This window comes from Sciurus vulgaris (assembly GCF_902686455.1).
Source record: "Sciurus vulgaris genome assembly, chromosome: 1".
NCBI classification, from domain to species: Eukaryota; Metazoa; Chordata; class Mammalia; order Rodentia; family Sciuridae; genus Sciurus; species Sciurus vulgaris.
In genome coordinates, this window is record NC_136461.1 from 122,054,509 (window position 1) to 122,126,597 (window position 72,089).

The window sequence follows — 72,089 nt, forward strand, 5'->3', positions numbered from 1 at the left end:
GTTATATATTGAGATATTATTTGTATTCTCAGTCATTTTGGCTTATTTTTTGTTTTGTTTTTATTGTAAACAAATGGGATACATGTTGTTTCTCTGTTTGTACATGGAGTAAAGGCGTACCATTTATGTAATCATAAAAATACATAGGGTAATGTTGTTTGATTCATTCTGTAATTTTTTCCCTTCCCCCCACTCTTCCCACCCCTCTTTACCCTCTATACAGTACTTCCTCCATTCTTGCCCTCCTCCCTAACCCTAACTCTAACCCTAACACTAACCCCTCCCACCCCCCATTATGTGTCATCATCCACTTATCAGCAAGATCATTCATCCTTTGGTTTTTTTGAGATTGGCTTATCTCACTTAGCATGATATTCTCCAATTTCATCCATTTGCCTGCAAATGCCATAATTTTATCATTCTTTATGGCTGAGTAATATTCCATTGTATATATATACCACAGTTTCTTTACCCATTCATCAATTGAAGGACATCTAGGTTGGTTCCACAATCTGGTTATTGTGAATTGAGCAGCTATGAACATTGATGTGGCTGTATCTCTGTAGTATGTTGATTTTAAGTCCTTTGAGTGTAGGCCAAGGAGTGGGATAGCTGTGTCAAATGGTGGTTCCATTCCAAGTTTTCTAAGGAATCTCCACACTGCTTTCCAGAGTGGCTGTACTAATTTGCAGCCCCACCAGCAATGTATGAGTGTACCATTCTCCCCACATCTTCGCCAACACCTGTTGTTGCTTGTGTTCTTGATAATCACCATTCTAATTGGAGTGAGATGGAATCTTAGGGTGGTTGTGATTTGCATTTCTCTTATTACTAGAGATGTTGAACATTTTTCCATATGTTTGTTGATTGCTTGTACATCTTCTTCTGTGAAGTGTCTGTTCATTCCCTTAACCCATTTGTTGATTGGGTTATTTGCATTCTTGGTGTAGAGTTTTTTGAGTTCTTTATAGATTCTGGAGATTAGTGCTCTATGTGAAGTATGATTGGCAAAGATTTTCTCCCACTCCGTAGGCTCTCTCTTCGCATTGCTGATAGTTTCCTTTGCTGAGAGAAAGCTTTTTAGTTTGAATCTATCCCAGTTATTGATTCTTGCTTTTATTGCTTGTGCTATGGGAGTCCTGTTGAGGAAGTCTGGTCCTAAGCCGACATGTAGAAGAACTGGACCTACTTTTTCTTCTATAATCTGCAGGGTCTCTGGTCTGATTCCGAGGTCCTTAATCCATTTTGAGTTTAGTTTCATGCACAGTGAAAGATAGGGGTTTAATTTCATTGTGTTGCATATGGATTTCCAATTCTCCCAGCACCATTTGTTGAAGAGACTGTCTTTACTCCATTGCATATTTTTGGCACCTTTGTCTAGTATGAGAAAATTGTATTCATTTGGTTTGTGTCCATGTCCTCTATTCTGTACCATTGATCTACTTGTCTATTTTGGTACCAGTACCATGCCGTTTTTGTTACTATTGCTTTGTAGTAGAGTTGAAGATCTGGTATTGCGATACCCCCTGCTTTGCTCTTTTTGCTAAGGATTGCTTTAGCTATTCTGGGTTTCTTACTCTTCCAGATGAATTTCATAATTGCTTGCTCTATTTCTGTAAGGTACATCATTGGGATTTTAATTGGAATTGCATTGAATCTGTATAGCACTTTTGGTAGTATGGTCATTTTGACAATATTAATTCTTCCTATCCAAGAACATGGGAGATCTTTCCATCTTCTAAGGTTTTCTTTAATATCTTTCTTTAGTGTTCTATAGTTCTCATTGTAGAGATCTTTCACCACTTTTATGGGATTGATTCCCAAGTATTTTATTTTTTTCAATGCTATTGTGAATGGGATAGTTTTCCTAATTATTCTTTCCAAAAATTCATCACTTATGTATAAAAATGCATTAGATTTATGTGCATTGATCTTATATCCTGCTATGTTACTGAATTCACTTATGAGTTCTAAAAGTTTTCTGGTGGAATTTCCACGTTCCTCTAAGTATATAATCATATCATTAGCAAATGGGGATAGTTTGAGTTCTTCTTTTCCTATTCGTATCTCTTTAATTTCTTTGGTCTGTCTAATTGCTCTGGCTAGAGTTTCAAGGATGATATTGAATAGAAGTGGTGAAAGAGGGTATCCCTGCCTTGTTCCAGTTTTTAGGGAGAATGCTTTCAGTTTTTCACCATTTAGAATGATGTTAGCCATGGGCTTAGCATAGATGGCCTTTACAATGTTAAGGAATGTTCCCACTATCCCAATTTTTTCTAGTGTTTTGAGCATGAAGGGATGCTGTGTTTTATCGAATGCTTTTTCTGCATCTATGAAAATAATCATGTGATTCTTGACTTTAAGTCTGTTGATATGGTGAATGACATTTATTGATTTCCTGATGTTGAACCAACCTTGCATCCTTGGGATAAAACCCACTTGATTGTGGTGCACTATCTTTTTAATATATTTTTGTATGCGATTTGCTAAAATTTTGTTGAGAATTTTTGCGTCAATGTTCATTAAGGATATTGGTCTGAAATTTTCGATGTGTCTCTGTCTGGTTTAGGTATCAGGGTGATATTGGCTTCATAGAATGAGTTTGGGAGCATTCCCTCCTCTTCTATTTCATGGAATCCTTTGAGGAGTATTGGAATGAGCTCTTCTTTAAAGGTTTTGTAGAACTTGGCTGAGAACCCATCTGGTCCCGGACTTTTCTTTGTTGGTAGGCTTTTGATGACTTCTTCTATTTCAGTACTTGAAATTGGTCTATTTAAATTGTGTATGTCCTCCTCGTTCAGTTTAGGCAATTCATATGTCTCTAGAAACCTGTTGATGTCTTTGAAATTTTCTATTTTGTTGGCGTACAAATTTTCGAAATAGCTTCTAATTATGTTTTCTATTTCACTCATGTCTGTTGTGATATTTTCTTGTTCATTCCGAATTTTAGTGATTTGGATTTTCTCTCATCTTCTCTTTGTTAGTGTGGCTAAAGGTTTATCAATTTTGTTTATTGTTTCGAAAAACCAACTATTTATTTTGTCAATTTTTGTATTGTTTCTTTTGTTTCAATTTCATTGATTTCCAATCTTAGTTTAACTATTTCCTGTCTTCTACTACTTTTGGTGTTGGTCTGTTCTTCTTTTCCTAGGGCCTTGAGCTGTAGTGTTAGGTCGTTTATTTGTTGAGTTTTACTTCTTTTATTGAATGCGCTCCATGAAATAAATTTTCCTCTAAGTACTGCTTTCATATTGTCCCAGAGATTTTGATATGATGTTTCTTTATTCTCATTTACCTCTAAGAATTTTTTAATTTCCTTTCTAATATCTTCTGTTATCCAATCATCATATAATAGCATATTGTTTAATCTCCAGGTGTTGGAGTAGTTTCTGTTTTTGCTCTTTCATTTATTTCTAATTTCAATCCATTATGATCTGATAGAATACAAGGTAGTGTATCTTCTTGTATTTGCTAACATTAGCTTTGTGGCATAATATATGGTCTATTTTAGAGAAGGATCCATGTGCTGCTGAGAAGAAAGTGTATTCATTCTTGGTTGGATGATATATTCTATAAATGTCCGTTAAGTCTAAATTATTGATTGTGTTATTGAGATCTATGTTTTCTTTGTTCAATTTTTGTTTGGAGGATCTGTCCAGTGGTGAGAGAGGTGTGTTAAAATCACCTAGTATTATTGTGTTATGGTCTATTTGGTTTCTGAAATTGAGAAGGATTTGTTTGACATACGTGGGTGAGCCACTGTTTTGGGCTTAGATGTTTTTGATTGTTATGTCTTGCTGATTTATGCTTCCCTTAAGCAGTATGAAATGTCCTTCTTTATCCCTTCTGACTAACTTTGGCTTGAAGTCCACATTATCTGAAATGAGGATGGATATCCCAGCTTTTTTGCTGAGTCCATGTGCATGGTATGTTTTTCCCCATCCTTTCACCTTTAGTCTATGGGTATCTCTTTCTATGAGGTGAGTCTCTTGCAGGCAGTATATTGTTGGATCTTTCTTTTTAATCCAATCTGCCAGTCTATGTCTTTTGATTGATGAGTTCAGGCCATTAACGTTCAGGGTTATTATTGAGATATGATTTGTATTGCTGGTCATTTGGTCATTTTTTAAATTTTATTTATTTATTTATTTTTTTGACACGACTTGGTTCCTCCTTTATTTGACAATTCCTTTATGATAATTCTTCCCTTTGCTGATTTGCTTCTTTGTTTTTCATTTCTTTCTCATGGAATATTTTGCTGAGAATGTTCTGTAATTCCGGCTTTCATTTTGTAAATTCTTTTAGCTTTTGTTTATCATGGAAGGATTTTATTTCATCGTCAAATTTGAAGGTAAGTTTTGCTGAGTATAAGATTCTTGGTTGGCATCCATTTTCTTTCAGGGCTTGAAACATGTTGTTCCAGGCCCTTCTAGCTTTTAGGGTCTGGATTGAAAAATCTGCTGATATCCATATTGGTTTTCCCCTGAATGTAATTTGGTTCTTTTCTCTCGCGGCCTTTAAAATTCTGTCTTTATTTTGTATGTTAGGTATTTTCATAATAATGTGCCTTGGTGTGGGTCTGTTGTAATTTTGTGTATTTGGAGTCCTATAAGCATCTTGAACTTGATTTTCCATTTCATTCTTCAAATCTGGGAAATTTTCTGATATTATTTCATTGAATAGATTGTTCATTCCTTTGGTTTGTGTCTCTATGCCTTCCTCAATCCCAATAATTCTTAAATTTGGCCTTTTCATGACATCCCATAGTTCTTGTAGATTCTGTTCATAATTTCTTACCATCTTCTCTGTTTGGTCAACTTTGTTTTCAAGATTAAACATTTTGTCTTCAATATCTCATCCAAAGGGGAACTAGGCTGCAGGCTGAGGCAAGGCCTGTTTGGGCCTGTGTCTCTGGTTTTACCATCCTTATGGGAACCTCACTTGGCAGGGAAGACTCCCCGTTTCCTAGTGGGGAGGTCTTGCTGGTCAGTTCCCATCGTATATCATTTGTCTGAGGTTCTGTCTTCCAGGTATTCTATCATATTGGTTGTGCTTTCTATGGAGTTCTTAATTTGTTTTATTGTTTCCTTCATTTCAAGTATTTCTGTTTGTTTTTTTTTTCAATATCTCTAACTCTTTATTGAAATGATCTTTTGTTTCCTGTATTTGCTCTTTCAACTGTAGATTGGTGCGATCATTCAATGCCTGCATTTGCCCTTTCATCTCATTGTTCAATGCCTGCATTTGCTCTTTCATCTCATCCTTTGCTTCCCTGATCATTTTAATTATGTACATTCTCAACTCTCTTTCTGTCATTTCTTCTGTCATGCTGTCATTGGATTTTATTAATGTAACATCTAGATTTGTTTGGGGCATTTTCTTCCCTTGTTTTCTCTTATTGTTCAGGTATCAGTGCACCACTAAGATATTGCAGATTTCCTCTATTGACTTACAATGTCTCTGACGATTTCTAGTATATCCCCTCTTAGCCTTCAGTAGGCTGAAGTCTTGGAGGAAGTTGATAATGCGGTGCTCCACATGGAAGCTGCCTCTCTAGGGGTGGTGGCCTTCAGGTGGGGTATATTCCCTGCTAGTGGGCAGAGGTGCCTCCACTTATTGACCAATGGTCATCCAAAGGGGAACTAGGCTGCGGGCTGAGGCAAGGCCTGTTTGGGCCTGTGTCTCTGGTTTTCCCATCCTTATGGGAACCTCACTTGGCAGGGAAGACTCCCCGCTTCCCAGTGGGGAGGTCTTGCTGGTCAGTTCCCATCTAGAGGTTCCCCTCAATCCACAGCTACCACCTGGGCTGGGCTGCCTTCCTCTGCAATGTTCCTAGGGGCCCGGACCTACCTCCTGGGCCTGGGAGCCTCACCCTGTGCAGAAGAGTCTTCTGAGGCTGCTCCTCCTCAGAGTTCCTGCCCGCAGTCGCGACCCGCTGCACACCTCCTCCTCTGGGCAGTCACCCGGAGCTCTGGTGCGGCCACTCGGAGACCAAGCAACCCACTGTGCTCCTCCTCCTCCTCCGGGCATCCCCCTGGTGTTCAGGAGCGGTCGCTCTGAGTCCAAACAACTCACCACGCGCCTCCTCCTCTGGGCAGCCGCCCGGAGCTCTGGTGTGGCCACTCCGAGTCCAAGCGACCCTCCATGCTCCTCCTCCTCCTCTGGGCAGCCCCCCGGTGTTCAGTAGCAGTCACTCTGAGTCCAAACAGCTCCCCGCACTCCTCCTCCTCTGGGTAGCCCCCCGGAGCCCCAGTGGGTTTTCCGAGTCCAAGCTTTGTGCTGAGCGGCCTCCTCTACGATGCTCCCAGTTGTCTGAGTTCACTGCTCCAGCGGGGGGAGGGGTGTCTCGTTGGGCAACAGTACTTCACAAAGTTCCCTGCGTTCTGGGACTACCATCCCATCCGGGACGCCTCCCCAATGGGAGAGACTCACCCGGTGGCTTTGAGTTGGTCCCAAGTCTCTCAATATCTCCTCTTCTTGAACACTGAGTCCTGGAGCAACATGAAATGCAGCCACCCTCTAGTCCGCCATATTGAAAACCTCTCTTATTTTTGGTTTTTAACTTGACTTGGTTTTTCCTTTGATTGGCTTTTCCTTTAGCATAGCTCCTCACTTTGTTGATTTACATTGTTGTTTTTCATTTCCTCCTCATGGAATATTTTGCTGAGAATGTTCTGTAGTGCAGGCTTTCTCTTTCTAAATTCTTTTAACTTTTGTTGTTTGAAGGTTAGTTTTGCTGGGTATAAGATTCTTGGATAGCATCCATGTTCTTTCAGAGCTTGAAATACCTTGTTCCAGGCCCTCCTAGCTTTTAGGGTCTGGTCTGAGAAATCTGCTGATATCCATATTGGTTTCTCCCTCCATGTAATCTGATACTTTTGTCTCACAGCCTTTAAGATTCTCTTTTTTTTTTTTGTTTGTTGGGCATTTTCATTATAATGTGCCTTGGTGTGGATCTGCTGTAATTTTTTATATTTGGTGTCCTGTGAGCTTTCTTGTATTTGATTTTCCATTTCATTCTTCAGGTTTGGGAAATTTTCTTATATTATTTCATTGCATAGATTGTTCAGTCCTTTGGTTTGTATCTCTGTGCCTTCCTCAATCCCAATAATTCTTAAATTTGGCCTTTCCATGTTATCCCGTAATTCTTGGAGGTTCTGTTCATGATTTCTTACCATTTCCTCTGTGTGGTCAACTTTATTTTCAAGATTAAATATTTTGTCTTCATTGTCTGAGGTCCTGTCTTCCAAGTGATCTAGTCTGTTGTTGATGCTTTCTATTGAATTTTTAATCTGGTTTATTGTTTTCTTCATTTCAAGGATTTCTGTTTGTTTTTCTTTTCCCAGACTCTCTATCTCTTTATTGAAATGATCTTTCGCTCCCTGCATTTGCTCTTTTAACTGTGATCATTTATTACCTGCATTTACTTTCTTATATCATCCTTTAGTTTATGGATCATTTTAATTATGTACATTCCGAATTCCTTTTCTGACATTTCTTCTACCATGCTGTCAATGGATTCTATTAACAAATCATCTTGGTTTGTATGGGGTACTTTCTTTCCTTGTTTTTTCTTGTTGTTCATGTGTCTTCCCCTCTAGCAGTGCAGATCTGAGGTATTACAGTTTCCCCCCTATAGGTTTATAGTGTCCATGCAGGTTTCCAATACCTCACCTTTAAAGGGGAAATCAATATTAGCAGGGCTGGGGATGTAGCTCAGTTGGTAGAGTGCTTGCCTCACAAGCACAAGGCCCTGGGAAAATCCCCAGCACTGCAGAAAAAAAAAAAAAAGAGTATTAGCAGCACCTAATACAAACCCTATGCATGCAGCCTTAAACCAAATAGTCCCTATTAAGATGTTAACAGTAACATCCCAGAAACTGTGACATTGAGCTTAAAATCAGCTCTGACCTCTAGATATCTGGGTAAATCCCCCAAACCAAAGTAGTCTCCAAGAGCCCCACGCAAGGCATGGATGACAGGACCGTCTCCTCCCACTGCCACTGCATGTGCCTTGTAATCAAGATCCTGCCGCAGACTCATCATGCAGTGGTGACACAAGGTGTTTTAGTGTCACATGAGGAGCAGAGGGTGTTAGTACAGGGCCCTTCACCATAGAATTTCAGGTAGATCTTTGAATTCCAGGGGTATGTGTGTGGGCACTTTGTGGACGCGTACATGGACACACTTTCTTTCTCAGAGCTTCCTTCCCCAAAAGATATGAGTTAGAGAAAACATCTTGCTCGAGATATCCCAAAATTTGGTTACTAATTAAAATATGTGAGTCAGATATCAAAATGTTCCTGTGTTTTTAGCTTGAAATGTAAAGTTCTTGGTTTTATATTTTAATGTCATGCTTACTTATTTCAAAAAGAAAGATTTAATATGATAGTTGAGTGCAAAGTAACATCCATGAGAAGGTGATATTGTACTTGACCTATTTTGCGTAACCTATTTCTGTGACTTGATTGTGTCTCCCAAAGTTTATGTGTTATTAAATTATTCCTCAGTGCAACAGTGTTGATAGGTAGACTCTTTAAGAAAGAAGCGATCATGAATGGATTAACGCCATTATCATGGGTATGGTTTCCTGATAAAAGAATGAATTCTCTCTCCCTTCCTTCTCTCCTTCTCCTCCTCCCTCTCCTCCCTTCCTGCTTTCACCACGGGATGATGAAAAAAAAAAAGTTCCTCTGTTCTTTATAAATCACCAAGACTCAAGTATTCTGTTAAAGTAGTAGAAAATTGACTATAATAATACTCTAATTATATGAGTTTCCAAAAGTAAGTGACTATGAAAATGCTATTTTTAAAAACAAGTTCTTTTTAACAATACTGTCATGGCTTAAAATAAGCAACAGTTTCTCATTTTGAAGTGATGCAAATTCCCCTCCACAAAACAAGCATGCTATTCTTTCTAAATTTTTATCTCCCTGTAATTTCTGAATTCCCCCACCAAATTCTTCTCTCCACTATAGCAATCTCACAGGAGATGGAATCCTGAGACTCTCAGAAATCTCACCCTTGTATGCTCCCAAGTTTCTCCTCTAAATAGAAAGAAGGAAATGCTGGATATCATTCATAATCAATTTTTATTGCTCAGAACACTTATTCATTCATTTGACATATGTCCTATTATGTACAAGCACTGTTCTAGCTGCGGAGGATAGGGCAGTGAACAAAGTAGACACGTTCCTTAATTTTGATGCTTCTCAGATTTTATTGTGGTTGATCTTATGGGAAAAAATAAGACAGGAGAAAGGGAGAGAGATAAAGTTCAGGAAGTGATGGTTTATAAATGGAACAAGAAGTCCTATCTAAATGTGTTAGTAGCTCTTAAAGAGGAAACAGTCATTTGTACATCTGGTGGGGGGATGTTGTCCTCTAGCGCAAAAGTCTTGAGGTGGAAGTGTGCTTGGGGATTCAAAAACAGTGACAGGTGTAGGGGGGCTGAACAGGCTTAAGGGGAGAGTGATAGGAGTTGACATAAGAATGGTAGCCAATAACCATCATGTAGAGTTTTGGAGACCCTGGGAACGACTTTGCATTTTATTCTAAGTGATACGGGAGACGAGTGTCGAAACAAAGACTACTTGTCTAATATGTTAAAAATATCATCCTAGTAACCTATGATAGATTATAGGTGACTAAGGTAGAAGCAAGGAGATTAGTTAGGTGGCTGTTGCAATAGCATGGGTAAGAGATGGTAGTGGCAAAGTGAGAAGTGATTTATTTCTTCCAAACAGAGTGTGTAAATCAGTTTTGTGTTACTATAATGAAATATCTGAGACCATTAGCTTATAAAGACAAAAGATTTTATACGGTTTTTGATGTTCCATTCCAAGATTGGGTAGCCTTGTTGCTTTGGGCCTCTAGTGAGGGCACCACATAGCAATGGCAGGGACTGTGTGGTGGAGCAAATTGTTCATATCATCAGCCAGGAAGAACAGAGAGATGAAGAGACCAGGGTCCCACAGTCTCGTCTGAGAGCAGACCCCCAATGTCTTAAGGACCTTCCATGGACCTCACTTCCTAAAGGTCCACAGTACCTCCCAGTGACACAAATTTGGGGACCAAGACTTTAACACATGGACCTTTGGGCAACACTCTGATATAGTTTGGATATGAGATGTTCCCCAAATTCTCCTGTGCTAATTCAAGACTATTCAGAGATTAAATGTTTAGAATATGAGAGCTATAACCTAATTAGTCTATCCTAGTTTGAATGGACTTACTGGATTGTAACATAGGCAGGTAGAGGAGGTGGGTCACGGGGGCATGTCCTGGAAGGGTTCATCTTCCCTGTGGTCCCTTCCCCTTCCTCTCTCAGCTTCTTAGCCACCGTGAGTGGATCAGGGCTACTCTACCACACCCTCTTGCCCTGATGTTCTGCCTCACCTTGTACCCAGATCATCCACCAATCAATGGCTGAACCTCTGAAACTGTGAGCCCAAATAAACTTTCTCTCCTCAAGTTGTTCTTGTCAGATATTTTGATCACAGTGAAAAGCTGGTTAACACACTATCCATATTCAAATCTTAGCACAGAGCCAATAAAATTTGCTGATGGAGGGGGTGGATAGAGGGCATGAGAAAGTGCAATCAAGGAGAATTATAATCTTCTGGCCTGAAACATGATTAAATGATTAAAGTTGCAATTCACTGAGATGAAGAAGACAGGTGAAGAGGAGGTAGAGGGTAGGGAAACAAGAGTTTGGGTACATGTGAAATTTCAGATGCCTGTTAAATATCCAACTGGAGATGTGAGTAGACAGCTGGATAGTCAAGACTTGAATTCAGGAAATAGGCCATCAAAACTGGAAATAGATGTCAAACCAAAAGACTGAATGAGATCACCTAAGAAATCAAGATAAATAGTCATTGTTAAGTCTAAGTACTGAACCCAGAGGCATTTCAATATGTAGAAGTAAGAGAGACTTGGCAGCGGCAAGCCTAAGAGAAGGAGAAGCCTTAGGATGGAAAGGATCAATAGAAAGAATGGAGTTGCATAGTCCAAAAGTGTCCAAGAAAGAGGGAATAATTAGCTAACTGCCCAATGCGTCTAATAAAATTTTATTTTTTTCAAAAGCAATTTACTTCTGCTGACTCTGATGCCTGATGCCAAGGAATAGTGGCCTTGCCCCTTAAGGGAAGCCAAGGGTCCCTGTGGCTAAGGAAGGCCAGCTGCAAGCAGAGTGGGATCACAGGGCCACCATGGGGTGGGACCGGTTGCCTTCTGCCTCGTGGTCCTCCCGCACACTGGATCTCCACCTGGTTCTCCACCTCGCCTCCTCACCCCGGGCACCGCTGCCGTGGATGCCCTGGCTTCCATCAGGCTTTCTTTGCCCTCTTTAAAGGTCTGTGTTAGTTAGAAAGAGTTCCTTCCCCGGGGGCGGGAATCACACTTGGTTTACCTCCAGTTAACAGTCACGGATTCCGTTCTCTGAGGGCTGCGTGTGATCTTGTTCAGTTGTCTCTTATCTTAAACCCACAGGCTCTATCCCACACCCCAGAGCCCTGCCTCAGCTCTGCATCTTCATATCTTCAACACCCGTCTCTTGCCCCGCCCCAAGCAAAGCCTGTAGATAGACTAACAGCTCTATTTATTCAAATTCTGTGGAGCAGCTACTGATGCCAGGCACTTCTAGGCCCTGACGATACAGCGGCAGAGGGGGTCCTTCCTTTCCCTAAGCTTGTAGACTCATGGGGGTAGAAGGGAGCACAGACATTTTCCAAGAATCAAATAAACATTTAGAATTATGTCTGCAGTGACAAAACAGTTGATGATACTTTTTTCCTCTTCTGTTTCTTTTTGAAGTTCTGGGGATTGAACTCAGGGGCACTTTACCATCAAGCTATATCCCCAATCACTTTAATTTTATTATTATTTTTTTTAATTTGGAGACAGGGTCTTTTATTCAGGCTGGCCTGAAACTTGCAATCTTCCTGCCTCAGCCTTCTGAGTTGCTGGGATTACAGGTGTGAACCACTGAACATGGTTTTCTCTTTTTCCTTTCCTTTCTCCTTTCTTTCTCCATCTTTCTTTCTTTCAACTCGATCTCCTATGTTGCCTAGGCTGATCTTGAACTCCTGACCTGCAGTGATCCTCCTGCCAAATATGATGAGATCTTGCCTTGCTTTCCTGATTAACCAAGGCTTTGTGTAAGATCTGATGCTTCTACAAAGAAGGGAGGGAAACTTCTAAGTCTATAGATGGAGTAACGTTTGTACTGCTACCAGACTAGAGAAGGAATGTGCTGTGATTGAACTCAGAGCCTCACACATGCTAAGAATGAGTTCAATTTTAAACACATCTTGTTTGGAGTATCTTAGAAACATTCAGTTTGGGTTGGAATTGAAGCCTATCCCACAACCCAAAGGCAACCAGCACCAGGTAGTTACTAACTGCTCTTCATTCACCTATTGAGGTTTCCAAAAAGAGATGCCACCAATGTTCCCAGGTGGGCCCAAATACCACTATGTGTTTCCACAGCAGCTTATCACCCATACTGCATAGGTGCCTGGCAAACCTACTGACCACACACCATCACTTCCTGGATAACACCTCAGTTTGATATGACAGTAGAAAACTGGTTCCTAGTCAATGAGAAACATCATCACCAAGACCAGGCAAGACATTCAAGTCAAAAATGTACCTGCAAGTCTTCATGTATAACCTTTGAGAGTTCACATTTATCTTCTAGTTAGAGACATTAGGGATCTCCTTGGTAAAAGGGGCGCTACAATCAATAAGAAAAGGACATTTCTAGAAGGCCTTTTGTTCCAGTGCTCAGTCCCCAAGGCTGAGTGGAACTGTCAGCATATGCACTTTGGAGCTTCCCTATGTATTCATCACACCTGATATTAAGACCCCAGGATCATCTTCTGTGAAAGAAAACCCCATTCCTCCGGATCAGGGGGAAAAGAGCCTTCTGAGCTGTGTGCTTCACAGTGGTACTTCTACCAGTCCAGAACCTGGGCCTGTTCTAGTTAAAGACACAACCCAGGAGAAATATGGGTTAAAGGTCACATGGAAGAGTTGAAGCCACCTATTTGCTTACCTCAGGGAGAGAGGGAAGCTGAGCAGAAAACAGTTCCTTGTGAAAAGCTGGATTTCTCAGATATCCTTTCTTATAGGTAGTCTCAAAAATTGTTGATTTTTACAAAGTTGCTGAAGTCCTTTTTCTGGCTCATGGGAAACTATATTGAAAGAATAACAGAAATAACACAAGAGAAAAAATATTTTAATTACAGCCCGAGAGTTGTAAGGGAGTTAAATTCCCAGATTTGCTTTATAAAACTCCTTGATTCATAAATGGTTGAATTTTGTGTCATGAACTCTTCACTTTACATTTTTCCAGTGTTAATTTCTTGAAATTTTAAAATATCTTATAATAATTATTTAGAATGTATGTAAATAAAGGGTTATAGAAAGTTCTCAAGGGGAAAAAAAGCAATTTACTTTCTATTTCAGTATAGGCTTTCTTTTTTGGTTTCTCTCAAATGTTCCTTGATGGGGCAACCCCAGGATTTTTCACTGATCTCAACAACCCCATCCAGGCACCTTTCCATCTCATGACAGTTTCTCTCCATTTCTTCTCAAAAACCCTGGCTTGGCATTTCCAGGAACGAGGAAGGCTGTGACATGAAACACAAGAGTGAAATTGTTTGAATGAGAATAAAATATCTGCTCCAGAGTTATTTCTAGGTCAGTTTCTACAGAATAGCTCTCCTCCATCTTCCTTTTGTTTGCCAGGAATTTCAGGAATAAAATTAACATTTAAAAACTGTTCTTTCTATCATTGTCACACTTGTACTACTATGGTACAAAATCTGGGAGACACTTCATGATGTAAATGCCACTGGTTTTGAAGTCAGAGTATTTGGTTCCTGTCCTAGCTCTGTTATCTGACTGTTCAACATTAAGTATGATATCTGCTATACTTTCCTACAAATTTTCAAAACTATGGGTGCATGTATTGGTTAGCTTTTCATCGTTGTGACCAAAATACCTAACATAAACAACTTAGAAGGGGAAAGATTTGTTTTGGCTCATGGTTTCAGAGGTTTCAGTCCATGGTCATCTGGCTTCATTGCTTTGAAGTGAGGCAGAACATCATGGTACAAGGGCAGGGTGGCATAAAGCTGCTCAGATCAGAGTAGTTGGAAAGTAGAGAGAGAGAGAGGCAAAGGGTCCAGCTGGAGAAAAAATATATATCCAAGAGCATGCCCCAAGGATCCACTCCTTCATTTAAGTCCCAATAATGCCTTCTTTTTTAAAATTTACTAACGTTGCCAGAGTCTTTGTGACCAAATCACTTTCCAAAGCCCTACCTCTGACCATGGCTGCATTGGGGATCAAGCCTTCAACACATGAGCCTTATTTTAAATTGGGACATTATGATTATACATAATAGTGGGATTCTTTATGCCATACCCACACATGCACACAATCTGATGGATCTCATTCTCCAGTACCTTCCTTTTCCCTCTCCTCCTCCTTCCCACTTCGGCTTGCTCTACTGATCTCCCCTATATTATTATTATTATTATTTTAATTAGTGCATGATAATCATAAATATAAGTGAAACTCATTCTGGAATATTTGTACATGGACATAGCATAATTTTATAGAACAGGAGCCTTTGTGGGAGATTCCAGATCCAAATCATAACAGTGAGTATTGAATCTTATCAAAAACTTTATCATATCATCCAAGAGGATCACATCTTGTTTCGCATTTAATCAGTATGATGGATCACACTGATAAATTTTTATAATATTGGCTCATCCTCACAATCCTGGGAACTCCTGGGAGTTCCACAGAACTCAGGGAAACACATTTACCAATTTATTGTAAAGGACATTACAAAGAGTACAGATGAGTAACCAGAAGAAGTACTTATGGAAGGGTCCAGAAGGATCCGGAGTACAGGAGTTCTATCCATGTGGAGTTAACTTGTACCATCCTCCCCGCACTGAACCATTCTGAAGCTCTCCATACTCCATATTTTAGGGATTTTGGGGGGGTATACTTCATCAATAGGCACGATCAATTATTAATTCAATCTCCAGCCTCTCTCCCCTTCTCAGAGGACGGGAGATAGTGCTGAAAATTCCAAGTTTCCAATTACAAGTTTTTCTTTTTGGTCCTCCATCTAACCTTCTATTTTTTGTTTTTGAGTTTCTGAAAGATGATAGTGTATTGCTCCCATTCCGAAACTCTCCCAGAGCCCATCAAGGGTAAATTTCTTAAAACAAAAGGTGCTCCTTCCACCCAGGCAATTACAAAGGTTTTAGGAGAAATATACGTATATTTCTTATTATATCACAGCATCACAAGCAATATACATGTATAGTTATCTTGCCTTCTTAACAAATTGATCCCTTGTCGTTATAAAATTTCCCTCTTTGTCTCTTTGCCCTAAAGTTTTATTATCTGATATTAATAGATCCACATCAACTTTCTTAAGCCTAGTTACTGAATGATATATCTTTATTCCTCTGTTTACTTTTGACCCATCTGTATCTTTAAGGTGCACCTCTTATAAACAGAATAGTTCAGGCTTGTTTTTTTTAAATCCATTTTAACAATCTTTGTCTTTTAATGGGAGCATTTAGTCTATTTACACAGTGTGATTATTGATGTAGTTGTAATTAGATCTACCATTTTACTGTATTTTCTGCTTGCTTACTCTCTCTTTTTTTTATTTCACTGTTTCTCTTTTCAAAAAATTTTATTAGAATTTTTTTATAATTCCAATTTAATGCTTCTGTTGATCTTTTAATTATCACATATGCATTTTTTTTAGTGTTTCCTTCTTATTGGCCATTTGGATATCTTTTTAACAAAGCATTTGAGTCTATTGATCACTGAATTGTCTGCCTAAATTTTATTGATTTGTAGGATATCTTTAGATATTATAAGATGCTCATGGGATGTGTGAATGGCAAATATCTTCTCCCACTCTGACTTGCCTTTTTGTCACAATGATTTCTTTCAGTTAAAAGAACCTTTGATTTTGCTGTAATATACTCTAAGCCTTTGATTTCTCATCTGTAAAAAAAGGGTCTACAGCAGTATCTCACAGAGTTCTTAGGGGGACTAAATAAAAGAAAGCAAGGACTTTCAGCATAGCTCCAGGCACTTATGAAAGCTCAATAAATATTGTCTACAGTGCCATCTATTTGTCCCCCATTTAATCATCTATTTCCTGTTTTTGAACCTCTGAAATGTGGTTCTATACAGCAGAAAAGGCAGGCCATAAGGCTTTGATCAATTTCTAACCCAAACCTGTGATTTCTTTTCTACAACAGAAAATAGTTTCACCATCTTTGAGGTTCAATTCGCTTTTTCCTCCTTTACTGGCCATTACTATGTATATACTGAGATGAGATGAATCTTTCTCACTTGGCCTGACTCCTCCTACTGTGAGCCCTATTAAGGAGATAGTGTTTCACTTTAGTGACTGACATTCAGAGAACGATATGGCTTGTTCCCCAGCATGCCTCATCTTCATCTCCCTCCTCTGCCAGTTCACAGGTGAGTCCATTCTGACTGTTTTCCTTATCCTGAGATGTAGCTCCAGGCTCCTGAGTCCACTCTGGACCTCTGACTCAAATTAGAAGGTGTTGCCTCCTCATGTAGCATTGCTTTTTTACCAACATCTGGTCTCTGGAAGAGACTAGAGGGAAAGGAAAAAGAATGGTCCTGGGGGCAAGCTACCTTTTGACTGTGCTAGGAAAGGAAGGGTTGAAAAATGTGGCTCTGGGTATCAGAAGGCCTGTGTTCTAATCCAGATTCTGTATGAATTGGAAGAGAAATGTCAAAGCTTCCCTGGTCTTCGGTCTTTATCTTCTAGCCCTTCCTCCTTTAGAGGGCAACTTGAAAAGCAAAATTATACAGGTGTATATTTATTTATTTATTTATTTATTTATTTATAAATATATTTACTTAAATATATTTTAATGATTTATGCATAGCAGTATCATCAATGGAAGAACCAGTTGAATTTTTCTCTCTTAACCCAAGCAATCCAATTCATCTCTTTAGAAAATCAACTCTTACTGTAGACACTCTAATGACATGGAGAACTAAGGACTTTTATGCATAGGTATGATGATAGTCTTGGAAGATTTTACTATCTTTATTGTTCTCATTAGGAATCCCATGAGTGAGAAATCTCTCTCTTTTCATCAGATTCATGGGGTATCACTATATTAAGTCCTCTCCCTCTGAGCACTTAGCATAGCAGTTCATTATGTGCACCCAAGCCTGCCTGAAATAACTTGCCTAAAATCTCACAGACAGCACCTCCAATCCTTTCCTCCCTACTAGCTGACCTCACTAAGTGGACCACATTTACAGACTCTCACACTTCCTTAAATTCATCAGAACTTTGCATTGTTAGGAAGCACCTAGTCCTAAGCAGGTGGTCTGGAGTAGGTTTACTTTAAAAATCACTCCCTGAACGGAAATGATGATCAGAAATGGAACTTGAAGAATGTGAGGTGGGGGAAGGAAAGTCAAGTCTCTGAAAAACCCCAGGTGTCCACCTGAAACCTGAACTGTGCACAGGGTGGGAGTGTGAAAATCTGTCTTGGGAGCTCCCCTCTGTCTGCTGCAGAGACAGTGGGCAATCTTGTGCTATGTACCCATAACCAAAAGGAGTCAGAGATTATCCTAGAATCTCCAGTGGGCAGGTCAGTGGAAGAAAGCTGACCTTAAACAATGACATCCTAGGATTGACTTAGTAGCTCTATTTTTGTAGGCAAGTTACTCATCTTATAAGTCTTATTCTTCTCCTGTGCATAACAGATAATGAAATCTAACTTGCAAAATTATCGTAACCTTTTAAATGAGATCTCAAATGCAAAGCAATCATAATAAAAATCACTACTTAAGCTTCTTCTACATCCAAGGTGTTTTTCATACACCTTCCTCATAAGTCTGTAAGGTAGATATTATTATACCTGTTTTACATGTAAGAAAACTTGGACTCTTAGAGGTCAAGTTTCATGGACTAGATCACACAGCTATTAAGAGTTAGAGCAGAGATTGAATTTCCAAGACTAGTGCTCTTTTCATCATATTAAACTGCCTAGCACTGAACTTGGTACCAGAGAGGTGCTCAGGAAATGTGTTTTTGAGCTTATTCTGCCACAGAAAGAGCCAGGTGGGATTTCTTTCCTCTCCAGGTACACAAGTCTAAGTCAGGGAATGGAAACACCCAAGAAGAACAGGTAGCATTGCTTTACCGATGTGGCTATGCCAACAGGAAATCAGTGTGGCCAAGCTCAGAGGGCCCAAGGAGTAGCTCTTACAGCCTTAGTATTCTCATCTGACAAATGAGTACAATAATCTATCCCCCTCAATTTTATGATGATTAAATGATTCAGTGGTTTTAAGAAGGCAATTAATAAATGGAAAAACATAAAAAAAGGTGAGGGGATATTGCAGGGAGTCTTGCAAAGAATCACAAGAAATAAGCATGAAGTAGTAGGAAATGAGTGGGGGCAGAGTGGTGAGAAGCTTGGATGGGACTATTAGGGTTGGATAGTCAGGGAACGTGTGTGGCAAATTGAGAGATTTGCAAGTTTCTCTTCTCCATGTTTCACATGATCTCTCCTGGAGACCATTAAGAAAGGAGAAGTTGGCTAAAGATCAGTAGATTCCAACCCATTTTGTTTTGTTTTTTAAGCAGTGATTTCCTCTTATGCCATAAAACCTTACACAGAAGCAAACACATAAATAGAGTTGAAACCTCTCTGATGGGGGGAAGTTCCACAGCCTCCGCACCACCATCATCTATCCCTACACTCTAGCCCTTACGCCTCCCCCTAAGCTTTTGGAAATCATACTGCATTACTCAGACTCCAATGGTAGCAGTTTGAGAAATCTTATCTGCAGAGACTTGGTTCCTGGCCTTCCATGTGCCATTGGGGCACGTCACCCTAACTCGCTGATCATCAGCCTCCTCATCTGTAAAATGGAATTGGACTAAGTAGTCCCTACGATTCTTCCCAGCTCTGAGATATTCTGGTTCTTGGTTTCCTTAAGGAGGGAGCCACAACATGCCAGTGCCTTCATGGCATTCCATCATGAGGCACCAAGTGCTTGGAGAGGTGCTTGGATACTGGGCTGGTAAGCAGGGAATGGGCTCTACACTCCCTTCCCCTTAAGTCTTCCTTCTAGATTACCATGCCTTGTTCTGGGTGCAGGATGAGGTGCCTTCCTTGTAATCTGGCTCCTTCCCTCCACTCAACTCTTGAACCTTTGGAGAACAAGACACAGAAAGGAAGTGGCAAGGAAGTAACAGCTTCCTGTTAAGTAACTGATGCTCCTGATGCCAAAAACATCTGAGCCATTGTACCCTGCCCAAGCTCACTACACTTCCAAAGGCAGGTTGTCTGGGGTATGTTTCCTGCTTTCTTAGCCTTCTGGCTCACTTTGCTCAGAAGCCATCCACAGATATTTTGGGATATCTCCTTTTTTCACTTTTAGCCATACTTGCAGAAGTAAGACCAGAAAATGAGAAGCTGCCTCAAGGCCTGACTATTTCAGCAATTCTCCTCCCTCTTAAATCCCCCTCTCACCATGTCGACAGGCTGCTCTGTACTTCTCAAAGTGCTTTCAGATCCATATTTACACTTTGACTTCCTCAAATTTCTGGTAAATTAAGGCATTATTTTTCCCCCTATGAGAGTTCCAAAAACTGAAACTCAAAGTGTTAAGTGGTAAACACTTCTTTGTGGTCTTGAGAAAGTCACTTTATCCCAGTGTCCTAATCTATAAAGTACAGCTTAACTTCTCTCTCGTTGAGTTGTTCTGAGGATCAAGAAAGATAATGCCAGCCAGGTGCGTGGCACATGCATGTAATCCCAAAGGCTGGGGAGGCGGAGGCACAAGTTCAAAGCCAGACTCTGTAACTTAGCGAGGCCCTAAGCAGCTTAGCAAGACTCTGTCTCAAAATAAAAAAATAAAAAGGCCTGGGAAGATTGCTCAGTGGTTAAGCACCCCTGCGTTTAATCCTTGATGCCAAAAATAAAAAAGAAAGACAATGCCATTAAACTTAATTACAATCTATAGAGTGGCACCTAGTGTTCATCGTTGGAACTATGATTATGGAGGAACCAGAATGGAACCCAAGTCTCCTGATTATCAGTAAGACTAGAACCCTTTTTTATACTGCTGCATATGGGGGCCATTCCTGTGCCCCTTTCTGGTAAAAACTCCATGACTCCCTCACCTATGACCTCATCATGCCATGACTTTCTGAGAAGGACCCCATGATGTCATTTCCTGTCTCTGGGAAGGGCCCCAGGACTCCATCTGGGACCTAATGCTTGAGACCAGTCATTGGCTAATTCACAGCAACAGGATATGTCCAGTTACTACCCAGGGGTACATTTCTTTCTGGAGAATTTTGAAAATGAAGTAACATAAGTGGTGAATTTTCAGAGCATGGGTGTAAAAAGAAGTGTTAGAGACTTCTTTGGGGAAGGATTTTCAACTGGAGTTTATGGTTTTGAATAAGATTTATTTTAGATGGACAGAGAGGAAGATAGAACACAAAAGTAGCAAGAAGTAGGAAATAAACTGACAGGAGACAGAGAAGGCCTGGCTGAGTATCTGCTGGTAGCAGTGGGTAGCAGTCTCAGGTTTCATATCTTTTCACAGCATTATAGCATCATCCTGACCTTAAAGAAAAAGTCCTGGGTTTTCTCACAGTATGACCACTTTAGGTCACGTGGTACCTATTGTGCCAAAGAAGGGCTATCACTGCAGCTGAGTGCTGTCAATCCTACCAAACCATTTGGCTGATACAAAAATGAGAAGGGGATAGAATGGATGCAGAGGAGGCAAGTTACAGCATTTACTGCTCTAGCTCTAGGAAAGCAGCCATCTGGAGAAGATGGATGAGTCTCACAGTGATCCAGTCCTCCTGGGCTTTTAGGCAGGTATTGGTAGAGCTACTCATTCTCTAGAGAGTCTTCTGATCCCACAAGTCACATTAAGCCCTTCTACTATGCATCCTAATAGTACCTGTTACTGCTTTTTTCATCACACATGTAGTTACTTATTTAATGACTATCTCCCAACTCCACGAATGCCAGAATCATGACTGCCTTGCTCCCCAGTTATATCTTTGCCTGCTAAATAAATGCCTAACATAAATGTGGAAATAAATAAATTCTTGTTAAAGGCAGAAATGACTGAATGAGACAAATGTGACCTGCTTAGGTATGGTAAAATACTGTGGAGCTACACACCAGAGGTGGCAAAGCCAGCACAGAATGGGAGCTTCAGTTAAGCCCTTGGACAGCTGAACAGAAAAGTCTCTTGTTTCTGGATCCCTTTTTCCAGTCAACTGAGAACAAGAAATAAAACGTGTTAGGTCTCACCAACCTGCCCCTTATTCTCTGAACCCATGTTTAGGAAATGGCAGGAAGTTACTTTCCTTTTTCATTAGTCTTCTTGCCACCCTGAAAATACACTTAAGATAGGACAATATACTCCATCTGGTTAGTGTTGTCACTTTGCCCTGTGTCATCCTCCAATTTCTTTCTAAGGTACAATTAATTTGAAGGCATTTTTAATACTCACATGAAATTCACACATGTGGCATTAACCCTGAGCAAATAGCACCATGTATGGAAGATTGAAATGAGTAGTTGCTCATGGCTTAAATGCATGCATGCACACTAACACACAAAACCCATTTGCCACTTAAGTGGTTTGGATGTGGTTTGTCCCCCAGAGGTGCATGTGCTAGAAGCCTGGTGTTCAATGTGGTTGTGCAGAGGTGGTGGAAACTTGAAGACATGGGCCTAGTGGAAGGTGTTAGATCATGAGAGTGACACCTTCAGAAGGAATTAATGCTGCTGTCTCAAAGTCAACTCTCTCAAGAACAGGTTGTTATAAAGCAAAGCCACTCCACATTGGCCTCTTCTGCACAAAATTGGTTTTCTTTCTGTTGCTCTGTCTTGTTGTGATCCAAGAGATCTCTCACCAGAGGCCTAACAGATGATGCCACGCAATCTTGGACTTTCAGCCTCCAAAACTATGAGCTAAACAAATAGAGATTTGTTTATAAAAAAAGATTTTCTTTATAAAATACCCAGTCTCAAGTATTTTGTTATTGCAACAAAACATGGACTAATATACCCCTTAACACTCTCCCAAAACCTAATGTGAAAATGAAATTGCTCAAAGATTGCCTAAATCCAGGAATTATACTCCCTTGGAGACAAGGGATACCCAGTATTTATTTGACTTTAAAATATTTACTCTAACTCTATTGCAGAAGTGAAAAAATGAATGTATTAATTAATCAAAAATTCAAAATAAAAACTTCTTTGATATCTCTTGAGATAATTAAAGAGAAGGCAGTCTAAAAGCATCCTGGCCTTAATATTAGAGAAGTAGGGAGAGGAGCTTTTTAAACCATCAAATTACTTAACTGGATAATTTGATAAGTCTTCAGGGAAACAGCATATTATATGCTGACTAATAAATTACAGGGGAAAAAGTTTTTAAAATAGGAATTTGCTCCTATAATATGTTTATTCAGAAAGAAAAAACAGTACTTTTGGAGAAAAACCTACCAAAAAGTTGGTAGAGACCTCAGACCTGGAACCGAAGGAGTAGTTCAACATCTGATTTCCTCACCCTGGGCACTGGCAGAGCAGCTTATGCATGAGGGAGAGTCACTAAAGAACATGAAGAGGAAATGGGGTTCAATGATGCCCAAGGACTTTGGACTCAACACCTGAACTCTGTAGGAGTATGGGGAAGGGGAATATGGAAAAGAACTAGAGTTGATACTAATGCCACGGTGCCTTCATATTGAGTGACAGGTCCAGATTGAGTCCAGGTTCCCAGAACTGAAGTGACATTGGGCTAAGTCCTCAAAGCATCACCCACTAGTTCTGTCCCTTGGATAAGTTACTTAATTTGTCTATTTATTTATATCTCAGATTTCTTTGAAGTCAGATGTTAACAAACTTTTTCTATTAAAAAAAGATAGTAAATAAGCTTTGCAGACAATATGATCTTCATCAGTAGGATTTCTATTGCAACTACTCAATTCAACCTTAAAATTGTAAAAGCAGTCACAGAGCTTATGTAAATAAAGAAACAAGTCTACGTTTCAGTAAAACTTTTTTACAAAGAAAGGTGGTGGGTCAGATTGGGTTAGAAGTTGCTTATCCCTGAATAAATAGGACCAAAACACCTAATTTGCAGGATTGCTTCAAGTATTAGGCATAATCTTACAATAAATGTTTAACACAGAGTAAACCTTTATTACATGGCAACTATTATTATTTGGGAACTATTATCAGGACAGTTGAATTTTAATAGGAAATTAATCACTAATGAAGTGATTTTGTATATTTGGAAAGGTCAGTACTGAGTAGTCCCAAAGAAATTTGTCTTTTTTTCTTGTCATGCCTTACATCATCAGTGCAGGAGTAGTAGAAAATATTATAGTAAGAGAGTAAATAGTGAAATCAACACAGCCTCGATGCTTGGTTGGTTTCTCGGGGCAGATTAGGTACACAATGCATAGATAGGGCCCACAATAGTTTAAATTTCTTTTGAAATAAGAAGAAAAGGAACATAACAATAATAAATGTAATGAATACAGTTTAGATTATGTTTATTTGTTAAAAATTTAATCCATTTATTTAAGTGAATATAGTACATGAGTTACAAACTCTAACTTCTACCACCAGCGAGAACTTTTCCAGATCGCCCCCATTTCTTCCTTGAGTATTTTACGTTCTGTGGTTTAAAGGTTATTGGTGACATAGACTATCTGTGGGTCTTCCCTGAGAGGCACTGGGCGAGGTCCAGGAAAGTCACTTATTTCTTGGAATAGGGAAACAACCTCACCCACAGTTGCACCTCCACGCCACTCACCAGCCACAGTACAAGGACTTGATCTCCTGAGAGATCGGTCCCCACCTCACCTGCCACCAGAAAAAAGTGAACAGTCCAAACACCCAAGACTGTATTCATTTTCATACCAACACAATCAAAAACTATAAATAATATTTAGGAATATTCCTTATGGAGGAAGAGTCAACAAATGTAAAAGTGAATGTAGTCTTGCCCTGGCAATCATAATACAGCTGTCAGCATCCTACAGTGTAGGGTTTGTTTGTTTGTTTGTTTATTTTTTGATACTGAAGATTGAACCCAGGGACTTAACCACTGAGCCACTTCTCCAGCCCTTTATTGTATTTTATTTAGAAAGAGGGTCTCACTGAGTTGCTTAGGGCCTCTCTGTTGCTAAGGCTGGCTTTGAACTCCTGATCCTCCTGCCTCAGCCTCCCTAGTCACTGGAATTAGCGTAATTCCACGTCATGTTCAAACACAAGGATGGGATCCTAAATGGAATAGGTTGCACTCCACATTTGTAAAATATATTAAAATACACCTTATTGTCATGTATACCTAAAAACGACAAATAAAAAACAAAATAAGTAAGATTGTTATTGGGCCCAATCTAAAGTCTCGTTGTCCCAAGCAATCCTAAGTTTTTCCCTCAAGTTTTAATAGGTAGAAGATGACTGAGTTCCCACATCTGCTCACTGAAAATGCTTGCTTGGCTGCTCTGAAAGTTCCCTCAGCAGTCTTTCTTAACTATTTCTCACTTGGAGTCACATAATCATTGATACCTTTTGAAAGTCATGCTCTCTGGGGTAAACCAAGACTGCATTGAAACAAAAATTTCTTGTGACAGTAACCCCCAGCTATAATTCCTAATAGTTTGGGATAAGTTATTATTATCACTAGGAACACATAGCTCCAGCTCTCACCATCCTGATCCATGATTGCAAACCATTGCCCACATTCAGCAGGCTTCCTTTAACGGCTTTGCACTCAACTCTCTCTGGAGTTGTGTGGCAGTTCTAAGGGAGGGACAGCAACCTCTCCACTACTCACAGGAACCTGTCCAGGGTGGAGTTGGGCTTTACAACCAGAGGTCTTTAGGAAAGAATGGGGTCATCTGCAGTCACCCTTTGCAAACAAAGAGTTCTGATCCTAATTATTTCATGTGACTAAGGTTCTGAAGGGCCTCCCAGGGACTGCTTGGGTTAAACTGAGAGTTTTTCAGAATCTTCTCATGACCCAAAGGGGATGGTGAGTCATTGGTGGCAAAGGCAGAAACTCAGACTTTTCTGATTTTCTGTGTCTGCAGCCTCTGGAACCCTGATGAAGAAGGTTGGTGCCCTTGGTGGATCTGTGACCTTTCCTGTGGAATCTACAGTAAAGCAAGTTGACAGTATTGTCTGGACCTTCAATGCAACCACTCTTGTCACCATGCAGCCAGCTGTGCCAGACAAAAAAGCCACTATTATAGTGACCCAAAATCGTAATAAGGAAAGGGTGGTCTTCCCAAATGACAGCTATTCTTTGAAACTCCTCAAACTGAAGAAGAATGACTCAGGAATCTACCGGGTAGAGATACACAGCTCATCCTCTCAGTCACCCTTCACCCAGGAATATGGGCTGCATGTCTATGGTGAGCAGAGTCAGTCCTAGTGGTGGGTAGCTGCCTTGGTGAGAAGGTGTGCTCCTCACACAGTAAATGTTCCAGCAGAGGCTGGATAAATATTTCGCAAGAATATGGGAGAAGAAACTCCTACATGGGTGAAGTAGATGTAGCTGACCCCCTGCTTACTCAGATATTCTGTAAGAGACTGTATGGTGTAGTACTTGGGCAACATGGGAAGTGGCACTCACACAGATCTAAGTCAAATGCTTGCTTCTCTATTTACTAGGTGCATGGCCTTAGCCCGGTTATTTAATTTCTTTGCATCTTGTTTTCCATATCTGGGAAGAAAGCAATACCTACCTTAGGAAGATTATTGGATATAAGCAATAATCCCACCCCCTAACTAAAGATTCTAAGCATTTGTGAAAAAGACATAAGGACCAAAAAGAAGATAAAGACTGGGTATGATGGTACATGCCTGCAGTTTCAGCTATTCACAAAGATGAGGCAGGAAGATTACCTGAATCAAGAAGTTAAAGGTCAGACTGTACAACATAGAGCCTGTTTTGAAAAAAAAAAAATATTGGTGAAAAGATTAAAAATATCCACTCTGATTCAGGTATAGCTCCAGACCTAGGAACCCACCACCCAGGGAAGTTGAATTTACAAAATAATTACTCAACAACTCAAGAAGACTAGTTGCCTCACTCACCCAGCTACAGTATCAGGAGAACCAGGAAATGGGCCTCTAGACCATGCACCTCAATCTACATGTCCTCCATAGGGACATGGTTGAAGGGAATGGAAGATGTATATTCTACAGGCAAACTAGCTGGGGGAGGGAACAAAAGGGCACATTTCAACAGCAATCTTTAATAGCTCAAATCTGAAAGTGGAGAGAGAAAAATGATGAATGACAGACTTGATCTCACCAATGAACCAACTGCTCATCCTTGGGGAATGTATTTCGACTCTAATACTGTTCTCTCCTAGAGGGGAAAAAAAAAAGTCGAAGTCTCTTCAAGGAAGCCTCAGGACAATAAGTGATGGCTGTATCATTGTTGCATAATTATTTCTTTTATTATTGTTATTGTCACCATTGTTATTGCTATATAGTTGGGAGTAAAAACTAAGTAGTTCCCTTTCCCAGGTTCTGCTCTGAATTGCTGTTTCCTCTCCACTCTGGAACTCCTTGGGGAGGCTGAGGTTCAAGGTATCCAAGGATAATTCAGACAAAGAAGAGCTGTAGGCATAATTTCCATCCCTGGTTGTTCTTTCTCCTTCACAGAGTACCTGTCAAAGCCCAAAGTAACCATGGGTCTGCAGAACAATAAGAATGGCACCTGCATAACTAATCTGACATGTTCCATGGAGCAGGGAGGAGAGGATGTGACATACAGTTGGAAGGCCCTGGGGCAAGGAGGCAACAAGTCTCATAATGGCTCCATCCTCCCCATATCCTGGAGATTGGGAGAAAGGGACTTGACCTTCATCTGCACAGCCAGGAACCCCATCAGCAACAGTTCCTCAAGTCCCATCCTTGCCTGGAAGCTCTGTAAAGGTGATTGTCCCTTCTTTTTAGGAACCTCTGGTCTAAGTAACTGTACTTCTTCAATTCCTTGTCCCAAAAGAACAGGCCCTGTGTGAAAAGTGGAGGCCCGTGTGAAGCCATCAAGCTAGAAAAAGAGTGACAGTTGCTCTAAACTTTGGATCATATTTCCTAGGTTTCTCTTTCTCCTATTCAAACCTCTACTCTTTTCTCTTTAAAGATGCTGATGATGGTGACTCATATTCCTCCCTGGTCTTACCGTATCTTCTGTTGGTGCCCTTCCTGCTCTGCATCCTTGTACTGGTGCTTTTTTTGACTATGAGGAGAGAAAGAAGAAAAGGTAGGGCATGTATGATTTTTGTCCTCACTCTCATTCATCCATTATCTTCCTGATTTATTTCTTGAGTATATATTGAGCTGTGTGTAAGGCTTGGTGCTAAGGATCCTGAGATGAAGAGGTCATAGTCTCTGCCTTCAGGAAGCACACAGTCAGCCAAAACTCTTGGTTCTGGATCAGAGAGAGCAAGAGCTGGAGTCCTTGCCTTCTCTCCTGGAATGAAGTCTCACTCCTTTCCTTCCTTCAGAGAGAGTCACTAATGCAGCTCTATACTATTAACTCTGCACCCTGACATGGGAGGTGAGGGCCTTCAACTCTGATGCTTCCACAGACCAATATCCTCCAACCAGTCCTTCTAGCTTCATCCTTGTCAGAGTCCCCAAACTAGTCCCAGTCTTCTCCATTGGTTCAACTCCAAGATCTCTCTTTCCTTCCCACTACAGTGTAGACACATTCTTACTGGAGAAGCTGTGCTGTCTCTCTCCATGCTACACCCCATGCTCTGGGCCCCTAAGCCCTGCTGATGTAGCTTCTTGGGCTCCCACTGATACTGTCTATGTAGAGTGTCAGGAAGGGACCTGACAGACTTTGAGACTTCTCTTCCCTGTTAGAAGCACTCTGAGTATTTCTGACCTTCTCTGCTTTCCACTTTAGCCACCTTGGTCCAGAGATCAGGAAGTGAAGTTATGAGGGTGACTAATTCATTCTGATTTGTCTAGGATTTTCTTAGTTTTAACACTGAAAGTTCTCTGTCCCCAAAATCCCGAGTAATAGGGCAACTGAGATGGTTGGTGACCCTAAGTGGGCCATCCGGTTGGGGAGGTGGGCCAAGAGGGAGGGTGAGTGATCAGAGAGGCAGGTTTTAATTCACTTTCAACTTGGTTTCAGAGCCCACTGACAGTGAAAAAAGAATGGACATTCATCGGGAAATTCCCAATGTCTGCCCCCATTCTGGAGAAAACACAGTGTATGAAATAATTCGCTATGCTAATGTGAGTCCTTTCCTTTTTTTCCTGGGACCTGCTCCATCTGAGACTTGCCTTGCTTTACTTAAGATTTTTCCATGGGTTTGGTTAATATGGGAATGGGGAGGAGGAATTAGGATACATAGCCCTGAAAACCCAATGCACCTGTATCTCCCCCAAGTCTTTATGGGCAGAAGTGAATTCACTCTGGGAGCACCTGATTCTGACCCATCAGTAACATTCACACTGTGAATATTATATGAATTGTCCCTTCCTTTCCACAGTTCACAGTGACCTCTCCAGAAGCCTGATTGCTCTTGCATAAGGCAGTGGGTAGTAAAGTGTGACTGTGGCGTGATGTTTGAGTTATATTGTCAGAAGACTCATTGCTCAAGAATTGCCTCTTTCCTCTGGGTTGACTCCAGGGTTGACTCACAGCTAACAAGAGTTACATATTTTATAAATTTTTGAAATTCATTTTAACTGCACAGAACAAATAATGCAATAAACAAACCTAAGAGCATAAAAATATGAATTAAATCAATGCTGTGACTTCCTAAAAAAGTTATTCGTAGTCATTTTAATAACAATCATCAATTAGAGCACTTCCCAGGAGCCATCTGTTTCCCAGAACCCTTTATTCATCTTCTCCCATCTCTGCTTCTCCCTCCCGAGATTGAGTTTCTCTCTGATCTTTTCTTGCTTTCTTTCCCTTTTTCTTTTCTTTTTCATTTTTTGTGGTACTGGGGATTGAACCCAGAGGCCTCTACCACTGAGACATACTCCTGGCCCTTTTTATTTTATTTTGAGAAAGGCTGGCCTCAAGCTTGAGATCCTCCTGCCTTAGCCTCCCAAGTTACTAGGATTATGTGTGTGCCATCTCTGGTCTTTTCTGTGTGACCCAGGGCAGGTGATGATTTCTTTTGTTTGTTGTTTGTTTTTTATAGAAAATTAATGCAGAGGAAGATCCACTAAGTACACTTTATTCCACTGTACAGATACCAAAAAAGGTAAGAAACTTTAGAGCTAAGTTTTATCTTAATTGTCCCATCCCTTCTCCTGGTTCATGTTTAGATTAAAAAGTCTTGAACCTCAGGAATCTCATATTTGCTGGCAATAAAATGTACCCCTGGTAGTTCCCCATTCTATTTGCTTAGGGTTACACAAGAATATGGGGAATAGAAAAAAATTCTGTTTCAGGAGTCCAGATGAGGGTAATCAGGAACAAACTGAATAGGGAAGAGGTTCTAGATGGGAATGATAATCAGGTTTTTGACTAAGGTCATGGGTGAGGGAAAGGCCATGGGTGAGGGTAAGACCATGGCTTCATCTGTGCCTGGGAGGAAAGAGATGATCTGTGCGGGGAGGGACTCCAGCCCACTCCTGAGCCACCAGCAAACCATAGAAGGGAAAATTCCCTTTTCTTTCCCTTGATCTAGTTATGTTTTATCCTCCCCCTACTTCAGCTAATGTGGTAAGATTTAAGGCTCATTCTTTCACTGATGATGTATGGGAAAAGCAATAGTACCTTCTTAACTCCTTTCCCTTCCTCAAACAACTGAAAATATGGGGATCTCAAAGGAAGTTTGCTTAGTGGCACGTCTAATTCATTAGACATGATTCTAATGAATTATTATAAGAAAAGTTCAGTTCTTTAAGTATTCAGCAAGATAAAGATGGGTTCATCTTAAAGAACAGTTTCTCTAAAGTAAGAGTGATTGAACAGTGGGAGCAAGTGTGGCAGAGGTATGGGTTGGGTTGGGTAACATTGGACATAGTGAGTATCTGGGATGCAGGGTCTTCTGTGGAAGACCCAGATCCCTGCCCACCTCTAGCATTCTGCTTCCTCATGTCTGCCTATAGGTGGAGAATCCCTGCTCACTGACCACCAAGCCAGACCCACCCAGGCTATTCACCTATGAGAATGTCATTTAGACAGCCGCATACTCCCTCAAACTTCACCCCAGAGGAATCAAAAGAAATTCATCCACTTGTCCAGAAATATCAGGAACGTTGACTTCTTCCAGGAGAAACCATTCCTAAGCTCATACCTTTGAGTTTAAGAGTTCATAGTTCGAGGAATTGGGGCATGACTATGGGGTAAATATTTTGTATCTGAAGAGTGAACTCTCTCTCTCTCTCTCTCTCTCTCTCTCTCTCTCTCTCTCTCTCTCTCTCTCTCTCTCTCTCCCCCCCCCCTGCTTTTTGATCACCATGATGTGAGCTGCTTTCCTCCACCATTCTCTCCTACTATGATGTTCAGCCTGACCTTGAGTCCTGAGGAATGGAATTGGCCTTCTATGGACTAAGACCTCTGAAACGGAACTCATGGTACGAGACTGCCTTGAGCCTCAGAGAAGACTTGGATTTGAACTTTGAGCAATCCTGGAACTGTGGAGACTGTGAGGATTTGTGCACTGGGGATTGAACTCAGAGGTGCTCTACAACTGAGCACCTGTTTATATATTTTGAGACGGGGTCTTGGTAAATTGTTCAAGCAGACCTTGAACTTGTGACCTTCCTGCCTCAGCCCCCTGAGAACTGGGATCACAGGTGTGTACCACCATGACAGCTCATCACCACTCTTTCTCAAGAGCCTAAAATGTCTGCAGTACGGAAGTCACGTAAGAACACCCAGTGAGTGGTCATTGAGAGGTTTCCTCTTCCTGATGGGACAGAGTCAGGTGGACACTGACCCACACAAGAAAACACTGTGGCTCAGCAGTGCTGTCATGGTCACCAGCTGTCATGAGGCTGAGGATGCTCTTTTCATACTTTCCCTTACTGCTTCTAGCATTCATTCCAGGTTTTAACATTCATTACTAAATTCACTTAAAATTCAGAGTTAGCATGTAGATTTAGCTATTCTGTAAAGGAGCTGCGTGAACAGTTCTCTTGGGGTGCATGGAAGGGTTAGGGGCTGTCCTAGCTACATGCTTCCCTCCCTGCTGGCTGGCGGGCAGGCTGCTCTGCTGTCCTCATTCTGCGTGGCAGGTGCAGTAGTCACAGCCAGTTGCATTTCCCCTGCGATCACTGTGGAGCACCCTTCACCGACTCTCTTGATAAAGTCTCTTTAGAAAATTGCTTTTCAAATTGACTCCTTCTCTAAGAAGATAAATGCTTAGGAAACCCATAAACCTGACAATCACTACTCTTTCCACCTTGCAAGCTGTTTCTGTGCAGCCTGGCATGTCGTGGAAAGTGGCAATTGCCAGGGATGTTGGTTCCTCTATCCAAGCCCCTTGGAAGGGTGATTCAAAATAAAAAGGACTTCCCCTGCCAAGTGGTGCAGCCCGCCAGGGGTTGCCCTTCTGTCCAGCCTCTGTGTTCTCCAACAAGCACACTTGCCCTGGACCTAACTCACTTGCATCTGAGAACAAATTCAGAAGCAGGAGTGGACAAGGGAATAGAGGGCACTGAGGGAATACAGAGCCCTGCCAATCATGTTGGGGCTTCTTTCCATTTGCCTGCCTGGTTCTCTGCTCCTGCAGACACCGTTTAGACATTTTTTTGGTACTTAGGTGATGTTGGCTAGATATTTACATTTCTTCCTTTGTTCAAAAATTTGTAGGTCTAAACACCCAGCAGAGAGACAAGGATCCTGTCCCTGTGGAGAACCCAACTGAGTCTGTGCCAATATAATAGCTTTCCAGTTTTTTAAAAATTGGAAACAATACTATGAGTGAAATAGTTCCTGGCTAGTTGTGAGATGTTGGGATGATCACATCTCGGATCTTAGATTCCTTAAATGGTGGACATAATTCTCAGTGTTCCCTCTTTCTCCAGATTCCACATGTAGATGTAGATTATGACAAAATGCTATTCAGAAACTCGGAGACAAGTGTCACTTATCTCAGTGTATGCCCTCATTCTCTTTCCTCCCTCCCTCCCATGGTGCCTCTCTCTCTGGCCCTCTTTCACACACAGTCCTTGAGGAACTTTGGAGGTCTATCTGGCTTGTCTGAAAAAATAAGGATCTAATATCAATATGAACCTAGACTAAGAAGGTCCCAGGGTATTCAAAGCTAATTGTCTCTTTAAAGACCGCAACAGTGCCATCTTTTTAAAATTGAGAACACAGCTGTTGTGTAACCAAACATAAATTGTGCTCCAGTTGCACTGCTGTGAGAGCTGTTCTGGTTCCACCTGCTGCTGGCAGAACATCTGTAAAGGTGTGGACACTGAAGTCTTTCTCCTTGCAACAGTAAAGGAAGTTCTAGACCTTGGGTCTTGTAGAATGGATGGGATGCTGGTTCCTTGAACTAGGGCCCTTTCTTCATTTTCTAAGCCTGTTTTTCCACCTGCAAATTGAAACCAGTGATGTCAGCCTTCTGGGATGAAAAGAGATGGAGGAAGTAATGGGCCAGACCAGGGGCTCTTCAAGAGCATTTCTTAGCCTTCTCCCAGGCTCCCCTTTCACACCTAGAATTTGGAATTGTGATGCCATGTGGTCTGCATGTGGTACCTGGAGGGTGCTGCAGACAGACTGTTGTCAAACGGACTTGGCAGGTGGTCTGGCCGCCTCAACACCTTGACACCCTACCACGCAGTTGATGTTATGTTTGGACCCAAAGACAGAATTTAGGGAGCCTAATAATTGAGATCATAAAAATCCTACCTCAATTTTTACTAACGTATAACAGAAACTTAGCTAGTTTCAATTATGAATTTAGGTGACACTGCAGAATGGTATTAGCACTTTCTCAGATCTTATTGTCAAGGAGCTCAGAGACTTTCATATCCCATCCCAGTCACTGTGTGTGTCTTATAGGAGCATTTGTTCACCATCATTGTTCTGTACAAACAGAGAAACAAGATGTATCCCATTTGTTTACAATAAAAATGAATTAAAAAAAACAAACAAACAAAAAAAAAGAGTTCATAGTTCTACCTACTGCTGAGAACTCTCCTTAATCCAGAACCTATATCCCTTCCCATGTGAAATGTGACTGAATTTCTCAATCTCAAGAAAAGGCTAAGTATCTCTACTGACATGTAAATGTATATTAATATCAGCCTTTGTCACATTATTGATGGGCCCCAGGACAGGGCTTGGAGTCTCATTCCAGACCAGTCTTTGGAGGACAGAATATACCAAGAGTCTGGTTGCCAGGAAAGCAAGAAGGCCAGGTCAGACAGATGTCCAGCAAAAGCAAGTGTAGCTGCCAAAAATGAATGAATAGATCATCCACTATGTATGTGGCACTGTTGAACTTAATTGGGCAGACATGTTCTCTGCTTTCATGAACCTGACCTCTCATGAACTACTTTTACAGATAGTTACAGCAGACTTGACACAAATTCCTATGTATCAAATTCTGGATATACAAAACTTGAAAGTCAAAGCTCATAAGAACAGAAAATTCAGGCAGACTGGTCCATCCACAGAGAATTGTGCATGGCCAAAAACCAGGACCCACCCCTACTCTCAAACCTTCTACTGTCACCCCAACGTATGTCTGGCTCAATTTGCACTCCTATACTGCAAGTGGAAAGCCTAGGCCTCCTTAAGACCTGTACAGGAGCCCGTCTCAATGCAGAAACCCTACAAGCACATTTTGGATCTAGTATAAGTGACCTAGGGAGGAAGGGCCTGGTGGATTGATTACTTGGAAAATTTTTATATTGTTTAATTTGTTCAAAAAATATTTATTGAGAAACTCTGCTAGGCCACTCTGGCAAATAAGTGAGACATGATTTCTACCCCTATAGGACTCACCTCATTTTTAGTGAAGTGGAAGAGTCATGGGGAGTGTGAACAGTAGGACTACATTTGATGTGTTCCTCATACATATCTTGAATGAAGATGCCAGGAAGAGAACAGAGTCCCACGCAGGGGGTATGAAATAAGGTAGACAAAATGTGCGTTTAAATTTGTGAAAAGAAAGAATATCTAGGAGGAAAAAACATTTGCCTATAAGATGGCCGAGTTAAGAGAAAATAAACTTGCAAGAGAAAATAAAAGGGAGGAGAATAAGAGAATGACCTGAAGATGATGTGAGAGGAGATGAAAGTAAAAAATAAATGTAGGTGTGGGAACTAACCCCATCACCACCAAGAGGGGCTGGGCTGGACCCACCCAGAGCTGGGCAGCTGTGTCCTGCCCAAATCACAGCATAATAAATACTGTATTTATTTCTACAAATTTATAGGAGGATGGAGGAGGAGAGGTCCTTTTAATAAAATCATCATACTTTGAGGAAGAGGTGTTTTTCAAATTCTTACAAAAGTAGTGAGGGGTAGGGGACAAAGCAACACTTGGAAAGAAGAACTATTTTTATTGTAGCACCTAAGTGGAAGCCAGAACACACAGAGTAGTTGTGTGACCCACACTGATGCCACCTTAGCTATGATACTGTACCACATCCTCAGGGCCTGGAATGAGCATTAAGTTTAGGGGGGAGGGGGAGAGTGCATAGTAAAACATTTGGCAATCAAGATAAATAATATTTTACTGCAATCTTTGAACATCAAAAACAGTACAAAAAAAATCCTCCATGGCCAAAATATCAAAATGTTAAAGAAAGAAAGAACCATGTCATGTCAATCTGGAGTCAAAAAAGAATCAGAAATTCAGCAATACTGATTCTGTCTTTCATCAAAATTCTTGTATTCTGTTTGCTAAGCTACATCATTTCTCCTCTTCATCCCAAAGCCAGGTGGATCTTCAGGCAAGAATGTGAATTCCCCAATGGTCTAACTGACCAAAAAGGAAAAGCCCACAAACTAATTTTCAGTGTCCTTGAACTGACATCATATAACCTCTCTGAGTGAGGCCTCACCAGACTAGAGGTCAGGTAATTGCCTGACTCTAACAGAAAAAAAAGTATCATTCAGATCTTACCAGAATTTTTGCACCTGCCCAAACCTCCCAACAGCAGATTAGTCTCCTAGGAGCTCCTCACTCTCCCCACCTCAACCCTACTCCGGCCTCACAGTCCTTTGCGAAGGGATAGTTTCTTTCATGCAAATTGTTCCACAGGCCTTCATAAGACTCCCATGAATTGAGCTCATCTGAGGTGCTCATGTGAAATAACAGAAGGTGAAATAGAGACCAAGAGAAATGGAGGGACTTGCCTAAAGTTTCAGACATCAGTGTAATACAAAGACTAGAAAACAAAAAGGAGTGCCATTCCACCACCCTACCTCTGCAGAGGAGGCAGGCAGCCAGGGCTTCAAAGCTTAAGAGAGATGAGTGCCTCCTGTCAACACAGAATGGAGGAAAGAAAATAGCTTTGGAAGTGAGCCTGGCTTCAGATTCCCTCATCAGCACAGTGACTCTGGCCAAGAACTTGGGCTCTGTGAGCCTCTGCCTTCTCATGGGTGAACACTGAGGAGCCTTTCAACATGGGGATTATATGAAACAAGTGTGAGTGCTTGGCACATAGAAGGAAATTCATACATGGTACATGATAATTAAGAAAGGGAATAGTACATAAAAAATGGTCACAACTTCCTAAAGCAATTTAGGATAAGAAATGGAAGCACTAAAATAGAGAATCAGTCCTTGAAAGAAAGATGTCTGGTTTATAGCAAAGAGGAGCAAGAGGAAGAGGAAAAGTGGGAATTAGCTTCCCTTAGCGTGTTGAAAGAATTTAAATACAATGGTGGTTTAATAGACAAAAATTGGATTAAGAATTATCCTGTCTCAAAATCAGAAAAATGAGAAAGTATACTCCATTTATGTATGATTTATCAAAATGCATAAATGCATTCTACTGTCATGTATAATTAATTAGAACAAATTTAAATTTTTTTAAAAGTATAGTCAGAGGAGAATTAAGGTCTATTTCTCTTCCTTACTACAAAACCCTATTGTCATAGACCTCAGTGAATAGTATTCTTTATTGTCTTTGTTCTTTTTTAAAAAGGCACTATAACAATACAAATACATATCCAATTACAGGGGGAAAAGGCATTATAAAATTCACATACAAAAATATGCACTGTGTTGCTATTTGCATTTGTAAAATTCTGGAAACAAATTAGAGTCAGACCACAGGTAAAGATTAAGTAAACACAAACATGAAGAATTACAGGTTATCAAGCTAGAAAGTGTGACATGGCAAGTGAAAGTAGAGTGTAAAGTTCAATGTGCTGTATGATTGCAAATATATCCAAAAGACACAGAAGCCTGGAAAAACTTAGAAGGGAATACATCAAAATATTAATTCTGGTTGAGGAGAATGAAAGTGTAGGTGACTTGGAATTTTTTCTATTTGTGTTCATTTTCCAAATGCTTTTTAATAAGAAAGTGTGTATTATGTAATAGAGAAGAAGTTTTAAACAGAAAAAAAAGAGGTGCTTCACCAAGAGAGGTTAAGGGGAAAGTCATCCCTTCCGTTAAAGGCGTGGGTAGGAGGATGGAAAGTGTCCCCTGAGTGAGAATAGTGGGCAGAAGGGAGGAAGACCCCCCAATGATGATCAGAGGAAAAGATTAGTCTGCCTCCACGAGGGTAGCTGGAGGCTATGGGGAGCCTTAGTGTATGAGGCAGGAGGGGGAGGGGGACTGCTAGGCTTTAGAATGCATCCTTCCTGGCTCTTTCTCCTGGGAGCCAACTCAGATGGCAGATAATTAGAACTGATCCTCCTAATTATGATCCTACCACCCTTTTAAGCCAGTGGCTAAATAGGGGTCCAGGGAAACCAATGGATCTGGAATCTGGAAACTCCGTTAATATCTTTTCCCAATGCTGACTGCAGATAAAGTCTTCCCCTCCTAAGCTCAACCAGCAGGCAAAGAAAACCACTAGCCTGCTAGGGTGAGAAGTCACACCATCTCCTGAGGTGTGGCTGAGGACTTGTGAAATGAAAACAATAGATTCTCAAACACAGAAACCTGATCAGGGGAAAAAAGGTGAGAGAAGTTAACTATATCATATCAGGAAGGTGCTCACTCATTCATGCATTTATGCATACATTCATTCATTTATTTGTTCAGCAGTACTTATTAAGCACCAATGAATTCCAGGCACTATCCTTAACAAAGGAAATACAACAGTGTGCAAAAATGAGTGTCCTGCCCTCAGGATGCTTACTTTCTAATGAGAGAGGGCAATATTCAAATTATCTTTCAAATAACATGGCAGCAGAAATGATTGCTAAGAAAGAAAAATGTGTGGTGCTAGGATACCCTACAGTGGAGGATTTTCTTAGGGTTGAGGGAGGGTCAAGGAATCTCCAAAGCTATAAAAATTGAACTGAGCTCTAAAGATAAATAAGAATTATTAAAAAGAAGAAAAAGAAGTGGAGAGGGTGAAAACCCCTTTTTAGTCAGAGGGAAGAGCCAGTGCAAAGGCCCTGTGGTGGTGAAAGGACCTGAAACAAACAAAAATCAGTGTGACTGGACCAAACAGTTGTGTTTTTAAAATTTCACTAATTACTGTCTTAGAAGAAATTTATGGGCTCAAGTTTGGATACAGGCAAACTTCTCAGAAGGCTATCACAGTGGTCCTTGAGAGAGGTAATAGTACATTGGACAGAGACAATAGGATGAAAATGAAGAAGGAAGGATGGATTTGTGAGATATCTATGGAGACTGCTGTATCCAGTACTCTTCAGGGATGTTTGCTGATCTGAGAGAAGAAACCAGAAGGCTATCCTTTGTTTATAAGAGCTTCTTGGGACTAGAGAGACAAACTTTGGAGTCCAGAACCACCATGATTAGCAAACACACCTGTCTCTTTGACCTGGGGCTCCAAAAGACTTAATGTAGGAGAAAACATAAACAAGAACCACACCAGTCATTGCGAACTTCTGTGTAACCAAGAAAATCTTCAACTTGGATACTGGACGAAAAAGAACCAAGATTGCTAGTGTCCATGAACCTGTCAGAATCAAAGATAATCTCTAGAAGAAAACAAAATTATTAGGCTTCAAGTTTTTTCTTCAGTCTTTCATAACCAATGTCTATCACACAATCAGAGATAATCAGACACATAAAGAGGCAAGACCCCATGAACAAGAAGCTGGTGGGGAGAGCCAGAGACTGCAGTCCAGGATATAGTACAACCCTTTTCCTTTATCAAATCTGCAGAAGAAGGAAAGAATTACCGAAAACCTCCTCAGGTCACATATTTGTGAACAAATTTTAAAGATGCTTTGAGTTCCATGTGGCTATAATTCTGAGCATCCTGTTTATTGCTATCCATTAAGAAGATGGGCAGTAAGATACAAGAATTGATGTCATAAAATTGATAATATTTAATACAGTATTGACTATATGTCAAGCATTATCCTAAACGCTTCATATATGTATATGTGTATTTATATATACATGTATCAATTTATTTAATCCTCATAACAAACATAACCTTTTACAGATGAAGATGCTGAGACCCACATAGCCTTTCATCTTGTTGGGTTTTAGTGGAACTGTTGTTGTTGTTGTTACTATCGTTTTGGGCTCATACATATTACTTCAGTGGACAGCATTAATTAATATTAAATTGATTATTTTAAAGTAAATTTTGATTCATTGTACACAAATGGGCTACCAACTTTCATTTCTCTGGTTGTACATGAGTTAGAATCACACTGTTTGCATAATCATATACGTACATAGCGAAATGATGTTTGTCTCATTCTATTATCTTTCCTTCCCCTGATCCCCTCCCCAACCCTCATTTTCCTCATTTCCATCCTTCCTCCAATCTTGCCTCACTATTAGTCTTTACTAATTAGAAAAGTCATTTTTTTATTATGGACCTACCATATGTGCCCCCATACTTCTAGGCACTCAAAATCAAGTGGCAGATGTGGGTATCATCAGACACTGAAAGATGAGAGATGCGTAAGAAAAGAAAGCTGTGGCGAGCTGGAGATACAGCTCAGTTGGTAGAGTGCCTGCCTTGCAAGCACAAAGCCCTGGGTTCAATCCCCAGCACCACAAAAAAAAAAAAAAAAAAAAAAACAGAAGGTGTGTTCAAGATGCATAGGGGACTATATTATGCAGGGTTCTCCTGAGAAACATCATCTATACGATATAGAGAGAAATATGTATAAGAGATTTATTATTAAAATTGGCTTTATACACGAAGAAGACCAAGAAGTCTCTGCCACCTGTAAACTGGATACCAGGAAAGCCAGTGGTATAATTCTACAGTCCAAATCTGAATGCCGAGAATTGGGGACAAAAGTCATAACTTCTGGTCTAACTCACAAAGCCTTAGAACCAGGAACTCTGATGTCAGAGGACAGAAGAAGACGGATGTTCCAGTTCAAGAAGGGTGATCAAATTCACCCTTATTCTGCCTTTTTGTTCTATTCAGGTCTTCAACAGATTTTGTGATACTCTTCCTCACTGGAAAGGGCTTCTTTGTTCACCCTTTGAATGCTAATATCTCCTAAAATACTCTCACGGGCACAACTAGAAATAATGTTTTACTCTTGTCCGACCATAGGTTCACCTGGTCAAGTTGACAGGCAATATTCACCCTCACAAGTTCATGCCTTGTTGACTTAGCACTCATATCTATTTTCTTAATCTCCACCTAAAAACAAAGTAACAGGTATCAGGTGTTTTGTTATAGTAACACAATAAAAACTAACACAGTGTTAGTTCCAGAAGAAAGAAAGCTTCCACAAAGAAAAATAACCATGATTCCATTGAACTGGAAATTAAGTCTGACACCTGGACGCTTAGGACTTCTCATACCTCTGAATCAATAAAGAAGAGAATTAAGTCATAATTCAACCTCATGTGATACAACAATCTTGCATGCTACTGAAAACACACTAATTACTTTCCTAGAAGAGGAAGTAAAGTCCTTGAGTCATGTTTGTTCTTCTGATATTCTGCAACCTAAATACTATATAAAATAAACAGTACTTAAATATTGATACAAAGTTAGTATATTTTCATATTAAATGATAAGGAAATAGAGGAAAGAAAAGAAAAGCGTTTGTTCAGTATATTTAAACAGGTTGAATATCTCTTACTCAAAATGTTTGGGATCAGATTTTTGATTTTTAAAAAAATATTTTCATAGATTTCACCAGTTTAGCATCCCTAATTTGAAAATCCAAAATCTGAAATTTTTGAGTGTCATGGCATTTTAAAGTCAAATTTTGGAGCATTGCTCACTTTGGACTTTGGATTAGGTGTACACTACCCGTATATACACACAAAAGTAAGCAGGAAACAAAATTAGGAGGAAACATTCATGGCAATTAAAGTAATGTGGTCATAACTAGAACTTATAGCTACCTTCTTCTACTACCAATCATTTACTTACTTTGCCTTCATCAAGCATCTCAACTGGTTGTGGTTCTTTATTTGGTGAGGGACCCAAACCTTTACTATGAAAGACTTTGGGCCATTAGTAGTCCCACCTGAATTGGATTGTAGTTCTCCTTCACATTAATCACAGCATGATAATACTAATCGATGTCCCTAAAGTATTTCTTATATTCCAGACTCACTTTTCCTTACTTCCATAGTAGATTAACAATCTAATTTCTACCTAATTGTCAAAGTTGACTACCCCAACCCATATCATAATTTCCTTTCTTCCTCCTGTTGATATAGAGGCATGAGGAGTCCAAAGTGCCCAGGTGACAGACTTCCAGGTCAATAGAATTATTGTTATGTTTCCTGGTGGAAGCATTCTTCTTTCTGGAACTAAGGCTATATTAGTCTGTATTGTGTTGCTATAACAAAATACCTGAGACTGGTTTCTTTGTAAAGAATAAAGGTTTCACAGTTCTAGAATTCCAAGAGCATGGTACCAGCATTAGCTTCTGGTGAGGGTTTCGTGGCAGATACCGTACATGGTGGTCCTTGTGTAAGAGAGGCCTAATAGCTAGATAGGAAGAAAAGAGTATTTCAAGAAAGTCAAACCTGCTTTATAACAACCCACTCTCATAGTAACCAATTCTATCCTGGGAGACCTAACCAACTCCCCTAAGGATTAATCCCTTCTTAGGGTGGTACCTCCAATGACCTAATCACCTCTAGGTCCCACCTCTTAAAGGTCCCACCACCCCTCAATACCACTACATTGAAAAATGAGTTTACAGCACATGAACCTTTGGAGGACAAATCATATCCAAACTATAGCAAAGATTTCTAGATCAGTAAAGCATAAAGTTGTAATAACAAGAAGTAAAGTTTTGCTGGTTAGTGATGCCACGCCCATTTCCATCTTTGTTCCAAGACGCACAAATTCAGATTATGGAAGAAATAGCACCATATATTGAATACTGATTCAAAGTATATACAATCTTCTGGAAAGCATTGTCCTAACCTTACAAGGTATTTGCTATAATTTTAATGTCTGTGTCCCTCCAATTCATATGTTGAAATCCTAATCCCAGGATGATGGTCTAAGGAAGTGAGGCTTTGGGGAGGTGATTCGGACATGAGGGTGCTGCCTTCACCACACACCAAACCTGCTGACACATTGAGCTTAGATTTCCCAACAAATTTCTGTTGTTCAAAAAATTACTTGGGCTAGGGGTGATAGCATCTGCCTGTTATCCCAGCAGCTCAGGACACTGAGGCAGGAGGATCACGAGTTCAAAGCCAGCCTTAGCAATGGTGAGGTGATAAGCAACTCAGTGAGACCCTGTCTCTAATAAAATACAAAATAGGACTGGGGATGTGGCTTAGTGGTTGAGTGCCCCTGAGTTCAATCCCCAGTACCAAAAAAAAAAAAAAAATTAACTTGGCCTAAGTTATTTTTCTATAGCAGCAGAAATAAACTAAATATTGCCATGTTACTAGGAGTCCTCAAAAGGTCATTATACTGTTCCACCAAACCAATTGCTTCCAGATGGTAAGGATCAGAATATGAGAAATGAATTCCATGAGCACAGGTCCACTGCTGCACACTTGTGCTGAGTACATTGGTCAGTAGCGATACTGTGTGGAATACCATGATGACAGATAAAGCCTCCTAGAGATCCAAAGACAGTAGTTTTGGCAGAGTTATGCTGTACAAGAAAGGCAAATCTATATCTAGATTGCCTATTCCAGAAAGACCATAATGCTGCTCCTTCTATGATGAAAGCAGTACAACATAATCAACTGCCACCAGGGACTGGCTGATCACCTAAGGAAATGCCATATCACTCATGGTGGATGAGCATTTGGTCCATGATTCATCCAAAAAATCAGACATAGTGTACTTTTCCTTAATTGAAACAATAAATGCAGAATCTCAGCTTAGTTATAACCATATTATTAAAATTTGGCCTGATCCAACTTTATGTTCCTCCAAAATTATCCCATACCTTTGATATCTATTCCCACAACACGTTTCTTGAATTTCTGCAGTGTCAGTGAAAAGAGCTCAAGTAGTTCTTTTGAGCTTAGTGTACCTCCTCATGGGTTCCACTTTGTGCTTCATCTGTAGGGTCCCACTGGAACTTGAGTCTAGTTATCAGGCTACAGCAAAGAGTGGGGAGGGAAGCCCTTAGGAGAATTAGTATCGTCTTGCATGGCAACAGTCTCAGAGAGGCATTTCTGTTTCCTTGGGCAATGCAGTCTTAATCCCCTCAGGTGCTGGCAATATAGCCCATAAAGTAGAGAGCCTGCCTCCCATGGTTGCAGACCAGTGTTCTAGACCCCAGCACTGTTCTACTATGGAAATTACAAACAAACGGACCCAATCCCCTCAGACAAAAGTAGAAAGTCTGAGAACACCGTGTGGAGAGGCCTATACTACTGTGGTTAGGCGGCTGCTACCACTGGGGTGTAGAGGCTTCAGCTACTGAGATTTAGGAAGCCACTTTGGTAATACCAATTACCCTGCTGGTGGCATAATTGCTTTCACTGGGGATGACGGTGGAGGGCTCTTCTACTGGAAAAAAAGAAAAAAGAAAAAACTCATTTGAATTTAGGGGTCTAATATCTAAAGTTTCCACAAGGTCTCCTCATAATTCCCCATGCCAACTCACAAAATCCCATGCTTTTCCATAAATCCCTCACATTTATAGATACTCTGTGAGGCTGGACGTTCCATTCAGTCAATTTCAGAACAAGTTTTCATGTTTGCATTTCAGTAATCTCATTCCTGTTATGACAGGAGGTAAGACTCTTTCGGGGCATACCTAGAGGCTCTTTTGTTACTTATGCAGTGCTTGAGTTGGGAATTTGAATCTCTAATTTCATCTTTTTCTTTCACCATTTTATTTTCTCATTGATATTGGAATAAACCCAACTAATGTCAGTATATTTCTTGGTTTTCCACAAATGTTTGAAAGTGCCATATGCAGAATCACTTAGTATCTAATGTAGATATATTGAGAATCTCCATAAACACTTAAATCAATGGACTATCAGTGCTCTCCTTACTCCAGAGAGTCACTGATATCTTTAATCAGATTGAGGAACCAATTCCAGAAGCCTCAGAACCAAGGCAGAAAACTCATCCTCAAAATTGTATTCCTGTGGAACTACTCTTGCTAACAAAATCTGTATTAGTCAGGATTCTTCAGAGAAACAGAACCAATAACATATATGTAGAAAGACATCTTAGAGATTTTATTATACATTTATTACAGGAATTGGCTCATTATGAAAGCCAAGACATCCCACAATCTGCTGGAGAACCAGGAAAACCAGTAGAATAATTCAGTCTGAGTCTGAAAGCCTCAGAACTGGTGGAGAGGAGGAGAAATCTTGTAAGGTCCAAAAGCCCAAGAACCAGGAGTGCTGATGTCTAAGTGCAGAAAAAAGAGATGTCTCAGCTCTGAGAGCAAATATCCTCTTCTTGCCTTTTTGTCCTCTTTGGACCCTCAATAGATTGACTGATGTCCACCATCATTGGTGAGGGCATCTTTTTTAGTAAGTCTACTGATTAAAATGCTAATCTCTGTTGGAAACACCTTTACAGATAAAGTCAGAAATAATATTTTACCAGCTGTCTGGTCATCTCTTACCCCAATCAGATAAATGCATAAAACTATCTCAAGGATCAAGAATTATTCCCCCTTTGCCAAGAGGGATTGTGCTTAAGGTTGACATAGACTTAAATGGGGCAGCATGAGAAGTAGCAATCCTAGAACAGAGTTAGTCTGGAAAGAAAGCAAAAAGACTCGAAAGAGGTAAAACTGAAACCAAGAGCAGAGCTGATGATTATAGCTGAAGACTAAACTTCAAAGATGGGTGGTGACTTAGTCAACTTCACTGCTGTGCCTAAAAGACTGACAGGAACAATTTTAGAGGAGGAAAGCTTTATTTGGGGGCTCACTGTTTCAGAGGTCTCAGTTATACATAAGCAGAGCCATTCCTCAGGGTTCAAGGTGAAGCAGAACATCATGGCAGAAGAGTTTGGTAGAGGGAACAAGCTCACATGATGATCAAGAAGCAGAGGGAGACTCTATTTCCCAAATACAAAATATATACTGGAAAGGCATGCCCCCAGTGCCCACTCCTCCAGCCACACTTACCTGCCTTCAGTTACCACTCAGTTAATCCCCACTAGGGGATTAGTTAACTGATTGGGTTACAATTCTCACAAACCAGTCATTTCACTTCTGAATGGTCTCACTCATGAACTTTTGGGGGACACCTAATATCTAAACCACTTCAGCAAGACAAGAGGTGAAAGGAAACCAAGAAGTTAAGAGGGGACAGTGGTGTGGTGCCTGTCTTCCCAAGGGTTAAGGACACACAAAGTTGTTGCCCTTGCTCTTGCACATCACCTTCGCCCCAAATGAGGCATAATATAAAAATAAATAAATAAAATAATGGCGGGGGTTGAGCTGGTATAGAACATTGGAGAAAAAAATAAAATAAAAGAATTTTCAATTAAAAATGAGAAAAAGAAAAAAAGCCCACACTCCCAACAGTGACTAATAATCAACCTACATTACTTTTGCCACCCTGAAAACAGGTGAGAAAGAGAAAGAGAAAAGCAATTTTTGATATCCTATATCTTCTGATCCTATAAGTAAGGCATTTAGCTGTTTTTTCACTCTCTTCTCTCCCCCCACCCTTTTATTGCTTGTTTTTTTTGTTTTGTTTTTTATGTGTATGTGTTTGTGTGGTGCCAAGGAGCAAACTCAGGGTCTCAAGAATGCTAGAAAAGCGCTGGACCACTACACCACATCCCCAGTCTCACTTAGTGTCTCTGAACCTCAATTTCCTCTTCTATAAAATGTAAAAAAAATAGTTTCTACCTCAGAGGGTTATAATAAGATTAAGTGTTAAATGTAATTATATACATAAAGGGTTTAACAGTATTTTCAACATTTCAATAAAAGTTACTTCATATTAAGGATTCTACTACCTATTTATATATTTTCATTCAAACTCAACCTCTAGACTTTTAAGTATAAAGGGCAACTGAAGGGCTGGGGGTATAGCTCAGTTGGCAGAGTGCTTGCCTCACAAGCGCAAGGCCCTGGGTTCAATCTCCAGCACTGCGGGGTCGTGGGGGAGTAACTGAAAACCTGGTAACAACTGTTAATCAGATAATTTAAATGATCAAGCCTCTGATAAGAGGTGTCTGACCAGTACTCACAAGCCAAGTAAAGTAGCTAATAATCCAGTTTTATTTATTTATTCATGTAACCCTTATAAAAGTCTTATCAGTTATAAGGCTCTGAGCTCTTTGTCCGGTGCCCATCTGGCTCCTCCTCCTCCTTGCTATGCATGTGCTACTTTCCCTCCCAGTAACCATGCATGGAGGACCTCCCCAGGAGCAGATACAGGCCCTGCTGAGGCAAGCTAAATAGGCTTTCCACATCTGGAAGTGTTGCAAGCACAACTATCTTGTGGGTACAACTCTTACATATCTCCTCCTGGCCAGTCAGGCACCCACCACCAACCCCTCATTTTCTGGCTCGGGGAGAATCTGTCCCCTTCTCAACCTGCTTGATCCTAGTAAATTCCATATGGTTTCCTGCTTGACCTGGACATATCATACCTACTTCCTAAAGGTCAAACTCAGCTTGACTTCTCACCCAGGCTTGCAGGGTTCACTCCCCATACTCTCCTGGCACTATGGCAGCCATAGGATCCCTACTCAATGCAGGGACTCCACTGGAATACAAGCTTCAAGAGTGGAGGATTATTGTGTTTTTCATTCTCTGTTCTGTCCCCAAAGTTTAAATAAGTGCAAAAACCTCTATTTAAGACTTACACAGAGTATCTGACGACTAGAAGAGACTTAAGGATTGCTTACTTCAACTCCCTCAGCTCAGAGAGAGAAATGAAAGAAAGGTTAACAATGCAAGTGAGCCGGCTGAGGTTTTCCACCATGTCACACATCTAACTCTCTGCTGCCCCCTTTGGGCTCAAGCCGACAAATCACACACAAATTTAGCCATTTTATTGTTAGGATTTGTTAGGTTTTATTTTGGAAAATATACATATAAAAACCTTGTCAAAATACCTGCACATTAAGTTTCATGAGCACTAAGCAAAATACATGGTATCCTCACGAGTAAAACTGTCAAATGGTATCTGTTTCTTAAAGTCTTCTGAGGGAAGAATATTGAAGTAATGTAATATGGAAGGAATCTAAAACAAATACAAGGAAAAATGGTTTAGAAGGGAAACTTTAATTGCTATAGGAGACAGGTAAGTCCCATAAGGGAAGAAAAAAATCTAAAATCTCTTAATCTTGTGTCATTTCTGAACTTTCTTAATGCTTCAAAATTTAAAATAAACATCAGCAAAGTATAAAAACTCCTAACCAAACTCAGAACGGTGGAATAGGCAAAAAGAAATGGACAGGTGGTTTTTCCAAACAGACTTTCATTCATTCAATTATTCATTTTTCATTCATTCACTCACTCACCAGACATTTAGTGAACACCTCCTATGAATGGCCAATAAGTTGAGATAAATAAGTCATGAGCATGGTCCCTAACCCCAAAGAGTTCCCATCTGATGAAAAGATCAAACGCATGAAGACACAGCTTGACACAGTTTGCATTTAGAAAAAGAACTGTGGGAACACGGAGGAGAGAAATCTTCACACAGGAAGAGCCTAACAAGATGAGTAGGAGCCAGATGGAGAAAGGACAAGGAGCCCACAGAGGAGCTGCACGTGACCACACAGAGCATGCGCAGTGACCCACAGGATTTAATGGCTGCCCTCCACGGTGCAGAGAGGGTGGATAAAACTGTGGAGAAGCCAAATTTTGGAAATGTGTTTACTTTTCAACTTAGAAAAAGGTAAAGGCGGAGGGCATCCAACAGTTCTTTCCTGTGTGGTCTGTCGTCTTATAAGATGACAATTTACTCCTAAATGTCAGCCATTCCCTCCTCCTCCCTTTTCTCTTTTGCCAACCATACACAGAAGTGCCCCTAGCAGCACCAGGATGGGCAGTCACTGGGATACATATGGTTCACACCTCACACCTCACACCTCAAACAATGTCACTAGATAACCAAATCACTGGGTTTGTGGGGCAGGGGTAAGTGGCAGGAGTTGACCTATCCTCCTCTGGGCGAATCTCACGGCTTTCCATACATCAGAACTTTCTCCATCAGGAATCAGCCTCTTGTTTTGCTGTCAAGCTGAGGTTGGAGGCTGGCTAATGAAGCATTTCACTCTCACAAAACACTGTTGATTTTGCCAAAATCTTGAAAAGAGACACTGAACTAATTCTTCCTCCTTCTATGCATTCCTATGCCAGGTTACTGCCCATGGCTACCACCCATGATTTCAGGGTTGCTGGTTCTCATCAGATGCAAAGAGCAAATCATGCTCTGTGACATAGGTGTGGGTTTATCAGTCTGTGCCTTCAAGAACTGTGCACTGGCTTTCAGAGATCCTGCTACCTGGGCTGTCCAAATAACAGTTGTGTGGAACAATAGGAAAGGTCACGGACAGCCCAAATTGCTTCCCAGTTCTAAAATTTTTTTAGTTTTTAAAATTAGCACAGGGGGGATTCAAGATGGCGGACTAGAGGGTGGCTGCGTTTCGTGTTGCTCCAGGACTCAGGACTCAAGAAGAGGAGATATAGAGAACCTTGGGACCAACTCAAAGCAGCCGGGCGAGAGTCTCCCACTGGGCAGCCGTCCCGGACGGGGCAGGAGTCCTGGACGGGGCGGTAGCCCCAAAAGCAGGGATCTTTGCAAAGTAGAACTGCCGGCGAGGCGCCCCTCCCCCCGCCGGAGCAGTGATCGCAGACAGCTGGGAGCATTGAAGAGGGGGCTGCCCAGAGGAGAAGGAGAAATACGGGCTCGGCACGTCGCTTGGAATTGGATCAGCTGCGCCAGGGCTCCGGGCGGCTATCCGGAGGAGCAGCGTGGAGACTCAGGACTCAAGAAAAGGAGATATTGAGAGACTTGGGACCATCTCAGCAGCCGGGTGAGTGTTTCCCACTGGGCAGGCATCCCGGACGGGGCGGTAGCCCCCGGACACGGCGGTAGCCCCGAAAGCAGGGATCTTTGCAAAGTAGAACTGCTGGCGAGGCGCCCCTCCCCCCGCCGGAGCAGTGATCGCAGACAGCTGGGAGCATTGGAGAGGTGGCTGTTCACCACAGCGCTTGGACTCGGCGCAACCCACCCGCGCTCTGGGAGGCTGCCCAAAGGAGAAGGTGCTTGGTGAGCTGTTTGGACTGAACGTGACCACCCCTGAACACAGGGGGCTGCCCAGAGGAGAAGGAGAAATACGGGCTCGGCACGTCACTTGGAATTGGAGCAGCTGCGCCAGGGCTCTGGGTGGCTATCCGGTGGAACAGCGTGGTGAGTGGTTTGGTCCCAGAGCATCCGCTCCTGAACATAGGGGGGTTGTCTGGAGAAGGAGGAGGAGCGCGGCGGCGTGCTTGGGCTCGAAGTGACTGCACCAGGGCTACGGGAGGCAGTCAGGACAAGAAGGTGCACAGTGAGTTCTTGGGACTCGTGACGCACCAGATCTCTGGGTGACTGCCTGGTGGAGAAAGTGGTGCGTGGTGGGTCACTGGGACTCGGAGTGATTGAAAGGGGCTCCAGGTGGCTGCTCAGAGGAGGGGCCTCATAGCCAGGCGAAAAGTGCAGAGCAGGGTCCTAGACGGCTTCTTGGTGGAAGGACCCCACAGACAAACTGAGGGGCGGAGCGAAGGCTCCAGGACTGCAGGCAGCTTCTCTGAGGAAAGGCAGCCGAAGGAGATTCGTTTGCGAAGGGTGAGGCTTCCAGGCCCAGGAGGTAGGTCCGGGTCCCTGGGAACATTGCAGAAGAAGGCTGCCCAGCCCAGGTGGTAGTTGTGAATTGAACGGAACCTCTGGGAGGAAAACCGACCAGCGAGACCTCCCCACCGGGTGACTCCTCCCTGTTGGGTGAGGTTCTCCCAAAAGGACCATAAAATCAGAGACACAGGCCCAAACTGGTCTTGCATCAGCCCACAACCTACTTCCCTTCTGGATGACCATTCATCAGCAAGTGAAGGTACCTCTGCCCACTAGCAGGGAATATACCCCACCAGAAGGCCACCACCTCTAGGGAGTCAGCTCCCTTGTGGAGCACTGCATTATCAACTTCCTCCAAGATTTCAGGCTACTGAAGACTAAGAGGGGATATAATAGAAATCTTCAGGGATATTATAAGACAATAGAGGAAATCTGCAATATCACAGCGGTCAACTGATACCTGAACAATATGAGAAAACAAGGAAAGAAAATGCTGCAAACAAATCTAGATGTTACATCAATGAAACCCAATGACAGCATGGCAGAAGAAATGACAGAAAGGGAGTTCAGAATGTACATAATTAAAATGCTCAGGGAAGCAAATGACGAGATGCAAGAGCAAATGCAGGCACTGAATGATCGCACCAATCGACAGTTAAAAGAGCAAATACAGGAAGCAAAAGATCACTTCAATAAAGAGTTAGAGATATTGAAAAAAAACCAAACAGAAATCCTTGAAATGAAGGAAACAATAAACCAAATTAAGAACTCCATAGAAAGCATAACCAATAGAATAGAACACCTGGAAGACAGAACATCAGACATTGAAGATAAAATATTTAACCTTGAAAACAAAGTTGAACAAACAGAGAAGATGGTAAGAAATCATGAACAGAATCTCCAAGAACTATGGGATATCATGAAGAGGCCAAATTTGAGAATTATTGGAATTGAGGAAGGCTTAGAGAAACAGACCAAAGGAATGAACAATCTATTCAATGAAATACTATCAGAAAATTTCCCAAACCTGAAGAATGAAATGGAAGATCAAGTACAAGAGGCTTATAGGACTCCAAATATACAAAATTACAACAGACCCACACCAAGGCACATTATAATGAAAATGCCCAACATACAAAATAAAGACAGAATTTTAAAGGCCGCAAGAGAGAGGAATCAAATTACATTCAGGGGGAAACCAATACAGATATCAGCAGATTTTTCAATCCAGACCCTAAAAGCTAGAAGGGCCTGGAACAACATTTTTCAAGCCCTGAAAGAAAATGGATGCCAACCAAGAATCTTATACCCAGCAAAACTTACCTTCAAATTTGATGATGAAATAAAATCCTTCCATGATAAACAAAAGCTAAAAGAATTTACAAAAAGAAAGCCAGCATTACAGAACATTCTCAGCAAAATATTCCATGAAGAAGAGATGAAAAACAAAGAAACAAATCAGCAATGGGAGGAACCATCCTAAAGGAATTGTCAAATAAAAGAAGAACCAAGTCGTCTCAAAATAAATAAATAAATAAATAAATAAATAAATAAATAAATAAATAAATAAATAAAATGAACCAAATGACCGGGAATACTAATCATATCTCAATAATAACCCTGAATATTAATGGCCTGAACTCATCAATCAAAAGACATAGACTGGCCGATTGGATCAAAAAGAAAGATCCAACAATATGTTGCCTGCAAGAGACTCACCTCGTAGAAAGAGATACACATAGACTAAAGGTGAAAGGATGGGGGAAAACATATCATGCACATGGACTCAGCAAAAAAGCTGGGGTATCCATCCTCATTTCAGATAATGTGGACTTCAAGCCAAAACTAGTCAAAAGGGATAAAGAAGGACATTACATACTGCTTAAGGGAACCATAAATCAGCAAGACATAACAATCATAAACATCTATGCCCCAAACAGTGGCTCATCCATGTATGTCAAACAAATCCTTCTCAATTTCAGAAACCAAATAGACCATAACACAATAATACTAGGTGATTTTAACACGCCTCTCTCACCACTGGACAGATCTTCCAAACAAAAATTGAACAAAGAAACCATAGACCTCAATAACACAATAAATAATTTAGACTTAACGGACATTTATAGAATATACCATCCAACCAAGAGCGAATACACTTTCTTCTCAGCAGCACATGGATCCTTCTCTAAAATAGACCATATATTATGCCACAAAGCTAATGTTAGCAAATACAAGAAGATAGAGACACTACCTTGTATTCTATCAGATCATAATGGCTTGAAGTTAGAAATAAATGAAAGAGTAAAAAACAGAAACTACTCCAACACCTGGAGATTAAACAATATGCTATTACATGATGAATGGATAACAGAAGATATTAGGAAGGAAATTAAAAAATTCCTAGAGGTAAATGAGAACAAAGAAACATCATATCAAAATCTTTGGGACACTATGAAAGCAGTACTTAGAGGAAAATTTATTTCATGGAGCGCATTCAATAAAAGAAGTAAAAATCAACAAATAAACAACCTAACACTTCAGCTCAAAGCCCTAGAAAAAGAAGAACAGACCAACACCAAAAGTAGTAGAAGACAGGAAATAGTTAAACTCAGAGCTGAAATCAACGAAATTGAAACAAAAGAAACTATACAAAAAATTGACAAAATAAATAGTTGGTTCTTTGAAAAAATAAACAAAATTGATAAACCCTTAGCCACTCTAACAAAGAGAAGACGAGAGAAAACCCAAATCACCAAAATTCGGAATGAACAAGGAAATATCACAACAGACACGATTGAAATACAAAACATAATTAGAAGCTATTTTGAAAATCTATATTCTAACCAAATAGAAAATTTCGAAGACATCAACAGGTTTCTAGAGACATATGAATTGCCTAAATTGAACGAGGAGGACATACAAAATTTAAATAGATCAATTTCAAGTAATGAAGTAGAAGAGGTCATCAAAAGCCTACCAACAAAGAAAAGTCCGGGACCAGATGGATTCTCAGCCGAGTTCTACAAAATCTTTAAAGAAGAGCTCATTCCAATACTTCTCAAAGTATTCCATGAAATAGAAGAGGAGGGTACCCTCCCAAACTCATTCTATGAAACCAATATTACCCTGATACCCAAGCCAGACAGAGATAAATCGAGGAAAGAAAACTTCAGACCGATATCATTAATGAACATTGACGCAAAAATTCTCAATAAAATTTTAGCAAATCGCATACAAAAATATATTAAAAAGATAGTGCACCACGATCAAGTGGGTTTTATCCCAGGGATGCAAGGTTGGTTCAACATCCGGAAATCAATAAATGTAATTCACCATATCAATAGACTTAAAGTCAAGAACCACATGATTATTTCAATAGATGCAGAAAAAGCATTTGATAAAATTCAACACCCCTTCATGCTCAAAACACTAGAAAAAATAGGGATAGTGGGAACATTCCTTAACATTGTAAAGGCCATCTATGCTAAGCCCATGGCTAATATCATTCTAAACGGTGAAAAACTGAAAGCATTCCCCCTAAAAACTGGAACAAGACAGGGATGCCCTCTTTCACCACTCCTATTCAATATCGTTCTTGAGACTCTAGCCAGAGCAATTAGACAGACCAAGGAAATTAAAGGAATACGAATAGGAAAAGAAGAACTCAAACTATCCCTATTTGCGGATGATATGATTATATACTTAGAGGAACCAGGAAATTCCACCAGAAAACTGTTAGAACTCATAAGTGAATTCAGTAAAGTGGCAGGTTACAAGATCAATGCTCATAAATCCAATGCATTTTTATACATAAGTGAGGAATCCTCAGAAAGAGAAATTATGAAAACTACCCCATTCACCATAGCATCGAAAAAAATAAAATACTTGGGAATCAATCTCACAAAAGAGGTAAAAGACCTCTACAATGAGAACTACAGAACACTAAAGAAAGAAATCGAAGAAAACCTTAGAAGATGGAAAGATCTCCCATGTTCTTGGATAGGCCGAATTAATATTGTCAAAATGGCCATACTACCAAAAGTGCTATACAGATTCAATGCAATCCCAATTAAAATCCCAATGACATACCTTACAGAAATAGAGCAAGCAATCATGAAATTCATCTGGAAGAATAAGAAACCCAGAATAGCTAAAGCAATCCTTCACAGGAAAAATGAAGCAGGGGGTATCGCAATACCCGAACTTCAACTTTATTACAAAGCAATAGTAACAAAGACGGCATGGTACTGGTACCAAAATAGACAGGTAGATCAATGGTACAGAATAGAGGACACGGACACAAACCCAAATAAATACAACTTTCTAATACTAGACAAAGGCGCCAAAAATATGCAATGGAGAAAAGATAGCCTCTTCAACAAATGGTGCTGGGAGAATTGGAAATCCATATGCAACAGAATGAAACTAAACCCATATCTCTCACCCTGCACAAAACTCAACTCAAAATGGATTAAGGACCTTGGAATCAGACCAGAGACTCTGCAGATTATAGAAGAAAAAGTAGGTCCCGATCTTCAACATGTCGGCCTAGGACCAGACTTCCTCAACAGGACTCCCATAGCACAAGAAATAAAAGCAAGAATCAATAACTGGGATAGATTCAAACTAAAAAGCTTTCTCTCAGCAAAGGAAACTATCAGTAATGTGAAGAAAGAGCCTACAGAGAGGGAGAATATCTTTGCCAATCATACTTCAGATAGAGCACTAATCTCCAGAATCTATAAAGAACTCAAAAAACTCTACACCAAGAATACAAATAATCCAATCGACAAATGGGCTAAGGAAATGAACAGACACTTCACAGAAGAAGATGTACAAGCAATCAATAAACATATGAAAAAATGTTCAACATCTCTAGTAATAAGAGAAATGCAAATCAAAACCACCCTAAGATTCCATCTCACCCCAATTAGAATGGCGATTATCAAAAATACAAGCAACAGGTGTTGGCGAGTATGTGGGGAGAAAAGTACACTCATACATTGCTGGTGGGGCTGCAAATTAGTGCAGCCACTCTGGAAAGCAGTGTGGAGATTCCTTAGAAAACTTGGAATGGACCCTCCATTTGACCCAGCTATCCCACTCCTTGGCCTATACCCAAAGGACTTAAAATCAGCATACTACAGAGATACAGCCACATCAATGTTCATAGCTGCTCAATTCACAATAGCCAGACTATGGAACCAACCTAGATGCCCTTCAATTGACGAGTGGATAAAGAAACCGTGGTATATATATACAATGGAATATTACTCAGCCATAAAGAATGACAAAATTATGGCATTTGCAGGCAAATGGATGAAATTGGAGAATATCATGCTAAGTGAGATAAGCCAATCTCAAAAAGACAAGGGACAAATGATATCGCTAATAAGTGGAGGATGACACATAATGGGGGGGAGGGAAGGGTTAGTGTTAGGGTTAGAGTTAGGGTTAGGGAGGGGGGCAAGTATGGAGGAAGAAAGTACTGTATAGAGGGTAAAGAGGGGTGGGAGGGGTGGGGGGAAGGGGAAAAAATAACAGAATGAATCAAACAACATTACTGTATGTTGATTTATGATTACACAAATGGTATGCCTTTGCTCCATGTACAGAGAGGCAACATGTATCCCATTTGTTTACAATAAAAGAAAAAAAAAAAAGGAAAAAAAAAATTAGCACAAATATTAGTAATGCTGAACTTTGTTGAATGCATAATTGGAACTAGATTTAGTGAAAAGATATCCAACTCTATATTTATTTGCTTTAACTAAATATTTAGTAGTTAATCTCTGCATCTTCGTTTAAACTATTCACTCTTCCTGCAGAACCTTACCTCCCCCTCTCCATCAAGTCAATTTCCTAGACGTTTGAGGAGTTCATTGTTGATATTGTTGTTCTTTATTTATTGGTGTGCTTTTTTTTTTTTTTTAACTTTTTGTTTGTTTTTGTTTTTGTTTTGGTGCTGGCAATTGAACCCAGAGCACTTTACCACTAAACTACATCCATGGCCCTTTAAAATCTTTTCTATATTTGAGACAGGACCTCATTAAGTTGCTGAGGCTGGCCTTGAATTTGCAATTTTCCCGCTTCAGCCTCCTGAGTCTCTGGGATTATAGGTATTCACCACCACACCCAGCTTTTTAAAAATTTTAATTATTTCAGAGTACTACATGTATAGTTTTTAAATTCAACTAGACTTATGATTAAAAACCAAAAAAACAAACAGCAAATCTCTGCCATGCCACACCCAGAACTGCTGCTTCTCACAGGCAACTAATACTATTTATTTTATCTATTTCTTGTGATATCTTCCCAATATTTAGCAGTAATATATTTGCTCTACCCTTCTTAATTTAAGACAGTATTTATTGATTCCTGCTGTGGACATGAGTACTTCACTCCCATATCCCCTGTCCCCACCCTGTCCCCCTTCATTCCCTCTATGGCCCCTCACCAACACACAGACCTTTCTGCCCACCTTGCCACGGCATGTTATACCATAGCTTTTGTTAAATTGGACTCAATATTTGTGCTAATGTGTACTCACTTGAGTCATGTAGGGTATTAGGATTCCATTTTTTTTCTAACTACTCTCTGTTTTTCCTGTAGTTGATAATGTCTTTTATCAATTGTTCTGGTCCTGCTGCACAGTTCTCAGTCTGAGATTTCTTCAGTTCACCTTTCTGACAAGACAAGTCCTTTTCCAGGAACACTTATATACTTTTGGTGGGAATATAAATTAGTACAACAATGATGGAAATCAGTATGGAGGCTCTTTAAAAGACAGGAATGGACCCCCACATGACCCCACTATACCTCTTCTTGGTGTTTATCCTAACGCATAAAAGTCAGCATAGTATAGCAATACATGCAAACCCATGTTTATAGCCAAGCAATTCACAATAGTCTGCCTATCAACAGATTAATGGATAAAGAAAATATGATATATATACACAGTGGATGTCATTTGTATGAAAATTGATGGAACTGGAAAGAATCATGTTAAGTGAAATAAATCAGACTCAGAAAGTCAAGAATTGTATGTTTTATATCATATGTGGTAACTAGAGAGGAAAAATAAGTTGGGGGAAAGAGATTTAATGAATATGGAAGGAAGATGAATAGGGTAGAGGAAGGAGATCAGGGGGAGGGAGGAGGTGGGAGAAAGGGGAAGTACTGGTGAATGAAATTGATCAAATTATGTTACATGCACATATTTGACCCAGTATCATGTATAATCATTATGGACCAATAAAATTTTAAACTACTGCATCTGAAAACAACTTATACTAGATTGCTACATCTGAAAATGACAGAATGCTGGTAGGAGTAATAATTCAGAATGAAATCATGTTATACCATTATAGTTTCCTTTACCTAAGTAAATGAAATGAGTTTTTTTATGCTTCAAATCACCTACAAAATATTTCCATGTACCATTTGCCAATTTGTTACATATACCTGTTTTTATACATATATATTTGTATTTTGTAGCATGCTGGGTACAAATAAAAGAGTGGCCAGGAAGAAGTCCTTTCCCCTCTCTTTTTTTCCTTGTTATCTCTTGTTTTTCTCTGTTAGTTTGCTGTCTGTGTGGTGAACACCTTATTTCAGTTGGTTTGGAGACTCTTTCATGTTAGAGGCTATCCTCTAATAGCTTGTGATCCTGTCTGTCCATTTACATTTCAGGAATAAATTGCCAACAAGTTTGTAATGGGTGGAGTTTGTCAGTCCTCACTGTGAGTGAAGTAGAAAACAAGGTAATCAGGTGAGAGTGAGAAAACAAGAGGAGATTCAAGTTTTCTCTCATGTCTAAATTTTCCTTTTGGTTCAATTGTTTGTATATGGTTCAAATGTTTCATCAACCTACCTAGCATTCTAGAGCAGCTTGCTGTCAAAACAAAACATAAATGACTATCTTTTTATTTTTGCCCTTTTCTTTTGCCAACTATTTAAGCATTCAAGGAAAGTTTAGGACAAAGATTCCATTTGCTTCTTCCTTCTATCAAAGGCAGAAAGAGAAAACACACAATAATATAGGCCTCGGGTCTTTTTGAAATTTCCAGATAGTCTTCAAATTGTATAAGAAAATAATCTCAACTCTCATCCAACCATTCATTCATTCAGTAAATATTGAACTCTCTATACTAGCTAGACACTCTGCCACCTTCTGGGCTTATGATTGTGAAGAAAACGGAAACAGCCCTTATCTGCCTCTCCCACCAGACCATCAGCGGGTGGGAGAAACAGACAATAATCAAGGAAGACTACAAATAAGTACATAATTGCAAATTGTGATAAGGACTTTGACAAAAATGAGCTGACCATCTGGTGAGAACAGAAAGGAGACCTGTTGAGTAGAGGAAGGGGATCCAGAGGAGAGGGCAAGGGGAAGTACTGAGAAGCGAAATTGATCAAATTATGTTGTGTGTGTACAAAAATCCCACAGTGAAGCCCACTATTCTGTATAATTATTATGCACTGGTAAGAAATAATTCAAAAATGAGCTGGCAATTGTTGAAAAATAAACCTAGGCACATTAAAACTTTTAAGTTTATTTGCATCAACAGTGACTCATAATCAGGCAGCTCCAAACCACAAGAAGTTCAAGGTTCATTGGGAAACTTGAGGGGGAAATCATTTTTAAGGTATTTATGGAACTAAGACAAAGAAAACTCTGGTTTAAAAGGAAAGTCCCTAACTAGATGTCATGTGGTGATTTCTGATTGGTTAGGTCACTCTGGGTTGAGTTTATGTTTGCTTCTTGAGGAACTTAGAACACTGGAGCCATCTCAGTCTAATGACCTCTCAATTAATTTTTATTATGTTTTTATTAGTGAAGTATAATTATATATAATAGTGGGGTTCATTGTGACATATCCACACATGCACACAACATAATTTGCTCTATTTCATTCTGTAGCACTTTCCCTTCCTCCCCTTTATTCCCATTCCCCCTGATCTACCTCTTCTCTACTGGTCTTCTATTCATTTTTTTATTTTTTATTTTGTTTTTTTTTTTATTTATTTTGGTAAGAGATTGAACCCAGGGTCACTTAATCACTGAACCACACCCCCAGCCCTTTGTTATTTTTTAATTTTAAGACAGGGTTTCAATAGGTTGCCTAGGGCCTCACTAAATTGCTGAAACTGGTCTCAAACTTGTGATCCTCCCACCTCAGCCTCCCAAGCTGCTGGAGCTACAGGTATGGGCCATCACATCCAACTTACTTACTTATTTATTTATTTATTTATTTATTTATTTATTTTTCAGTGGTGCTAGGGATCAAACCCAGGGCCTTGTGCGTGAAAGGCAAAGCACTACCAACTGAGCTATATCCCTAGCCCTTTATTTTTTTAATTTGCATATTATAATTCTACACAAAAGTGAAATTCATTGTCATATGTTCATGCATGCACATAGCATAATGTGGTAGGTTTCATTCACTAGTACCACCCCTTTCTCTCTCCTCCCTTCCCCTTGATTCCTTTACCCAATTAACAAAACCTGCATGGAATTGGCATCAAAACAGACATGAAGACTCAAAGGAATAGAAGACACAGAGAAGCATGCACAGATACAGTCATCTCATCCTTGACAAACAAGGCCAAAAACTTACCTTGGGGGAAAGACAGTTTTGTTTTGTTTTGTTTTTTTACGGTGCTGGGGATTGAACCCAGGGCCTTGTGCTTGCCAGGCAAGCACTCTACCAACTGAGCTATCTCCCCAGCCCCGAAAGATAGTTTTCTTAACAATGGTGCTAGAAAACTGAATATCCATATGATCAAAAATAAAACTAGATCCTTATCTCTCACCCTGCACAGAAGCCAACTCAGAATGAATCAAAGACCTAGGAATTAGACCAGAACTTTGCAACTGGTAAAATAAAACATAGGGTTAACACTCCAACATATGGATGCAGGCATCAACTAGTAAGACAGCTAAAGCTCAAGAAATAAAACCAAAAATCAATAAATGAAAAGATATAAAATGTAAAGACTTCTGTCCAGCAAAGGAAACCATTAAGAGTATGAATCAAGAACCTACAGAAAGGAAGACTATCTTTACCAGCTACTCTTCTGGCAGAGAATGAATATCCAATTAATATTTTTACACAATATAATGATTGTGAATAAGAGGAAAGATCCACTTAAAATAGTGTTCAAAACCTGCTGCAAGGAGAGAGTATTTAGGCTAAAGATGAGCCTTCCGAGTCCATTCACTTAAACATTAGCGAACATTAATAATGTATGCACACAACACTTAATAGTTTTATTAACCTTTTTATGTTTCAAAACATTCCATTTTTCTTAAATGAATAAACTTCTTTCTCTTTCTGAACATTTTAAAACACACTTAACAGATTATTTTGAACAATTAGAGATGTAGCAATTTCTTGGTAATTTTGAACATAGTTTGCAAATAAAATAGATTTTATGCTTCAGTCAGTATCAGAGTCTCTCACTCTCTCACACCAGGAGGTGCTGCATCCCCTGTGCTCCTTGTGTAGAATTCTTTATTTCTGCCTCCAGGTGACTGCCTGCTTATATTCTTCTTCTTGCCCTCTGCAGTGTCAAATTCAAATCCACTCAATCCTCAAAGCTCCCAGGATCCAAAAGAGAAGAAATTCTTTCTTCAGGGAACAAGCTAGAAGGGAGGCTAAATGAATAATGACCACTGGTTAGGAATTGGGATAAAAGAAAGAGAAGAAATGGGAAAACAAGAAAACAGGGAATGGATTTTCAAGGAAGAAAAGCCAGATGCATAAACAGGCAGAATGGCTCCTTTAGGAAACCAAATCTGCAGATGGAGCTGGAATACCCTCCAGGCCTCACAGAGAGAGAGGAAAAATGTGAATATCTGAAATTAACATCATACCTCCTTGTGTCCCATGACACCCATAACAGATGTTCCAGGGTTTTTTAGGTGCATTATAGTTATACATTATATTGGGATTCATTTCAATGTATTCATAAATGCATATAACATAGTTTTCTCCATTTCAAGCCCCAGTACTATCTCTTTCTTTTATCCCACTCCCATCTCCAACCCCTTCCTATACTCTATTGGTCTTCCTTCTATTTATTTTTAACTGACTGGAATGCATTGTGATGTATTCATATTTGCACACAAAATAATCTACAGACCCACATTTTTGGGGGTAGGAGGGTACCAGGGATTGAACTCAGGGGCACTCAACCACTGAGCCATTTTTATTTTGTATTTTATTTGTCTCACTGAGTTGCTTAACTCCTTGCTTTTGCTCAGGCTCATTTTGAACTCGCAATCCTCCTACCTCAGCCTCCCAAGCCACTGGAATTACAGGCATGCACCACCATGCCCAGCCAGACCCACATTTTTAAACACCTCTTAACCAGTTGTGTACTGGAGATGCAAAGAAAGATAAGAATGGGCTTCAATGACAGTTTCAGTGTAGGAGACAGACACATAAAGCCCACAACACAGCACAATTAGTGCTGTATTTGTTTAACACTGCAAAAATCATTTACTGAAGCTAACTGGAAGACAACTTGGTCAAAAAACATCAGATACAGGTTGTGTTGACTATAACTGTGAGTTCCCAGAGGGCTGGGAATTATCTGGATCTCTTCTTCACTTTGTAGGAATAGCACAAGGTGCATAAAAGATCCTCAGTGAATATCTGTTACTAAAATGAATAGACACTAAAATACTTATACCTTAGAGAGTGGGAAAATATCATATGATTTTTTTTAACTTTCAAAATTTTATTATTAACCAAGAGCAGTAGCACACACCTATAAACCCAGCAACTCGTGAGGCTGAGGCAGGAGGATCTCAAGTTCCAGACCAACCTCAGCAACTTAGAGAGACCCTGTCTCGAAATAAAAAGTAAAAAGAATTGAAGATGTAGTTCAGTGGCAAAGTGCCCCTGGATTAAATACCCAGTATCTCTAAAAAATATTAATATTCTTATTAACATATATTTATACACATATATATAAAACATCATATTTATACACATAATGTGATATTTTGATATATGTATACAATGTGGTGTGAATGAATCAATTTTTTTTACTTGTAGATGGACACAATACCTTTATTTTATTTATTTATATGTAGTGCTGAGGATCAAACCCAGTGCCTCACATGTGCCGGGTAAGTGCTTTACCACTGAACCACAACCCCAGACCTGATTAAATCAACTTAATTAACATATCAGTCATCTCCTTCACCTGTCATTTTTTTTATGATGAGACATTTGAGATTAATTCTCTTAATTATTTTGAAATACATAATACATTTTTTGTTGGTGCTGGAAACTAACCCAGGGCCTGATGCATTTAAGGCAAGTGTTCTACCACTGAATCACATCCCTAGCCCCTATAGTATATTATTATTGACTATAGTAACCCTGCTAACCAATCAAGGAATCAAAACCCATTCCTCTTGACTATCTGAACCTTTGCACTGCTTATTCAACATCTCTCGATTCCCTACAGAATTGCAGAGTTGTAAGCAGAAAAATAGCATAAGCATTTCTTAATTTAGAATTACCCCTCTGGCAGTGCAATCAGGAAGAAGACTGGGAAGGAAAGTGGTCAGGAGGCTACAGGTAGTAGCTTAAACAAAGAGTTACAGGAAAGTGAACAATCATCTGGTAGTGATGAGAAAAAGGAGGCCTCTAAATGACACCTGGATCTTTGCCTGAGCAACAGAAGAAAATGGAAGGAGTGGAGAAAGGTCAAAGTGAAGAGCAGCACCAGTCCTGAGTAGTATTATGATCTGGAAGAAGAGGTCCCCAAAAGAGAATCACCCAGGTGACTAAAGAAATGTGTCAAGTGCTGGGAGAATTCAGAATTCAACCACAGTCACTGAATTTAATGATTGGAATATTGCTGAGGTCAAACCAGCAGCAAGGGATTGTGAAATGAATGATTGAAGAATTGGGACAGCATCTGTTTCAGAAGGCAACTGAGAAGAGGAGAGAAACAGAATGTGTTTGAACCAAGATGATTTCCTGTCATGGCCTGTGGCCCAGTTGAAAAGGGGAAGCCAAGGGAGGTCACCACTGCCCAGCAGAGGATCCCTCTCAGAGCAGCTCTAGGCCAGGGGAGGAGCTGAGGCTTCTCTAAAGGCACCATCAAGGGAGGTCTGGGATTCCTCATTATAGACTCTGCAGGACTGAGTCGGGGGAGCACTTTTCTTCAGAGAGTTCCAGAAGTGAGTAGAAGCCCAGCTGAGTCTGCAGCTGATAGAGGCAAAAAGGATCAGATACTGACAGAGAAGATGGACAGAGTGGGCCCTGGGGTGGTGGCTCCAGAACCCTATCTCCTGCTGCAAACTACAAACTCTTCCTTTGTCTTTCTTTCTCCCTCTCTCCCTTCCTCCCTCCCTTTTTCTTTCTTTCTTTCTTTTTCTTTCTTTTCCTCCCTCCCTCCCTCCCTCCCTCCCTCCCTTCCTTCCTTCCTTCCTTCCTTCCTTCCTTCCTTCCTTCCTTCCTTCCTTCCTTCCTTCCTTCCTTTTCTTTTTTCCTAGATCCAAGAGGAAGGAAGGAAGGGATACTGAGAATTTGGACCTCACCATGAAGAAGAGAGTTACAGAAGAAAGCCATTACCTGAACAGAGGGGTCTGGTGAGGATGGAACTAGAGTTCTGGCTGACAGGATTCCTGGCAGTACAGCAGTAGCTGCCACTGTCCCCAAATCTCCAGGAGACACTGAGAGTGGTTCCTCCATGAGATACAACTGCCCCCTGGCTATGGGGGTCCCAGCTATATTGAACATCCTCTCCAGCTTCTTCCATGAAGCAGGCTAAGGTGACAAAGCAGGTCCTGTTCCTCATGATCTGGGAGGTGACAGTGATATTGGGCTTCTTCAGCCTCTCTGTGCCAAGAAGAGAAGTCTCAAGCTATAAGACGGCTCAGATCCAGCAAAGCAACGGAGAATAATGGTAAAAAAAAAAAAAAAAATTAATGTGCATTCCTCCTCCCCTTCTCACCTAGACACGTAGGGTGAAATCCTTGGTGATGTTGATCAGGGGAGAACGCATACTTATCCCAGCTCTATAGGGGCCAGAGTCCCACAACCCCAAGGGACTGATATGAAGAGAATAACCTAATGAGGGGTGCTCAGTCATCCACTGTATGGTCCCTGAATCTCAGAAACCAGGACTGGTTTGCCAGGTGGTCCTGGTTGCAAAACAGCAATGAGCCCTTTGGAGCTCCATGTGATGCTTTCTACCTCCTGATCCACTGGGATATCCAGGGGCAGAGTGACTGACTTCCCAAGAGTGCCAATCACTACGTTCCCCGCTGTGACTTCTCTCAGTGTTCCTGACCCTGCAGACAGAGAAGGGCAAGTGTCAGTGTCTCCCTATCCAGATTTTATCACTCCATACCACCCACTCCAGGCCCATCTTACCATCTCAAGGGTGTTATTCCCCCCTCCCCAGGGCCTGAAGGGAATCAGGATTCCTTCTCCACCTTCTCTGCCCACTCCAGAGTTATTGTTCAGAGTGCATACTTGAGTTCCTGGGCAAACTGAGGAGCCAGGTACCTGTGCAGATGTGTGGCACTGAGACCGGGTGGGAGCTGCTGTTGCTGACTGGGTTCTTGATTATGCAGGTAAAGGGCAGAAAACTGTCCTCTGGCCTCAAGGAAACACTGAGGACAGACCCTCCATGGGATATCACAGTCTGGGGACTCAGTGGTGTCCAGCTGTAGACCACAGTACTTCCTCTGCTTTCTGCCACACACGTCAGAATGATGATGCAGTTTCCATTATCACCAATCCTGGAACTCAGTGTGACGCGGGGTGGGACCAGCTTTTCTGAGTGTGCAAAATGAAACCAAGTGAGGACTTGGAAACCCTTCTAGACTTCCACTTTATAGGACAGAAAACACAAGACATTGTCACCTGAAACTCTGCACCATCCTGATTATACATAAGGAACAACAGAGGCAGTATCTGCCCACATCAATTCTAGAGCTTTAAGTTTAACAAGGTAGTGTCACTTAATGTCTCCTTTGATTTCCAGAACAATCCCATGAACTACATAAGGTATGTGTTACATATATTCTATTTCGCAGGCTTAGAAAGCTTAGGTAACTTGTCCAAAGTGGTAAATCCAAAACTCATATCCACTGAATTTGGCCCAAAGCCTGGGTTCCTGACCCTATATGGAATAAAGGGAACACAAGCCTGGGACTGTGTTGTGATTACATCTTTCCCCAGTAGGAGGTTCTGCAGCATGCACTGAATTTCCAGATACTGACCAAGTCTTACAGAGGATGTGGCCCTGTGCTTGTGATGTTTCTTCTACCCACTTGCACTCCCTTGGACCTGCACCTCTTATCCTCTCTCCCCAAGGCCCATGCACCTCATACTATTCCTCAGATGTGCTCATTGCCATTATTTGTCAGAGCCAGGAGCATTTGGGAAAGGAACAAAGAACAGCTACAGACAATAGACAACCAAGATAGACTGGACAAAGTCATATGGCATGGGAGAAGGACACTCTGCTATTCATCCTCAGTCCTATGACCCAGCTCACTGCAGCCCCAGGGGCAGCTCAACTGTGCAAAATAGGACCACACAGGCCTAAAGTGTCCCCTGGGAGAAGGCAACCTGAACTCCCACTGTAAGTAACTTTCTGCTGCCTCACCCCAGTGTCTTATAGACCAAACTCTAGGATATAGACCCTTTCCCCTTTGACTTTTGCAGGTCCTCTTCTTAAAGTCTTCACTAGTTCAGGGAACTAAATATTGTCACATGCTGGTGTGAGAAACACACTTATCTGTCCAAATCCAAAGAATTAAGAGACATGAGGTAGGCAAAAGCAAGGATTTTTACTTTAATGATTGTCTTGGAAGAGCAAGTGTCTGGGGAAGCAGGCACTCTCACATTAGGTTCAACCAGCATTCTTTCACCTACTGCACAAGGTCCTTCCCCCAGTTCCTCATTGCCTGAGTACTATGGGGTGTACAGTCTTCTGAATTTCACCTAGGTTTGAGTCTCCAGTTTGAGTTATTCAAAGAAATACACCTTTTGTTGTCCCCACCTCCCTTTGTTCTCTCGTAGCAGGAAACTCCCATTGGATTGAGTGCCTTTTGGTGAGTACACAGTATATCCCTCTGTTGGTCAGTTTGGGCCCCTTCCTTCTCACTGCCTGTTTGTCAAGGGGCTATACATTTTTACACTCAGTATTAACTCCTTGTAACTTTTCATTCTCTCCACTTCAGTGGCCTTTCTTACATCCCAAGTAATTTTACATTTTAAGCTAAATAATGTATTTTGAAAATGAACCACCAGACTTTTTATTTCTCTCACCTGGAAACCAGAGAACCAGGATACAAGATACAGCACCAGACACCCAAATCCTTCTTATGGTTTGGATATGAGGTGTCCCCCAAAAGCTCCCATGTTAATGGAGAAGGTGATATGATTAGATTATAAGAGCTGTATCCTAATCAGTGGATTAATACATTTGATGAACTAATAATTTGAATGCACTAAATGGGTGGTAACTATAGGCAGATGGGACATGGCTGGAGGAAGTAAGTCTCTGGGCATGCCCTTGGGGATTATATCTTCCCTGGGCTCCTCCTTCTCTCTCTCTCTCTCTCTGCTTCTCAGCCACCATGATGTTCTGTCTCACCTTAGGCACAGAGCAATGGAGTCAGCCAACCAAGAACTGAACCTCTGAAACCATGAAACAAAATAAACATTTCCTCCTAGCATTGACCGTGAGACTGACTGGTTGGATATTTTGGATCACAACAACAGAAAAACTAACACAATTCTCTTCCCAAGTTTGCCCCCTGCTAGTTTTGTGTTGTGGACTTAGTTTCCTTAGCCTGGGAATTCAAACCCTTGTCTGCCTACTGGCAGGGCTGATGTGAGGCACCAGTGACTTGGAAAATACTCGTGAAGGATAAAATCCCATCCTGTTTTCATGGCTGCTGCCACTGGAGTGTGAACTCAGAGTGAAAGCCTTCTGAGACACCCTATCCCTGATGGATCAATAGAGCCTAATCTCTTGCCCACAAACCTATCAATGCTATTCCATGCAGAGTACATCTTTCCAGGATGGCCAGCAGCATGTTGAGAGGCCTTTCCCTCCAAATTTGGGCCCATCCTAGTAAACAATCCTACCTAGCAAACAATCCTACCTAGGTTCCCATAACGCCACCCCCATTGCTGCTAGGAACTGGCTGTAACCAGCCCAGGCCCCAGTTCATGGAAGAAATGCTGTCACTCCAACTGTGTGCACTTGACAAGGGAGCAGTCCCAACATCCCCCACTAAAACAATGGCTCCATCTCATGGGAATATTTTCTAACACACAACCCAAAGGCAATGGCAAGACTCCTATCTTCCCCTGTCAACTAGTTTCCCTGTGTCCACCCTCACTCAGCCTCCCTACCTTCCTACCTTTCCCACCTAACCACTGGAGGGGAGCCACTCTGCCATGACATCCAGAGACCTTGAACATCTTCCTCAGGCTAAGTTTGAATTAGTTTGAGTTGTGCCAAAATTCCAGAACACAAGAGCTTGGGAAGCACTGCCTGAAAAGAACTCTCCCTTGTCTCTGTCTCTGTCTCTCTCCCTCTCTCCCCTGGAAGGCTGTCATGAAATAGTTCCTTGTGGTCTTGGGGTTCTAACGAGGTAGGGGGCTTCCCACCCCTCCACTGCAGAAAAGAGCAGTGGACCATAAAACCTTCTCCCTACAAGAACAGGCTCCCTTGTGTCATGTGTCCCACAGCTTACATCACAGTCATCTGGCTCCTTTTGCTTCAGTGGTATCTTTTCTGGTGACTGGAACAGGGAACCAGGGCCTGGGACTTTGGGTTATTCTTCCTTTCACTATCTATATAAGTAATGCACTTCTGGATTGAAAAGTGACTCATGGCATCTTCCAGATCAGCCAGGTTTTCTAGTGCTGTGTGTGCTTAACCCCTACCTGTACTGTTTCCTTTGTAGTTTTGCCTTTGTAAAATTATTTAAAATTTCTTTAAGGAATTAATTGTTTCTCCCTGCATCGATTTTTTATTGTATTATTAACTTTTTTATTTTTTATTTTGAGATAGGTCTTGTTGAGTTGCAGAGGCTGACCTTGAAATTGAAATCCCCCTGCTTTAGTCTCCCAAGTTGCTGAGATTACAGGAGAGGGCCACAACTCCCAGCTCTCCTACATTTATTTAGAGCATTTATTGCTGCTGAAGGTAGTGTTCCTACTTTAGCAATGAAGAATCTTCAAAGCTCCATGAGTAGGTTGTGGCAAAACTTTAGTTCTCTGGGCCTGAAATTCCATTACCTGATCACTACCTACCAAAGAGTTCTGCTCCAATTGATCTGAGGCAGATCCTAGGCCTTGACATTTTTTAGGAGATTCTCCCAGTAATCCTAATTTATGTATTTTTTTTACAGTGAGCATATGTTAGTCTTGTAATTGGAAAGTAAGTTGTAAATGTTACTAAACATTACTAACCATGATTGTGAAACTGACATGGCTCCCATCCACCTGCCCCAGAACACTCACCAAAGACTTGCAGCCAGTACTCCTGGAAATGGGTGATACGGGAACTCCTCAGGTTAATGTGGGCCTGGTAGGACCCTGCATCCTTTTGGCTCAGGTTGCTGATCTGCAGAGAGTAGCCTGATTCCACAACATTCACACGGCCCCAGTACCGGCTTTCTGCCTGATAAAAAGTGTCTAGCCCTCTAGCTTCTACCATGGTGACTGAGGCAATTGCTCTGGGTTCCGAACGGGACATCCAGGAGATGCTCTCTACCTGCTGTTCTGGCAGCAGACGCAGGGGCAGAGTGACAGACCCTCCTCGGGTCCCAGTTACCACCAGAAGTGCTGGGTCCTCCCTGGAAATTCTTGGCCCTGTGGACACAGAATAGAAGCTTCAGGGCTTCTTGACTGAGCCATGAGGTTACAATGGACCTTGAGTCAGGAAAGGGATGATTACCCCATGTCATAGATGAGAAAATGGAGACCCCCAAGCATTGAGGTGGCTTGCTCAAGACTCCATAACTAGTTAGTGGTAGAACCAGAGCCAGAGTGAGTACCCACCACTTCACGTAAGAGGCTCTTCTTCAATATCAAACTAATTAACATATAATTAAACAATTACCCAAATGCTATCCTAGGACTCCCAAGTGCCAAGTGGAAGTGAGAGTAGGGCAATTCTAGGGAGGTACCTGATGATCCTTGCTGTCACTGGCTGATAAGCTAGGATAGAACTCACTTGGCCCGGCCCTATCTATAACATGGTCTGTCTGTCCCCAGAACTGCTTGTCCAGCCACTTCTCAAACAGAAACCAGCTCCTTTAAGGCCCAGTCAAGATCCCTGCGAAAGCATCTTTCTGGAGCAGAAGGACTAGTGCTGTGCTGGCCAAGTCAGTTTAGGGTGCTCAGTGGGCCAGTAGTTGGGATCCCAACCTACACTGAACCTAGGAGAAGAGTGTAAGTCCTTGGGCACCAGGCAGACTGCTCAAATTCAAACTCTTGCACTACCAGCTGTGTGATTTCTGGCAGGTAGCCTCTCTGAGTCTCAGTTTTTTTCACCTGTAAAACAGAAATGACATCTAGGATTTCATGAGGGTTAAATAAAATAAAGCAAGGAAATATTATACATGATTAGAATTCGAGATAATTATTACAGTGACTTTTTAGAATTCCTTCTCTTTCCTCCTCCTCCTTTTCAGAACTGGAAATTGAACACAGAATCTTGCACAAGCCAGGCAAGTGCTCTACCAGCTTTTAAATTTTTGTTTTGAGACAAGGTCTTACTAGGTTACGTAGACTGTCCTCAAACTTGCACTATCCTCCTGCCTCAGCCTCTTAAGTACACTATTAGTATTTCTTTAAGACAAGTTCTCACTAAGTCTCCCCAATCACTGGGGTTACAGGCAAGCACCACTGTGCTTGGCACTACTAGTAATCTTAAAGATATATAATATCATTGGAATAAATTAGTGAATGCACCTTATTTGTACACTTGTAGAACATTTTTTAAAGATTTTTAAAAAAAAATTTTATTGATACATTGTGATTATATATAATATTGGGATTCATTGTGATGTATTTGTACCTGCACATAACATAATCGATTTCATTCCCCAGTACCTTTCCTTTCCCTCCCCTACTCCCTCCCCCTGATTCCCTTCCTCAACTCTAATGGTCTCCTTTCTATTTTTGTGGCGGTCCCTTTTTAATTTTTTTTTTTCTCTCCAACTTCCATGTACGAGAGAAAACATCTGACCCTGGACATTCTGAGACTGGTTTCTTTCACTTAACATGATGCTCTCCAGTTCCATCCATTTTTCCTCAAATTACATAATTTCATTCTTCTTTATGGCTGAGTAAAATGCCTTTGAGTTTATATAGCACATTTTCTTTATCCATTCATCTGTTGAGAGATACCCAGGGTGGTTCCATAACTTGGTTATTGTGAATTATCCAGCTACGAAATTATGGAGATGCCATTTCTCAGCAGCACAACCCATTTCTGTTAGAGTATTTTTGCCACATACACACATGCAATCCCAGGAGGCAGAAAAATCTGAAACTGACCAAGGTCTGCCACAGTTATTTAGAGAGAAAAGGCAGCATGGCTCAGGGAGGGATCTGAGTCCTGATTCAAACTTGGGATTTGGAAGTACTGGTCACATCACTGTAGCTTAGGCCAGATGACGAGCCTCCTTGCTAAAAGTAGAACCAAGAAGTCCTGTGGTCACAATGAGTGGGAGGATGCACACCATGCTGGGAGACTATAGCATCCTGGTGTAGTCACCACAGAATCCACTGGACAGTCCAATGCTCACGTCCTCCATGGAGCTCTTCTGGGTCTATCTGGAGCAATCTGGTGAGAAGCATCCTTCAGCAGGGTGATGCTGACTAGATAGACCTTCCTGTCCCCAAACTGGACCCTAGGTCTGAAATTTAGCCTGGGGGAATCCTACCAGGGACAAGCAGTTTTGTGCACCCTTATGCCCTCAAGTGCAATAATTCCCTGGACTCAGTTCAGGTTCTACTCCCTTGCTGCAACCTTGTCCAAACTCTGTACTTGCAGTTCAGCCACACCTTCCCCTAGTTTCTGACCTTCTATTGGCTAATTTTGTTTTAAACATGCACTTCATTCTGCCTCACACAAATAACTGTGTAGTGTGTCTTTCCCCAGAATCCATAGTTCCCCAAGGAGAAAAGAAGGTGGAAGGGATTAATGCCTGACTAATAAAGCAAGTCAGGCTGATCATGGTTAGGTGTGGCGGGGTGTATGTCAAGCTCCCTGGTGTGAATCCCATTTCCTGACTCCAGTGAAAGGAAAATGATACAAAGAAGTCAGATTCAGGACACAAATCCCAACAATCAGACAGTTGGTCGAGCACTTTGTACACATATTTCATTTAATCTTCCCAGAAAACTTGTAAAGTTGGTATTCTTGTTCCCCTTTTACAGATGGAGATCATGAGAGTCAAAGAACTTAAGAAACTCGCCCATACTCCTCAGCTAGGGAGGGTACAGTTCAAACTAAAACCTAGGTGCTTCTGACCCTAAAATTAATGTTTTGTGTGCTATACCGTACTGTCAGCAGCAGAATTTCCCACACTGAATTCCTCCCCATGTCACACTGACACCCTTTTTCTAAAACAGTAAAGGACCTGGCACACAAGAGGCTTCAAAAGATGTCTCTAGAACTGAACTGTGAACACTTTATAATGTAAGACCTGTCTTACCAGTTCTGTCACTCTGGGCACAAGAGATGCCCCTGTGGCAGTGACCACTAAGGAAAGGCCTAACCAGAAACCATGAAGTGGAGAAAGCTCCCATGTGTGTGTTCTATAGCGTGTGAGGAGAGGGGCAGGGTTTCAGTTCTGTCTCTTTAGTCAGGGACACTGTGTTTCTCTGAGACTCTTCTTGTTGCTGTGACTTTCGGTTTCACAGATCAACTGCCTGTGCCAGCACATAGTCACTGAGGCTCTCAGCCTTGTCTATCATCTGAAAAACTGGTGTAATACCATCTGCCTTATCCACATCCCAGTGTTGTCATAGTGATCAAACTTTTTTAAACATAAGTGAAAGTCTTTATCATCTGCAAATTTTAAACACATTAAAGAAGTTCATCAACGTGTTAAAGGAACACGCTAAGGTGGGATTAGGGACAACCTTGAAGGCAGGTGACTCTGATAGACAGTATAATCTGGCTCTACTCTCTCCCCACCCACCCCACCCCATCCCATTCACCCTGGAGGGGGAACAAAAGTGAAAACTTGGAACTCAGGAGACAGACCAGAACCCAGCCCCGCACTGCAAATTTCTCAAAAGCTATCCTCTTTTAACCCCCAGGTCAAGCCATCTCCTGACATCACTCAGATCCTTGAGGGCAAGCAGTGAGAATTCAGAGGGGCAGGAACAGCCAACCATGGGTTGAGCTTGAGATCCTCTACTGAAGTCATTTTGGGGACATGGAAGTTAGAATCCATGATCAGAGGTGACTCTCAGGGACTAGTAGGAGAAGAAGGTAGAACAAGACACCAAGCACCAAATACAGAACACGAATCCCAAGCTACATCCCTCTGGGTCCTTAAAAATCTGAACATCTCAGGAAACACACTTGAAATGACAAGATGCAGAAAAGGCGAGTTCTGGAAGTGGATGTGA

At 40.9% G+C, this 72,089-nt stretch overlaps 2 protein-coding genes and 1 pseudogene across 7 annotated transcripts in view; 2 read left to right on the forward strand and 1 right to left on the reverse strand.

The window, feature by feature from the left end:
* The first annotated feature begins 12,441 nt into the window (after positions 1–12,441).
* LOC306665176 (RAD9, HUS1, RAD1-interacting nuclear orphan protein 1-like) lies at positions 12,442–13,156 on the forward strand (annotated as a pseudogene). The gene has a single exon. The product of its transcript is annotated as an RAD9, HUS1, RAD1-interacting nuclear orphan protein 1-like (transcript).
* Positions 13,157–16,453: 3,297 nt separating this feature from the next.
* On the forward strand, positions 16,454–42,038 carry LOC306642760 (SLAM family member 7-like). Of its 5 annotated transcripts, none has more exons than XM_079108500.1 (7): positions 16,454–16,542; positions 25,211–25,534; positions 26,796–27,068; positions 27,277–27,396; positions 28,282–28,385; positions 29,306–29,368; positions 39,093–42,038. In XM_079108500.1, the coding sequence occupies exons 1-7, from the start codon at positions 16,488–16,490 to the stop codon at positions 39,141–39,143; spliced, it is 990 nt and encodes a 329-aa protein (XP_078964626.1). In that variant the 5' UTR covers positions 16,454–16,487; the 3' UTR covers positions 39,144–42,038. The 5 variants fall into 5 exon arrangements, with proteins under 5 accessions (XP_078964626.1, XP_078964627.1, XP_078964628.1 ...); XM_079108501.1 differs by lacking the exon at positions 39,093–42,038 and adding an exon at positions 35,014–38,820; XM_079108502.1 differs by lacking the exon at positions 39,093–42,038 and adding an exon at positions 35,018–38,820.
* A 17,582-nt stretch (positions 42,039–59,620) lies between these two features.
* Positions 59,621–72,089, reverse strand: part of LOC306642845 (T-lymphocyte surface antigen Ly-9-like) — a 12,934-nt gene continuing 465 nt past the window's right edge. Inside the window, exons 2-5 of the mRNA XM_079108640.1 lie at positions 67,959–68,309; positions 63,975–64,247; positions 63,036–63,757; positions 59,621–60,094 (exon numbers count right to left, since the gene is read on the reverse strand). Of these exons, the coding sequence (XP_078964766.1) occupies positions 63,552–63,757; positions 63,975–64,247; positions 67,959–68,309 (830 nt within the window). The 3' untranslated portion in view covers positions 59,621–60,094; positions 63,036–63,551. The remainder of the gene's footprint in view (positions 60,095–63,035; positions 63,758–63,974; positions 64,248–67,958; positions 68,310–72,089) is intronic.

Coding starts and splice junctions, on each gene's coding strand:
- LOC306642760 (XM_079108499.1), top strand. CDS start 16,488: ATGGCTTGTTCCCCAGCATGCCTCATCTTCATCTCCCTCCTCTGCCAG. Junction 27,397..28,281: donor GAGGAGAGAAAGAAGAAAAG/GTAGGGCATGTA, acceptor ACTTGGTTTCAG/AGCCCACTGACAGTGAAAAA. Junction 29,369..30,221: donor CTGTACAGATACCAAAAAAG/GTAAGAAACTTT, acceptor GTCTGCCTATAG/GTGGAGAATCCCTGCTCACT.